Source organism: Arachis ipaensis, chromosome B4, assembly GCF_059453495.1.
Source record: "Arachis ipaensis isolate K30076 ecotype BB chromosome B4, ASM5945349v1, whole genome shotgun sequence".
NCBI lineage: Eukaryota > Viridiplantae > Streptophyta > Magnoliopsida > Fabales > Fabaceae > Arachis > Arachis ipaensis.
Window position 1 is genome coordinate 87,017,433 of NC_142439.1, and position 72,089 is coordinate 87,089,521.

Consider the following 72,089-nt stretch of genomic DNA (forward strand, 5'->3'; position numbering starts at 1 on the left):
ATCGCCCCCAGCATATTCTGGTACGTTCAGGTCGCGGCAAAGTGACGCGGAGGTGTCGTCCACGCGTTTGCGCAGATTGCACTTTTGCCAGGTCATGTGTCCGCGTGATCCACGCGTTTGCGTCATCTGGCTTCGGGGCAGCTATAATAAATTATATATAAAATTGAAGCCCTGGACGTTAGCTTTCTAATGCAACTGGAACCGCATCATTTGGACCTCTGTAGCTAAAGTTATAGCCATTTGAGTGCGAAGAGGTCAGGCTGGACAGCTTAACAATTTCTCCAACTTCTTGTATTCCTTCCACTTTTGCATGCTTCCTTTCCATCCTATGAGCCATTCCTGCCCTATAAACTCTGAAATCACTTAACACGTATATCAAGGCATCTAATGGTAATAAGAGAGGATTAAACATAGGGAACTTAAGGCCAAAGAAGCATGTTTTCAATCAAAGCACATAATTAGGAAGGCAAATGTAAAACCATGCAAATAGTATGAATAAGTGGGTAAAGAGTTGATAAAAATCACTCAATTGAGCACAAGATAAACCATAAAATAGTGGTTTATCAGTTACTCAGTTGATGGTGAATGCAATGCTAAGAAGATGGTTAAGGCTTGGAGATGCATTGTTCTTCTGGATTAATCTAGTCTTACTGTCTATTCCAACTGTGAATGATTTCTTCTATGGCAAGCTGTATGTGATTAACGCCTTTCTTACAAGATTGCCAATGCTCCTCTAGATCTGAACCCCAGGGTTAGTACGGATCCATTCTGATTGAGGGTGAAGCTCCTGCAGTTCATTCTCTTGTGTGATCCTACTCAAAACGCCACTGATGAGCGGATAATTTATACCCTTTTTGGCATTATTTTTACATAGTTTTTAGTATGTTTTAGTTACTTTTTATTATATTTTTATTAGTTTTTATGCAAAAGCACATTTCTGGACTTTATTATGAGTTTGTGTATTTTTCTATAATTTCAGGTACTTTCTGGCTGAAATTGAGGGACTTGAGCAAAAATTTGATTCAGAGGCTGAGAAAGGACTGCAGATACTGTTGGATTCTGACCCTCCTGCACTCGAGGTGGATTTTCTGGAGCTACAGAAGCCCAATTGGTGCACTCTTAATTTCTTTGGAATGTAGACATCTTGGGATTTCCAGTAATATATAATAGGTCATACTTTGCCCGAGATTTGATGGCCCAAACTGGCGTTAAAAGCCAGCCAAAAACTTTTTGGCGTAAAATGCCAGAACTGGCATAATTCTTGGCGTTAAACGCCCATTTTGGCACCCAGGGTGGCGTTTAACTCTAACTTGAGGCATATGCACGTGAAAGCTTGAAAGCTCAGCCCAAACACTCACCAAGTGGGTCCTGAAAGTGGATTTCTGCACTATCTGCACTTAGTTACTCATTTTCTGTAAACCTAAGTTACTAGTCTAGTATAAAAACTACTTTAGAGATTTATTTTGTACCTTATGACATTTTACACTTCATATTGTATCTTCTACGGCATGAGTCTCTAAACCCCATAGGTGGGGGTGAGGAGCTCTGCTGTGTTTCAATGGATTAATGCAATTACTACTGTTTTCTATTCAATCACGTTTGATTCTATTCTAAGATACTCACTCGTACTTCAATCTAGGAATGATATGATCCATGACACTCATCATCATTATCAATTCTATGAACGCGTACCTGACAACCACTTCCGTTCTATCTGAGCTCAACGTAGTCATTGGGCGATAGCTTGAGTGCGTATCTCTTGGGTTTCTGATCCACAGACCGAGTCCGTGAAATCAGAACCTTCGTGGTAGAGGCTAGAACCAATTGGCAGCATTCCTGGGATCCGGAAAGTCTAAACCTTGTCTGTGGTATTCTGAGTAGGATCTGGGAAGGGATGACTATGACGAGCTTCAAACTCATGAATGTTGGGCGCAGTGACAGTATGCAAAAGGATAAGGGTCCTATTCTGACGCTAGTGAGAACCGACAGATGATTAGCCGTGCGGTAGCTGTACATGGTATTTTTCATCCAAGACAAGAAATCTGACAGTTGATTAGCCGTGCAGAGATCGTACCTGGTAGTTTTCATCCGAGAGGATCATACAGCTTGCCATTGAAGGAAACCATGCGTGTTTGGAGAAGAAGACAGTAGGAAAGCAAATATTCAGATGACAGAGCATCTCCGGAACCTCAACATGTTCCTCATCATTGAATTACAAGTACCATTTATTTCATGTTATTTACTTTTCATAAACAAAATCATTCTTATCATTAATCTCCTGACTAAGATTTACAAAATAACCATAACTTGCTTCAAGCCGACAATCTCCGTGGGATCGACCCTTACTCGCGTAAGGTATTACTTGGACGACTCAGTGCACTTGCTGGTTAGTTATGCGGAGTTGTGAAAAGTGTGAATCACAATTTCGTTCACTAGCCATAGACAAGGTCAAATCTTCCAAATCAGAGGATGTTGTGCCTTTGGTTCTAGCCTCTACCATAAAGACTCTAATCTCCCCATACCTCGGCTGAACTGGTGACTCGAGAAGTCCCCAACTAAGTTGTGGATTAGCCGTCTAGAAGAAGTATAATCAAACTAGTGGTTCATCATTGTCCGATGAAAGACTCACTCTGAACCACTGTAGAATGAGATAACCTTGTGCCGGTTCAACGCATTCATAATGATGATGAACGGATATACATCTTAGAATAGAAAATCAAACACGTATTGAGATAGAACAGTAGTACTTTATTAATTCATAAAACTCAACAGAGCTCTTCCCCTCAACATAGGAGGTTTAGAAATTCATACTGATAAAAAATACAATGTGGAATTAAAAAATATGGCATAAAGTCATGAACAAGGGTGATCCTTGCCCTTTAAATACTAAACTAATGACTAAGGATTACATAAGAAGGATAAAACAGTTTTTTTTAGTGCTAAAATATACTTCTGGGGCCCACTTGGTGAGTGTTTGGGCTGAGCTTGATTGAGATCCACGTGCTAGGAGGCCTCTAGGGCATTGAACACTGGCTAGGGGGTCCTTTATGGGCGTTGGACATTGGTCTCTTCTCCTTTGGGCGTTGAACGCCAGAATAGGGCAGGAGGCTGGCGTTGAACGCCAATTTTGGGCCTTCAATTCTGAAGCAAAGTATAGACAATTATATATTGCTGGAAATCTCTGGATGTTATCTTTTCATAGCCGTTGAGAATGCTCCATCTGGACTTCTGTAGCTCTAGAAAATCTCTTTTGAATGCAAGGAGGTCAGATCCAGACAGCATCTGTAGTGCTTTCTCTGTCTCTGAATCAGACTTTTGCTCCAGCTCCTCAGTTTCAACCAGAAAATACCTGAAATTGCATAAAAACACACAAACTCAAAGTATAATCCCAAAATGTGAATTTTGCACTAAAACCTATCAAAACTCAATAAAACTTAAACAAAACATACTAAGAACTATATGAAAATGATGCCAAAAAGCGTATAAAATATCCGCTCATCAGAACACCAAACTTAAACTGTTGCTTGTCCCTAAGCAACCAAAAACAAAGTGGGATAAAAAGAAGAATAAAATACAATAAATATCAGAGTTTTTAATGAAGCTCAGTTTCAATTAGATGAGCAGGACTTAGTAGCTTTTTGCTTTTGAATAGTTTTGGCATCTCACTATCCATTGAAACTCAGAAGTGTTGGTCTCTTTAGGAACTTAGAATCTAGATGATATTATTGACTCTCTTAGTTCAATTCTTTTTTATTCTTGAAAACAGCTTTTTAGAGTCTTGGCCGTGGCCCTAAGCACTTTGTTTTCCAATATTACCACTGGATACATAAATGCCACAGACACTTAACCGGGTGAACCCTTTTGAATTGTGATTCAGCTTTGCTAGAATCCCCAGATAGAGGTGTCCAAAGTTCTTAAGCACACTCTTTTTTCTTTGGACCACGACTTTAACTGCTCAGTCTCAAGCTTTTTACTTGACACCTTCACACCACAAGCATATAGTTAGGGACACTTTTAATTTGAAGTGCTTAGGCCAATATTTTGTTTCTTTTAGGCCCTCCTAACCATTGATGCTCAAAGCCTTAGATCCTTTTACCCTTGCCTTTTGGTTCAATGGCTTGTTGGTTTTTTGCTCTTGCCTTTTGATTTTAAGAGCTATTAGCTTTTCTGCTCTTTTTTTTCTTTTTTTTCGCATGCAATATTTTTTTTATTGCATCTTGCTTTTTTGCTGCTTTTCTTGCTTCAAGAATTAATTTTTGGATTTTTCAGATTTTCAATAATACTTCTCCTTTTTCATCATTCTTTCAAGAGCCAAAATTCTTAATTCCAACTTCAATTATACATTGTTCATTCATACATTCAGAAAACAAAAGCAATGTCACCACATCAAAATAATAGGTAAACTCGAAATTCATGTATCTTTAATTTTTCTAAAAAAATTACTATTTTATTTATGTTTAATGATGATAAGAGGAATATTTTATAGCTAATTGAAAAATAAAGATTAATTACTACTAATGCTTTTGCAATTCTTAAATTAAAAGACAATAATAAAAATAAAGACTTAAATATTACTAGTGATCATGTAAATCTAAATATGGAAGACAGGAATTAGAATAATAGAAATATGAAAAATAGGAATTGGAATAGTCATAGGGCTTGAAACTCAACAACCTTAGGCTTGAGGGGCGCTGGGCTCTTCAGGGGAGAGCTTCTGGCACTTCAATCCTCTATCTCGCGCCCTTGCTTCTCTTACTCCTTAACCAGTTTGCAAATTATGCTAGTCTGATCTTTCTGCTCCTCTCTTAATTGATCCAAGGTGGTTTGAAGTTGCATCACAGATGCTTTCAAATGATCCCAATATTCAATTGGAGGGATCTCTTGGGGAGGCTCAGGTGCCTTCCTTTTGGGATGATCCTCTGGTACCTTGGAGCTTTCCATCACTTGCTTAGTGATTGGGATTTCCACAGGAATAAATGTATCCACGTGAAGCAGGACTTTAGCCTCTTAGCGTAGGCGAAAGATAAGGTTTGGATAGGCCAGCATGGCATGAGTACACATCCTGTTTGCCAATTTGTACATCTCACGAGGGATTATTTGGTGAACTTCTACCTCATTCCCCATCATGATGCAGTGAATCATCACAGCTCTCTAAATAGTGACTTCAAAGCAGTTACTAGTAGGGAGTATAGAATGCCCAATGAAGTCTAGCCATCCTCTAGTAATTGGCTTAGCTTGAGGTTCATTCTTTTCAACTAGTTTGGCTTGCCTTTTGCATCCTCAATCCATTAAGTTCTAGGAAGTCAAATATCCTCTAGGACTTGATCCAGCTTAGGGTTGGCTACCACCCTTCTATTGTAGGAATCAGGGTCATCCCTTTGTAAGGGTAATTTAAAGATCTCTCTCACCCTATCCGGATAAAAATAGATAATCTTCCCCCTGACCATAGTGTGAAAAGTATGAAATGTTGTTCCATCTTTCTTTTGCTTATTTGTCCTCCACAGATTTGCATAGAATTTATGGATGATGTTGAATCCAATAGTGATCTCAGAATTGGCTAGAATTTCCCAGCCTCTCTTTCGAATTTGCTCTTGAATCTCTGGGTATTCATCTTCTCCTAATTTGAATCTGACTTCAGGGATCACTGGCCTCTTACTCATTATTTTGTGATAATATTCTTCATGTTGCTTGGTGTAGAATCTAACATGTTTGAAAACAACTGTTGGGTCATCTTCCTTCTTATTTCTTGGAGCGGTCATGCTACTTCTTTGAGCCATAAGATTCGAATCTCAATGAGAGAAAAGGGCTCCTTCCACACCAAACTTAAAAGGTTTGCTCATCCTCGAGAAAAATATAAGAAAGGAAGAAGAAGAAAGTGAAAGAAGGGAGAATCGAATGGAGAGGTGGTGAATAAGTAAGAGGGGAGCACGGATATTTATAGGGAGAGGGGGAGGGATTTTCGAATTCAATCTTAAAAAGAAGATAAAGAAGTTTTGAAAAAGATAAGTTGTTAAACTTGAAAGATAAGAAAAAGATATGAAAAAGATAAAAAAAAAAAGATATAAAAGATAGTATAAGAAGTATGGAAAAGATTTTAAAGTTTAATAAAAGATATGAATAAGAATGACTAAAGATAAGAAAATATTTGAAAGAATTTGAAAACTAGTTGAAAAAGATATGAGGTTTGAAAAAGATTTGAAAAGATTTGAAAATGTTTTAAATTTGAAATCAATTTGAATTTGAAATATTTGAAAAAGATTTTATTTAAAAATCAAGGAATTTCAAAATTGAAATTTAAAATGATGGGTTGAATGAAGAAAAGATAAAGGTTTGGAAATTACCTCCCTTGCTTGTCTTGCTGGTGTTAAACGCCCAGAATAGTTGCATTATGGCATTTAACGCTACTGTCCCTACTTGCTGGGCGTTGAACGCCCAGAATGGCACCCATTCTGGCGTTCAACGCCAGGTTGCCTGCCCATATAGGGCGTTGAACGCCCAGCCAGGCTCCCCTGGCTGGCGTTTAGCACTTGCCCTATTTCCTCTCTTGGGCATTGAATGCCCAGACAGGCTCCCTGGCTGGCATTCAACGCTAGGCTGTCTGCCTTCTTGGGAGTTAAACACCCAATCCCCACCCTTTTCTGGCATTTAACGCCAGGGAAATGCTTCCTCTATGGTGCTCTGTTTTCTATCCTGCATCATTCTGTCTCTGTTTAAACACTGTCCATGATCACTATCGTTAAAAACAAGTTAATTAAGAACTAACTATAAAGAAAATTAATTAAAACAGAAATAATTAGAAAAATAGAGAATACTAGGCTATTAATCATTGGGTTGCCTCCCAACAAGCGCTTCTTTAATGTCTTTAGCTGGACTTCACTATACTTAACTTAGTAGCAGCGTTGAGCCTTTTGGCTCAATATTTCCTTCAAGGTAATGCTTGACCTTCTGTCCATTGACAGTGAACCTGTTGTCCGGATCTTTAGCTTGAAGTTCTATGTGCCCGTAAGGTGATACACTAGTAATCACATACAGTCCCTTCCAGTGGGAGTTGAGTTTCCCAGGGAATAATTTGAGTCTTAAGTTAAAGAGCAGGACCTTTTGTCCTGGTTCAAAGACTCTGGAAGATATCTTCCTGTCATGCCACTTTTTTTCTTTTTCTTTATAGATCTTTGCATTTTCAAATGCAGCTAGTCGGAATTCATCCAACACATTTAGTTGGATTAGCCATTTTTTTCCGGCTGCTTTAGCATCAAGGTTGAGGAATCTAGTTGTCACATAGGCCTTGTGTTCTAGTTCCACTGACAAATGACAGGATTTTCCATATACCAGCTGATATGGTGAGGTTCCAATGGGGGTTTTGAAAGCTGTTCTGTATGCCCACAGAGCATCATCAAACTTTCTAGTCCAATCCTTTCTAGAGACACTTACTGTCCTCTCTAGGATTCGCTTTAGTTCTCTATTTGAGACTTCAGCTTGCCCATATATTTGGGGATGATATGGAGTTGCCACTTTATGGCGAACTCCGTAATGGCTTAAGACAGAATTAAGCTGTCTGTTGCGGAAATGAGTACCTCCATCACTAATCAGTATCTGAGGGACACCAAATCTGCTGAAGATGTTCTTTTGGAGGAACTTAATCACTACTCTAGTATCATTAGTGGGTGATGCTATTGCTTTAACCCATTTAGACACGTAGTCTACTGCTGCAAGGATGTAGGTGTTTGAGTATGAAGGTGGGAAGGGTCCCATGAAATATATACCCGATACATCAAACAGCTCAATCTCTAGGATCCCTTGCTGAGGCATGTTGTGACCATGAGGGAGATTGCCAGCCCTTTGACAACTGTCACTATTACAAACAAACTCTCTAGAGTCCTTAAAGAGTGTGGGCCAGTAGAAGCCACTTTGGAGAACCTTGGTGGCTGTCCGCTCACTTCCAAAGTGTCCTCCATAGTCTTGAGCCATGGCAATGCCATAGGATTGTCTGTGTCTCTTCTTCAGACACATAATGTCAGATTATTCCATCCGAGCATCTTTTAAAGAGATATGGTTCATCTCACAAGTAGTACTTTGCATCATGTATGAGTTTTTGGTTTTACTGCCTGTTGTACTCTTTGGGAATGAATCTTATATAGCCTTGTAATTTGCAATGTCTACAAACCAGGGTGTTGTCCAGATGGCATAGAGTTTCTCATCTGGAAAAGTTTTGGATATATCAGTGGAGGGAGGAGAAGTCCCTGCCACTGGTTCAATTCGAGACAAGTGGTTAGCCACTTGATTTTCTGTACCCTTCCTGTCTCTAATTTCTATATCAAACTCTTGCAGGAGCAATACCCATCTTATGAGCCTGGGCTTAGAATTCTGCTTAGTGAGTAGATACCTCAGAACAGCATGGTCAGTGCAGATAATGACCTTAGATCCTGCTAAATAGGATCTAAACTTGTCAATGGCATAAAGCACTGCAAGTAGTTCCTTGTCTGTGGTGGTATAGTTCTTCTGTGCATCATTCAAAACACGATGGCATAATAAATGATGTGCAGAAGCTTGTCATGTCTCTGTCCCAGAACTGCGCTAATGGCATGGTCACTGGCATCACACATAAGTTCAAATGGTAAGTTCCAGTTGGGTGCAGAGATGACAGGTGCAGTGACAAGCTTGGCTTTCAGGGTCTTAAAGGCATGCAGACATTCTTAGTCAAAGACAAATGGAACGTCAGTGGCAAAGAGGTTACACAGGGGCTTTGCAATTTTCGAAAAATCCTTTATGAACCTCCTGTAAAATCCTGCATATCCTAGGAAACTTCTGATTACCTTGGTATTAGTAGGTGGTGGCAATCGTTCAATCACCTCCACCTTAGCATGATCCACTTCTATCCCCTTGTTTGAAATCCGATGCCCAAGAATAATGCCTTCAGTCACCATGAAGTGGCATTTTTCCCAGTTTAGAACCAGGTTTGTCTCTTGGCATCTTTTCAGAACTAGGGCCAAATGATCAAGGCAGGAGTCAAATGAGTCTCCAGAGACAGAGAAGTCATCCATGAACACTTCAAGAAACTTTTCTACCATATCAGAGAAGATGGATAGCATACATCTCTGAAAGGTAGCAGGTTCATTGCACAGGCCAAATGGCATTCGCCTATAGGCAAACATGCCATATGGGCAGGTGAATGCTGTCTTCTCTTGATCTTGTGGATCCACTGCTATTTGATTGTACCCGGAATATCCATCGAGGAAGCAATAAAAGGCATGCCATGCTAGTCTCTCTAGCATTTGATCAATAAATGGTAAAGGAAAATGATCCTTCTTGGTGGCGTTATTGAGCCTTCTATAGTCAATACACATACGCCACCCTGTAACTGTCCTTGTAGGGATCAATTCATTCTTTTCATTATGAACCACTTTCATGCCTCCCTTTTTGGGAACAACTTTGATAGGGTTCACCCAGGGACTATCAGAGATGGGATAAATAATCCCAGCCTCCCAGAGCTTAGTGACTTCCTTCTGCACCACTTCCTTCAAAGTTGGATTCATTCGCCTTTGTGGTTGCACCACTGGTGTGGCGTCATCCTCTAGCAGGATTTTGTGCATGCATCGGGTTGGGCTAATACCCTTAAGGTCACCTATAGTCCACCCAAGGGCGGTCTTGTGAGTTTTGAGCACTTTAATTAGTGCGTCTTCTTCCTGTGGCTCTAAGGCAGAGCTTATGATTACAGGATAAGTGTCTCCATCTCCCAGAAATGCATATTTCAGGGAGGATGGTAATGGCTTGAGCTCGAATTTTGGAGGTTTATCATCTTCTTTAGGAGTACTTAAAGTCTCCTTTATTTTATCTGCTTTCTCCAACTCGAGTTTGACAACCATGTTTACTTCTTCCACCAGGGAGTCGATGATGTCAATGCTCAAGCACTCCTCTGGAGTGTCTGGATGCTGCATAGCTTTGACAGCATTCAGTACATATTCATCCTGATTGACTCTTAGGGTTACTTCCCCTTTTTGCACATCAATGAGGGTTCTTCCTGTAGCTAGGAAAGGTCTTCCTAGGATAAGGGATGCACTTTTGTGCCCATCCATATCCACACCACAAAGTCAGTGGAAAAAGCAAATGGTCTAACCCTAACAATCATATCTTCAACCACTCCTGATGGTATCTTAATAGAATCATCAGCAAGTTGAAGGCATATGCGGGTTGGTTTGACTTATTTAGTCAGGCAAAGCTTCTTTAATAATGAAGCAGGTATTAGGTTAATGCTTGCTTCAAGATCACATAGAGCTGTCCTTGTGCAAGCATTCCCTAGAGCGCATGGTATCATAAAACTTCTAGGATCCTTAAGTTTCTCCAGTAAGCTGTTTTAAATGATTGCACTGCACTCTTCAATGAGGAGGACTGTTTTTGTCTCTCTCCAATCCTTCTTATGACTTAAGATTTCCTTCATGAACTTAGCATAAGAAGGTATCTGTTCAAGAGCCTTTGCAAAAGGGATCTTGATATCTAAGTTCTGAGATAATCCGCAAAGCGGGTATATTGTTTATCTTTTTCCGCTTGACGGAGTTTCTAAGGGAATGGCATCTTGGCCTTATACTCATCAATCTTGGTTGATGGAGGCTGAGTGTCTTGTGTATTGGAAGGGGGGTTACTAGCTTGCCTAGGGGGTTGTTATCAGTAGGTGACTGACCACCCTTGCTTGGGCGTTCAACACCCTTGTTGCTGTCCCCTTTCTGGCGTTCAACGCCAGTTGCCCCCTGTTGGGTGTTCAATGTCAAGGTTGTTGCCTCCATTTGGGCATTCAATGCCAGGGATGAATACCCCTTCTTGGTGTTGAGCGCCAATGACATTCCTCTTTGGGCGTTCAACACCCTCAGAGATGTCTTGGACCGCAGTCTGGTGTTCCTCTGTTAGCTTTTCTTCCTTTGATCTCATGTTGCACTAAGGTTGGGTGTTTAGGGATTTCCCACTCCTCAATTGCATAGCCTGGCATTCCTCTGTTATCAATTTGGATAACTGCTACCTTGTTTGATTCAGTTGGGCTTCTATATTCCTGTTAGAAGCCTGAGTTTCTCGCACAGCCTCTTGCAATTCCAGTTTTTGCTGGGCAAGGGCATGTAGTTGCTGAGTCAATGGGGCATCCTGTTCTGGAGGGTTAGGTTCAGTAGATATTGCCTTAACCTCTCCTTTCATAGGAGTCTTAGTACATGAGTACAGATGCTGATTAATGGCAACTGTCTCAATAAGCTCATGAGCCTCTTCAATGGTCTTTCTCATATGTATGGAACCACCAGCAGAGTGGTCTAGAGACATTTTAGCCATGTCTGAAAGTCCATAGTAAAAGATGCCTAGCTGTACCCATTCTAAAAATATTTCAATGGGACATTTTCTTAGCATCTTTCTATACCTCCCCCAAGCATCATGAAGAGATTCATTGTCTCCTTGTTTGAAACCTTGGATATCCAATCTTAGCTGGGTTAATTTTCTTGGAGGAAAGTATTGATTTAAAAACTTGTCCACTAGCTGTTTCCAAGTTTTCAAGCTAGATCTGGGCTGGTTATCTAACATCTCTTTGCTTGGTCTTTTAGAGCAAAAGGAAAGAGCAATAATCTATAGACATCTTAGTCTACTCTCTCATTGTGTACTGTGTCAGCAATCTTTAAGAAATCTGCCAGAAACTCAGTAGGTTCTTCCTGTAGAAGTCCAGAATACTGGCAGTTTTTCCGCACTAAAGTAATGAGTTGAGGGTTTAGTTCAAAGCTAACTGCTCTGATGGGAGGTATGCTAATACTTCTTCCATAGAAGTCAGTAGTGGGATTTGTATAAGACCCCAGAGTTCTTCTGAACTCTTCATTTCCATTTGGGTTCATGATGAAGAAAGGTAGAAGAAGAAGAAGAATGAAGGATAAAGATATAAATTGTAATTAAAATATTTTTATTTTTATTTTATTTATTGATTTAATTCGAAAATAAAGATTAATTAATTAAAAATAATTGAAAATTAATTAATAAATTTCAAAAAAGAGAAAAGAGAAATAGAAGAAGGATTTTGAAAATAGAAGAGAGAGAGGAATTAGTTAGAAAGTTTTAAGAAAGAAGAAAGAGAAAACAAGTAACTAATTAAGAAAGATTTGAATTTAAGATTTAAATTTGAAAAAGATTTAAATTTGAAATTTGAATTAGAATTAAGATAAGATAAGATTTTTGAAAAAGATTCGATTTTGAAATTTGAATTTTGGAATTTAAAATTTTAAATTTTGAAATTGAATTTTAAATTTTGAGTTTGAAATAAGATAAGATAACATTTTTGAATTTTAAAGAAAGATAAAAAGATAAGATAGTAATTTGAAAAAGATATGATTTTTGAAAAGATTTGAATTTGAAATTTAAAACTAAGATAAGATAAGATAATGATTTTGAAATTAAATTTTGAAAAATTGGTTGTAATTTTCGAAAATTGAGATAAAGATAAGAAAAGATATTTTAATTTTTTTATTTTTGAATTTAATGAAGAAAGAGAAAAACAACAAAAAGACACCAAACTTAAAATTTTTTTATCTAAGACACCTAGAATTCGAAAATTGCAAAGAAAAATACAAAGAGACACCAAACTTAAAAATTTTAAGATCAAAACAAGAAAAAAAACAAGAACACTTTGAAGATCAAGAAGAACACCAAAAACAAAACTCAGAATTCAAAGAAAACAAGAACATGCAAAAGACACCAAACTTAAAGATTGACACAAGACTCAAACAAAAGACACTATTTTCGAAAACTTTTAGAAAAAAGACTCAAGAAATTCAAAAAAGACTCAAACAAGAACAAGAACAAAGACTCAAATAAAAGATCAAAATTAATAAAGAAAAGAAAATATTTTTGAAAAATTTTTGAAAAGAAAATAAAAGACTCAGATAAAATAAAACTATATTGATAAACCCTATTTTAGGGTTTATTTTGTGCTTAATTGAGTGGATTTTATCCACTAAACTCACACTTATTCATATAATTCACATGTTTTACATTTTCCTTCTTAATTTTGTGCTATGATTGAAAACATGCTTCTTTGGCCTTAAATTTGATAATTTTAATTCCCTCTTATTACCATTCGATGTCGTGATATGTTTGTTAAGTGTTTTCAGGGTTTATAGGACAGGAATGGATTAGAGGATGGAAAGGAAGCATGCAAAAGTGGAAGGAATACAAGAAATTGAAGGAATTGCTAAGCTGTCAAGCCTGACCTCTTCGTACTAAATCGATCATAACTTGAGCTACAAAGATCCGAATGAGGTGGTTCCAGTTGCGTTGGAAAGCTAACATTCAGGGCTTCGAAATGATATGCAATTTACTATAGTTGCCATATATTTAGGTGACGCGCACGCATGGATCACGCGTACGCGTGACAAAGCCACGTGCTGCACGTATCAGAAAATGCTTGGGGCAATTTCTGGGCTCCTTTTGGCCCAGTTCCAAGCCCAAAAATACATATTAGTGGCTGAAGAGTGGGGGAATCATTGATACAACAATTCATTCACATAATTTTAGGTTTGAGATGTAGTTTTCCAGAGAGAGAGGCTCTCTCTTCTCTCTAGGTTTTAGGGTTCCTAGTTTTATTCCTTTTTAATTTCTGAATTCTATCTTATTTCAATTTAGTTTCTCTTCTACTTTTAATTGTTCTAGGATTCTAGTTTATTTATTTCCCTTATTGCTTACTTTATGTTGCCACTTTAGTTTATGAATTCTCATGTTAGATTTGATTTCCCTTTTAATGCAATTTGAGGTAATTCATGTTTATTGCTTCTTCCTTTATTTGTTATCATTGACGCTTGCAATTGTTAGTTTTAGATTTTACATTCTCTATTATTTTTCTATGCTTTTATTTTTGTGCCTTCCAAGTGTTTGATAAAATGCTTGGGAATATTTTGAATTAGCTTTTTATATTCTTAGCTTGGATTGAGTAATTAGAGACTCTTGAATTGCCAAAGTCTCTTGTGGGTTGGTGATTGAGACTTGCTAAAGTCTCTTGTGGGTTGGTGATTGAGACTTGCTAGCTGGCTTGAGTGATAAACCACTATTTTTTGGTTTATCTTGTGCTAATTTGAGTGATTTTTATCAAGTCTTTGCACACTTATTCATACAATTTGCATGATTTTACAATTCCTTCCCAATTTTGTTCTATGGTTGAAAACTTGCTTCCTCAGCCTTTAAATTGTGTATTTTAATTCCCCTTTATACCATTTGATGCAGTGATCTATGTGTTAAGTGTTTTCAGGCTTTATAGGACAAGAATGGCTTAGAGGATGGAGAGGAAGCTTGCAAAAATGGAAGAAACACAAGAAACTAAGGAGACAACCAGCGAGGAGCAATGCGCACGCATGGCTCACGCGTGCGCGTGATTTGGAGATTTTCATGGTGACGCGTGTGCGCACCTGACGCGTACACGTGAGAAGCGAGATTGCACGGTGACGCGTGTGCGTACCTGACGCGTATGCGTGACATGCGCCACGTGGAGAAAACGCAGAAGACGCTGGTGGCGATTTTGGGCTGAGTTTGGACTCAGTTTTTGGCCCAGAAAGACATACTAGAGCCAGGGGACAAGCAGAGACTCAACACAAATTCTCATTCGCATAGTTTTTAGTTTTAGATTAGAATCTTAGAGAGAAATCACTACTTCCTCTAGGTTTCTTCACATTCATAGTTTCAGAATTTATGCTTTTAATTTGGATATTGACAAGAGTTACTACCTCTATTGAAGTTTCTACTATTCTAGGTTGTTTTCTTATTCCTTTACTCTTTTAATTGCCCATTAACCTTGTTCAGATACGTATGTTTATGATTTTAGAATTTATTAATGCAAAGAACTATTTTTACCTTTAATTAATTTTCAGTTATTATTTTAATTAATTTATCATGTCTTCTTTTTATTCTCTTTCTATGCCTGTGAACGTTGTATTCATGTCAATGGAGTAGACTCCCAACTTGAGTTGGGAGTTGATTAAAAGGAGACCCTTGAGTTGGAATACTCAAGTGTCAATTGGGAATTAGAAGTTGTTGGCTGGCTTTCTAGTCTCTGACTCTAATCTTTCCTTAGGAGATGATTAGGACTTGGGATTCAGAGTTGGTTAGTTAGTTACTTGACTTTCCTTTATTCAGTAAAAGATAACTAAGTAGAACAATAACCTCTTACTATTGCACTTGGAAAAATCCAACAAGGATAGAAATTCCAATTAATATTCTCCCAGTCAAGGCCTTTAATTTTAATTACATAAATTCTCTCATTAATTTTCATTGCTTTAATTTATAATTATTTACTTTTCTGTTCTCCAACTCTTAAAATTTCTCAGAAAATTCCTGACTAATAAAATAGCACTCTTTTGTCAACTCGTTGGGAGATGACCTGGGAATTCTACTCCCAGTATTTTGTTCTTAAAATTGTGACACTCTTTCTAAATTGATAAGCAGGATTTTCGTCGGTTAAGAACTGTACTTGCAAAGCTGTTTACTCTATAAATTCTTAATCGGCAGTTTTCCGCCCGTTCATTGAGCTTCGCTAACTCTAGTCTTTGATTAGGACTTGTGAACTCAAGTTGATTATTGCTCACTTGACTTTCCTTCATTGTTAGAGGTTAACTAAGTGAGTGCAATTTACAACTACCATCACAATTGACATTGATAATGAGGATAGGAATTCCGATTATCAATCCTTGCTAGGACTTTTCTTAATTGTTAGTTTATTTTTGTGTCATTTAAATTCCTTGTTCAACATTTAAAAACCCAAAAATATACTATCTCATAACCAATAGTAACATACTTCCCTGCAATTTCTTGAGAGACGACCCGAGGTTTAATACTTCGGTTAATTTTATTGGGTTTGCTTAAGTGACAAACAAATTAAATTTGATTGAGGTTTAATTGTCGGTTTAGATCTATACTTGCAACGCGCTTATTTTTGTGAAATTATTTACCGACGATTTGTTCCCCCATCATATATCTATAAAGAAAAGGAAATTACCTAATCTAAGCAACAAGATAATCTATAAGTTTGTTCAAACTCGAACAATCTCCAGCAACAGCACCAAAAACTTGGTGCACAAATTCCCACACTTCGTACAACTGAACCAGCAAGTGCACTGGGTTGTCCAAGTAATACTTGAGTGAGTCAGGGTCGATCGCACGAGGATTGTGATTTGAAGCAAGCTATGGTTATCTTGTAGATCTTAGTTTGACAGATAGAAAAGTTGTTTGTTTGTTTGAACACATAAAAAGAAAATAAATAAAACGTTACTCAGTTGATGGTGAATGCAATGCTAAGAAGATGGTTAAGGCTTGGAGATGCTTTTTTCTTCTGGATTAATCTGGTCTTACTGTCTATTCCAACTGTGAATGATTTCTTCTATGGTAGGTTGTATGTGATCAATGCCTTTCTTACAAGATCGCCAATGCTCCTCCAGATCTGAACCCCAGGGTTAATGCGGATCCAGTCTGATTGAGGGTGAAGCTCCTGCAGTTCATTCTCTTGTATGATCCTACTCAAAATACCACAGACAAGGTCGAATCTTTTGGATAAGAGGATGCTGTACCTTTGGTTCTAGCCTCTACCACAAAGACTCTAATCTCCCCATACCTCGGCTGAACTGGTGTCTCAAGAAGTCCCCAACGAAGTTGAGGATTAGCCATTTAGGAGATGTATAATCAAACTAGTGGTTCATCATTGTCCGATGAAAGACTCACTCTGAACCACTATAGAATGAGATAACCTTGTGCCGGTTCAAAGCATTCATAATGATGAAGAACGGATATACATCTTAGAATAGAGAATCAAACATGTATTAAGATAGAACAGTAGTACTTTATTAATTTATAAAACTCAGCAGAGCTCCTCCCCTCAACCTAGGAGGTTTAGAAACTCATACTGATAGAAAATACAATGAGGAATTCAAAAATATGGCATAAAGTTCTGAACAAGGGTGATCCTTGTCCTTTAAATACTAAACTAATGACTAAGGATTACGTAAGACGAGTAAAACAGTCTTTTAATGCTAAAATCCACTACTGGGGCCCACTTGGTGAGTGTTAGGGCTGAGCTTGATTAAGATACACATGCTAGGAGGTCTCTAGGGCGTTGAACGCTGGCTAGGGGGTCCTTTATGGGCCTTGGACGCTGGTTTCTTCTCCTTTGGGTGTTGGACGCCAGAATAGGGCAGGAGGCTGGCATTGAATGCCAGTTTTGGGCTTTTAATTCTAAAGCAAAGTATAGACTATTATACTTTTCTGGAAAGCGCTGGATGTTAGGTTTTCGTAGCCATTAAGAACGCTCCATTTGGACTTCTGTAGCTCTAGAAAAGCTCTTTTGAATGCAAGGAGGTCAGATCCGGATAGCATCTGTAGTGCTTTCTCTGTCTCTGAATCAGACTTTCGCTCCAGCTCCTCAATTTTTGCCAAAAAATACTTGAAATTCCATAAAAACACACAAAATCAAAGTAGAATCCAAAAATGTGAATTTTGCACTAAAACCTATGAAAACTCAATAAAACCTAAACAAAACATACTAAAAACTATATGAAAATGATGCCAAAAAGCGTATAAAATATTCACTCATCGATATCCATAATGAGATTCAAGTTTAAAACATACATAAACTAAACCTTAACTTTAGAACCACAATGAAAAAAAGGGTAATCTAACTTAGTGGATTTCTAATCTAACAATTCTTCGCTGTCCTACAGCCTTCGCCAGCCTAACCGCCATGCGATCCCATCGGCACCGCCTTCCAAACCTCCTCAATCCCAGTAGAATACACAGATAAATAACAATGCAAGTAAGGCACAATTATAGCATGTATATATAGAAATTCAAGTAGCATTTAGTCATGTTATACAATTAGGCAAGCAATTTTAAGTCGGCAAAGAAAACAAACAGATAGAAGATGCACATGATGAATGCCTGTCCTATTGGCTGTAATATCACATTGTCGGTTCAACTTCCAACCCGACACATCTCCATGGAGATGTCGCCCTTCGGTATCATAATAGGAACCCCCGAGATATCGTGCCCGGAACACGGTCCAGGATATAGTGCCTGCACACTCTAGTGATCCAAAGCGGGATACTCTTGCCACGGACCTCACATCTCAACATAAGCGGGATAAACCTACCGTCCTTACGCCGCCCCCATGACCTCGACAGGCGAGATTAACATACCGTCCCTACCAGGCACATATCGTCTCAACAACCTCAATATAAATCAGTAATTCAGTGGTTTTCAGAAATCATTTTTCAGTATATCGGTGATCCATCATTCCATTCCGAGTCCCAGACTCGTCTCAACCACCATCAATTCATAATTTCCACAATTCATATTCAGTGATCATCAACACAATACTCTGCCTTCTCACACAACCAAATCCGTCCTCAGTACTCCAGAACCTAAGTCTCTATTTTCTAAACTTTGTACAAGAAAATATCTTACCTAAAGCATTCCCCATATTTTGACACCTAAAAACAAGCTAAAGGATCTTAGATAAGTGTTACAGAAGTTTACAAGCTTGGCGGGAAGGTAAAACAGACAAAAACAAGATTTTTATTAAAAAATAGGGCAGTGTGCGTACGCATAGGGTTGTGTGTACGCACGCACAGAAGAATTTTCAAGAAGTGTGCGTACGCATAGAAGTGTGCGTACACACAGAAGGCAAAAGTTTTCATTTTAAAGGTGCGCACAGATGCGTGTGATCACCCTGAACAGACTGTCATTCCCAGCGTGTGCGTGCGCATGAGGCTGTGTGTACGCATAGCTTGCAAATTTCGCAGGATGTGTGTGTGCACCAGAGTGTGCTAGCACTCCCAACAGTAAGCACCTCCCTGTGTGTGCGTGCGTACAAGTGTGTGCGTAAGCACGTTTTCAAAAATACACAAGGTGTGCGTGCGCACATGTCAAAATTTGCCACTGATGAGAGCACGCGCACAGCAGTGGGCGTGCGCACACAAACCAGAAATCATAAAATTCTGCAACATCACAGAATTCAGATTTTGACATCAAACTTTAAACGGTCATAACTTCCTCTACAAAAATCCATTTTCTACAAACTTTATATCAATTTAAAGCTCTCAAAGCCATCTTTAATTTAAAATAAGTTTCATTCAATTTTAAACTTTGAGACTCAAGTTATAATCTGTCAAAATTCATCAAAAATACATTTTTACCAAAGTTCACTAATTTCTCAAATCCTTAAAACTCATAACCAAAACTAAATCAAAACCACACCAAACTCCAATTTACCTCAGAATTTACCAAATCATCAATCACCATTATATCACTAACAATCATCATAATCAAAGTCATTCAACTTCAATCTCAAACTTCAAATATCATTTATCAACCTCAAAATCACAATTTATTAAAATATTCAAATTCATCAAAGCATCATACATCCTCATTCAACCATCTCAACAACCATTTCAATCCAACCTATCCTATGGGTCACACTAGCCTAAGTATCCAAAAATATTATATATTACATAGAGAAAACCGAAACCATACCTTAGCCGATTCCCAATATGCTCCAAACACCAAATTTTTACTTCAACCAAGCATCCGCAAGTTTCCAAGTTCAACAAGCCACCACACACAACCCAAAAGCTCCAATAATAATAAATTCCAAGATATATACAATTAATATACACAACATAAATTCTAGGGTTCCTCAATAATCATAATTTCATTAGGGTTTAAGACAATCTTACCTTACCGCAAATTTGGGTGAAACCCAATAATTCCTCACTATTGGTTGGCACTTAAATAACCAAATCACAAAAATCCACTCAAAACAAAGACCTAAATTTCGAAATTCTTAAGGACTGAGAACTGGGCAGAGATTTTCGAAAAGCTTACTTCAATACCTAATTAGAAACAACAGGCTCGGAAAGAACTTCGCATGGTCGCAAACGGCTCGTCAATCGGAGCACCGTAGCTCGAGTTATGATCAAATGAATGATGAGGTGAATAGTGCTTGTAAAACCCTATCCTCTCTTCCTCTAACTTATGCTGCAGTTGCTGTGTTGTATTGAAAGTTACTGAAATTGCCACTTAATGGACTTATATAATGTTGGGCTTGGGCCCAACTTGGGCCCGATCCAACCCGTTAGTATTTTTGACCTGTTTTGCCCAATTTCGAGCCAAACCTTTAAAATTAGTGTCCGATTTTTAATTTTAATTTATTTCCTAAATTTTTCTACTGTTTTTATCATTCTCACATAGTACCAGACAGAATGAAGCCGGTTAACTTACCAGTACACGTTTTTATGCAATTTTTCAAAAAAAAATTACATTTTCCAACTCAGAAAAATCTACTGAGTCCAAATATCATATCTATATTTTCTAATTAATATTCTAAAATTTTAGACCTATTTTGGGCAATTAAATTATTGTTATTTTACGTTAATTAATCGGTTAATTAATTCGCGGTTCTTACAGGCACCTCGCTAGGCGTCTGGACTTCTGCAGCAGAGTGGTTCCTGGGTTATATTTTGATGTGTAGTTTATGTATATATATGTACTTAACTCTGTCCAAGTAACTTGTTATTTTGTACCTCCTAGAGGTTTATGGAGAACTAGTGTTTTGTGTATATATTTTGGATTGGGTTATGCAGATATGTATGTAAATATTCTCCGGCCAGCGTTGGCTTCACAGGCTAAGTTTGGAGCTTGATATTTTGTACTATTGACCCTCTACTCTTGTCTTTTATATATTTATGCTAGTGAACCTTAGTTTCTTCATACGCAAGTTACGTTACTTTTGAGCGTTGCGCTTTTTAGTTTTGCGTTTTTGCTTTACCCGTTTTCAAGGCTCCTCGTATAATGTATCATTTCCAATACTATTTTATAATTATATATATTTTAGAGGTCACAATACCATACCACCTCTGTTTTACGACTTAAGTGTAACGCTCTGTGTGGTAGGGTGTTACACTCTTTGGTCCTTTTTTAAGGTGGTGTAAAGGTTGATATACCCTGGTGGCTGGATCGAGGTTTCAAGACTTAGCTTGTCAAAATTCGGATAGGCCTTTAAGTCCTTGGGCTCAAGACATAGCTTGTCAAAATTCAGCTTGAACAAGATGTCTGCCGAACTTCCTTGATTTATCAAGGTTTGGTGCAAGTTGGCATTCACCAAAACCATTATGTCCAAGTGTCTGACGTGTCAGAAGGTGAAGATAGAGCACCAGAGACTGTCGGAAATTTTACAGCCTCTTGAGATTCTTCAATGGAAGTGGGAAGGAGTGGCTATAAATTTTGTATCAGGTTTGCCAAGGACTAGGTCAGAATTTGATGCGGTTTGGGTGATCGTAGATCGATTGACCAAGTCCCCTCACTTTTTGCCTATCTGAGTGAACTATTCACTGGGAGAATTGGCGATACTATACATAAAATATATACTGAGGTTGCACGGTGTGCCAACGACGATAGTTTCAAATCGATATCCCTCTTTCATGTTAAGGTTTTGGGGAGCTTTTCAAAAAATTTTCGGTACGAGACTATGTCTCAGCACATCGTATCATCCACAAATTAACGAACAGTCAGAAAGGACTATTTAGATGTTAGAGGATATGCTAAGGACGTGTGTGCTGGATCAGTTAGGAAGTTGGGATCATTACATGCCGTTGATGGAGTTTGTGTACAACAACAACTTTCATGTGAGTATTGGAATGGCTCCATATGAGGCTTTGTATGGACAGAAGTGCCAATCTCCACTATGTTGATATGAAGCTGGTGAATCAAGTGTTTTGGGTCCGTATTTGGTAGTAGAGATCACTGAGAAGATCAAGCAAATTCGAGCTAGGATTCTGACTGCACAAAGCCAACAAAAGAGTTATGCTTATCAGAGGAGAAAGTCGTTATAATTTGAAGAGGGTAAACACGTATTCTTGAAAGTTACTCCGACAACTGGGATTGGAAGAGAAATTAAGACAAAGAAGTTGAATCCGAGGTACATTGGGCCTTTTGAAGTGTTGAGGTGAGTCGGGCTGGTGGCTTATCAGGTGGCCTTGCTGCCACATTTGTCTAATTTGCATGATGTATTCCATGTGTCACAACTTCGTAAGTACACACCGAATGCAACTCATGTGTTAGAGCCCAAATCGGTTGAGTTGAAGGAGAACTTAACGTTTCAAGTTACACCTATGAAGGTTGATGACACGAGTGTGAAAAAGTTGCACAGAAAAGAAGTTCTGTTGGTGAAGGTAGCTTGGAGGAGAGCTGGAATGGAAGAACATACTTGGGAATTGGATTCAGAAATGCGAAAGGATTATCCCGGGTTATTCTCAGGTAAATTCTAAATTTTGGGAGCAAAATTTCTAATTAGGAGGGGAGGATGTAAGAACCGGAATTTAATTAACTGCTTAATTAAAATAAAATAATAATTCAATTGCTCGAAATAAGTTTAAAATTTTAGAAATATTAATTAGAAAATTCAAAGGTGAAATTTGGATTTAACAAATTTTTCCGAGTGGAAAAATATATTGTTCTACGAAAAAATACATAAAAATGCATACCGGCAATTTAACCGGCAGTACCGGCTTAAGTCTATCCGGTACTACGAGTGAGAAAATAAAACTGCAGAAAAACTTAGAAAAATATTTAGAATTAAAAACCGGATACTAATTCTAAAGGTTATGGTCCAAAGTTGGGCCAAATGAACCTAATACACTAAACGGTTGGACCGGGCCCAAGTTGGGCCCAAGCCCAACATATAAAAGCTCCAACTCATAAGCATTCAACTTATTTTACCACAAAGAGAGGGTTAGGGCAGTTGAAGAGAGGAAGAATACTATTCACTCTCCTCTTCAATCGCTCATATCTTGAGCTACGGAGCTCCAATTTGCATGCTGCTTATAGCCACGTGAAGCTCTCGCTAAGCTCTTCGATTTCATCTAAACAAAGTGGTAAGAAAATTTTAATTTCTTACCTAGTTCTCTCATCTACATAATTTCAAGTTTTGGCTATGGTGATTGAGTGAGTTTTATGATTTTGGTTGTCTAGGTGTGATCTAACATTGGAAAATTGTTGGGTTTTGTCCCAATCATAGTAAATAAGGTAAGAATACTCTATACCCTTATGGTTTGTCATATTTGTGAACCCTATGATTGATTTTGGTAATTTATATGGATATAGCCTAAATTCTTATTGATTGGAGTTGAGTTGGTGATTTGGATTTGCTTTGAATTGAGCTTTGGTGGCTGAGCTTGAAGGCTTGTGAGAAGGAGATTATTTTGGTGATTTTGTACTTGTGCGGGAATCAACCAAGGTATGGTTTCGGTTTTCTTTAAATAATATGTAATGTTGTGGGTAACTTAAGCTAGTGGACCTTAAGATAGGATTGAATTGAATGAATTGGTTATTGTTGAACTTGTTGTGGTGATATGAAGTTGATGATAATTATTGATGTTGATAATGATTAATGATAATTTTGATGTTGATAATGATTGATGATGATGTTGATGTTGATGATCAATGATGAGGATTATGAGTTTTGATAATGATATATTGATGAATAGCAAATGTTATGGATTGGAATGGTGTAAATGTGATATAATTGATGCTTGGATTGATAATTGTTGAGAACGATAATTTATGAGTGAAAATTATGGAAAGAGTTGATGATTTGGAACTAAATGGTTAGGTGTTGTATGGTTCAACAATGATGGAAGTGTAATTGGTAATGTGTATGAATGTGTAGGATTGGAATTGGGTATGGTTGGTTTGGTTTGGTTTTGAGTTTTGGAAAACTAGAGGACTTTGCAAATTTTGGTAAAACCTTGCTTTTGAACCAATTTTGATGGGCCATAACTTGGCCTCAAGACCCTCAATTTTGATGAAACTTGTTTAATGAAAATTTGGTCCATGAGGTTTATGCCATTTGAAAATTGTATGAAAAATAATTTTTTTAACGAAAAAGTTATACGCGTTTGAAGTTTGGTGTGAAAAATTGAATTCTGTAGCAAAACAGCTTTTTCTAAAAATTAAGAGGCATGCGTATGCGGAACAGGCATGCGTACCCGAGGATGGGCCTCTGTCCTAACACTCATGCATACACGACCCTGGCATGCGTACATGAAAATGCTAATTTTACACCCATGCGTACGTGACCAATGGCTTGCATACGCGGGAACCCTTTTCTATTTTGAAGGTTCGCATATGCGAATGATGCTCGCGCACGCGACAATCCAATTTTTACACTCATGCGTATGCCGGAACGGGAATGCATACACATCACCCCTGTTTTGCTGAAAATGTGATTTTTGTGTTTTTGATAACTCCTCTAGCTTTCAAACCTTTGTAACTACTGTTTAGGATCCCCTAGCTAGTATTTAGGCTTTTGGGACAACGTAGACACAATGAGTGGTCTTAGTTAAATATATTTCTATTATAAGATTAGAGACAGTGACTTAGGCTTGGAAAGTTCTGTAGATGGAATAAGTTGAGTGGATTGGCGGGGTGTTGGGTTGATGATGAATTGAGAAAAATGAATGATTGAGGCTATTGAACATGATGTGAATGGATGTGATCACTGAGACTGAATAATCTATTACTGATGTGCTATGATTGCTAAGTCGCTATGTGCCTGGCAAGGATGGTGGTTAATCCCGCTTGTCGAGGTCGCAACGCTGGCGTAAGGACGGTGGTTAATCTCGCTTACGTTGAGATGTGAGGTCTAAGACAGAGTATCCCATTCGCATCCTTCTGAGTCACAAGAATGTGCTGGACACTATATCTCTGAATAGTGTGTCGGGCACTATATCCTTGGGGCGCCAACTATATTCTGACCGATAGGTGATATCCCAAGGGTATGTGTCAGGTTGGCAGTTGAATCGACAAGTGATATCACGGCCAATAGGATAGGCAATCATCATATGTATTCTTATGTGTTTGTTTCCTTTGTTTACTTGCATTGTGCCAACTTGTATAACATGTTTAATTGCTAATTGAATTACCTGTTATATATGTATATTACTTATGTATTACTTGATTGCATTACTTGTGTTTTCTGCTGGGATTGAGGAGGATCGGTAGGCGATGGCGATGGGATCACATGGAGGATAGGTTGGCGAAGGCTGTGAGACAGCAGTGATCTGTTAGTTAGAAAATCCTTAAGATTAGATAACCCTTTATGGAATTTTTATAAAAATGTTTCTAAGTTTGAATCTTATGCATGTTGGAAGTTCTAGGATTACCTTCGGCTTTCCAGAACCTTATATCTTATCTATTGGGCATTGTTATCATATGTTGTTGTTGTAACGACCCGATTTTCAGTACGTCATGATTATTCTGATAACCGAGTGTTACCAACTTTCTTATCTAAAACTTTAACTATTTATTACTAAGCCTGTAATCATATTAGTGTACTATCGAATTTCGGAAAAACTTTTTTTTTATAAAAAAGATTTGCGAGGGTAACTAACTAAACATATCCGAGCCATATAAAGGATTAAGTAAAACATACACAAGGTCAACAATGTATATATAAACATAACATATATCATAGATCATAAGTTAGAGTACAACCCTTCACATCTTGCTACTATACATATAATTAACACTCTGGGCCCTGGTCCATATAGGAAGTCCTAAGCTGGCACCCAAAACTAGCCTAATCAACTACATACATCCTATCCTCTCAGTGAGTCTAATAAAAAGTGAGAGACTAAAACACAAAAGCTAGGCTAACACAAAAAAACTCCCATAAGCCACATCATCAGCTCCCAAGCATCAACTGTCCTCGTCAGAAGAAATCACAATCACATCTGAACACTCCTCAGGATCCTCGTCCTCATCATCAGAAATCTCAACAATCTCAGGAGGGGCCCTAGCACTCATACTACTGGTCTTGCCAACGCTCGTCGATCCACTAATGGAGGTGGTGTGTGGCTCCACAGATGATGGCTCAGGCGAAGATACTGAGATCTGCTCTACAATAATATCCTCCTCAGGTATAGGCTCTGGTATATGCTCTTCCATAGGCTCAAGCTCAGGGTCCACCTGATCCTCAGGCTAATCGAGGTGCTGATGAGGTATAGGTCCGTCAGGGAATGGATAAAATGGAGCATCCAGGTGGAGCCAATGCAACGGGAACTCATAAGGCATATCAGGGTTAAAGTGCGGAGTGTTAATTGGATGACGGAAAGGGTGGTCGGGTAGAACGTACATACGGATCCTAATTTCTGCAGCTACTACGTAAAACCTATGCTGTACAGGATCCTCATATATGTAGGGAGGGTCCATCTCATAAAACAGGACTCCGGTCTCCATCTGAAGGGGAGGAAGGAAAGGTGTAAGAACTGGGAGTTCTTAGTAGGGTTGGGGGTACATTACAAGAAAATGGAACATTTGTAACAAAAACTTTGTAACAAATTTAAAATTGTTACAAAAAAAAATTTTTTGTATCAAAAATTAGTGATTGTTACATAATAATAATGTTTTGTAACAATAATATAATTTGTTACAAAACGTTTTGTTATTTTGTAACGATTTGATTTTTTTGTTACAAATTATATTGCCTTTTGTAACAAACCGGTGTTTTGTAACAAAATTTTATAATATTTTGTAACAAAAGATGAAGTTGTTGTAAAAGTTTAAAATATTTTGTAACAAAATATCCATTTGTTTCAAAAACTCTAATTATTTTGTAACAAAAAATTAATTTGTCACAAAATTCAATATTGTTTGTAACAAGTTATTTGTTTGTCACAAAATGCAAGAATTTTTGTACCTAAAAAAATTATTTTAAAATATTAAAATCTTTAAGATAATTTTATTTTGAATTAAAAATTAATTTTTTAAAATATTATTTGTATTAATTAATTATTTTATAAAAAAATTAAAGATTAAATGATTAATTTTTAAAAAATGGTATATGTTATTTAATATTTTTTTATAAAACTAATATATAATTTTTACTAATAATCAACTCTTAAATATTGACTAAAAATTAATTTTTTTAAATTAAAAAAATTAATTGTTAAACATAAATAAAAATAGTTAAAATTGAAAATAAAAACAAATGTAAAAAGTAAAAACCTTAATTGTAACCCTCACTTTCACTCTTCATTCTACTATTCGCTATTCTCGTCCACTTTTACTATCTCCACGGCTCTACTTCTCCCACTCAAGGTAAGGCAAAACTGCTCGCTGGGTCACCCTCCTTCTCTTACTTAAAATAAATTTATAACAAATATTATTTTTTGTTTTATTACTACTCTAAAATTTAATGTATTTTACATTTAAATAAATTTTTGAAAAACTTCTTTAAAAACAAAATATAGAATTCTAGTTTTATCCTTCTTTTTACGAAAATCTTAAATCCACCATAACCCAACACTCATTATTAAGCCTTTAAAATTTTTGGTTGTTAAAAAATAAATAATAAATTATTTATGATTTATTATAGTTATTCATGATTTTATTTTCAAAAAATTATTTATCAAAATAATGAGATTTTGAGTTTAAAATTAATTAAAATTTATATAATTTTCATAAATATTTAATACTGTATAGTCTAATTTAATTAAAATTACTAAATCTCAATTTATCTAAAAATATCTAATTTTACATTTTTCCAAAAACAAACCCTAATTCTCAAATTAAAAATTCTAATCCTAATTTTACCCGAACTCTACCCACACTCACTCACTCACCTTCAATTACCCTAGCCCTAAACCCTCCCAGCTGCCACACCACCAAGTCCCCAAATGCACACTAACAACACAAAAATACACACACAGCAAGAGAAAGGGAAGAACGGAGAGGGAAAGAAAGGAAAAGAAAGGGAAAGGCTGGAATCAGATAGCAAGAGAAGGAGAGGGGGAAGAGGAAGGACGGCTGATGAACGGATTTTTGTGTGTTTAGAATTCTTCAATGAATTCTCGTTGCAAGTATAGTTTCTAAACCATCAAATAATCCTTTCATGCAAAAAATTATTTGTCACAAGTAACAAACTCCAATAAAAATAATAACCGAAGTATTCAAATCAAGGGTCATCTCTCAAGGAATTTTAGGAAAGTGTACTTATAATAGGTTATGGAATTTTATCTTTTTGGATTTTGAAATAAGGAACAAGTAATATAAATAACAAGGAAATAAAATAATAATTAAGAAAAGTCTTAGCAAGGATTGATAATTGGAATTTCTATCCCCATTATCATAGTCACTTGTGATGGTAATTGCCTTTTGCTATCACTTAGTTAACCTCTAACAATTGAAGGTAAGTCAAGTGAGAAAATCAACATGAACCCTCAAGTCCTAGTCAACTCCTAAGGAAAGACTAGAGTTAGTAGAATTCAAGTCAACTAGCAACTTTTAATTGTCAATCAACAAGAGACTTTGACAATTCAAGAGTCTCTAATTACTCAATCTTAACTAAGAACATAAAAAGCTAGTTTAAAATCCAACCAAGCATTTTATCAAACACTTGGAAGGCACAACATAGAAGCATAGAAAAATAATAAGAGATAATAAAATCTAAACAACCAATTGAAAGCATCAATAACATAAATTGAAGAAAGCAATCATAAATATGAAATACCTCAAATTGCATTAAGTAGAAAATCAAATCTAACATGAGAATTCATAAACTAAAGTGGATAAATAAATAAATCACCAAGAGAAAAGAAACTAAAGTGCTAGAATAAATAAGAGTAGAAGGGAAACTAAATTAAAATCGAGTAGAAATCTGAAATTGAAAATAGCAAAACCTAAGAACCCTAAAACCTAGAGAGAGGAGAGAGCCTCTCTCTCTAGAAAAATACATCTAAAACCTAAAAATTATGTGAATGAAAGTTCTATCAATCAATGAATGATTCTCTCACTCTGCAGCCCCTAATCTGTGTTTTTTGGGCCGAAAATTGGGTCCAAAACAGCCCAAAATTGCCCACAGCATCTTCTGCAATTTCTGCACGTGGCGCAAGTCACGCGTACGCGTCAGTCACGCATACGCGTCGCTCGTCTTCTGCGCCAGTCACGCGTACACGTCGCCCACGTGTACGCATCGCTGCCAGCTTCTCAAAACACCACTTTCTTTCGTTCCTTCCACTTTTGCATGCTTCCTTTCCGTCCTCTAAGCCATTCCTGTCCTATAAAGCCTGAAAATACTTAACACATAGATCACGGCATCGGATGTTAATAAAAGGTAATTAAAATTGATTATTTAAAGGCCTAGGAAACATGTTTTCAACTATATCATAGAATTAGGAAGGAAATGTAAAACACACAATTTTTATGCATAAGTGTGAGAATAGTGGATAAAATCCACTCAATTTAGCATAAAATGTACCACGAAATAGTGGTGCATCAAATCTCCCCACACTTAAACATTAGCATGTCCTCATGCTAAGCTCAAGAGAACCAAAAGAGTGAAGGTAGAATGGTAGAACTTATGCAATGCAACCTATCTATATGAATGCAACTAAATGCAAAAAATGCTCTTTCCTACTTGGTTTAAAAGTAAGCAAATCTTTCAAGAAGAAATTTGAACTGGATCTCACTAATTCAAATCATAAAATAAAGTACAAGTAAACTTACAAAAGAAGATAGCTCATGAAAGCCAGGAACACAGAATCAAGCATTGAACCCTCACTGGAAGTGTATATGCACTCTAATCGCTCAAGTGTCTAGGGTTAATTCACTCTAATCTCCTCTAGTCATGCTTTCTAAAACATTGTTCTTCATCTAACCAATCAACAAATATTTAATGTACAAATGCAAACATCATGAGGTCTTTTCAAGGTTGTAATGGGCACTACAAGAAACGTCGTTAAAATCGACGGCCAAATCAACGGCTAAGCCATCGATAATATTGAAATTCGACGGCAAAATAGACGACGTAGTTGGTCACTATAAAGCTTGTCGATTTTTTAAAATGCTAATAAAATCGACGGCTTTCATGGCCGTCGATAATAATTTAATAAAATCAACGTTTATTCCGTCTGTAATATGGGTGTGAGAATTTTACATTCTTAATAAAATCGACAACATTGCCGTCGATATTATAATTTAAAATCAACGTCTTCTCTGTCGATAATTGATTCAATAAAATCGACAGCCTTTGTGTCGATATTTAACTCAATAAAATCAACAACACTTTTGTCAATAATATGTTTAATAAAATCGACGACAACGCCGTCGATATGTGATTGAATAAAATCGACACATTTGCCGTCGATTTAATTATTTAGATAATTTATAAAAGCGACAACTTTGTCGTCGATTTTAATAGTTATATGTTTTCATTATTTTTTATTTGAAAAATAGTAAACCGTTAATATAAATAAACTTTTAAATATAAAAATAAAATTTATACAGAATATTAGATAACAAGACAAATAAATTTTTAAATATAAAAAAAATTTATACTAAATATTAAATAATGAGTCTACAAACTAATCAAAATAATAAATAACCCTCTAACATAAAGATTTAAGACACAATAAATAACTAAACTTAGACTTATATTCATTTAAATTGCAATCCACTAATAATATATTGTGATGAACTCTTGAAAGCAACTCAATTTCAGTCTTGAATTCTAGGCCTCCTTGCATTGATCTTTGCTGAGCTTGCTTGATCACGACGATTTTTCCATCAGGAAGCACCCCTTTATACACCTGAATCCATCCAAACTGAATTAACATACATTTCCTATAACCAAAATGAAAAGAAAAAAATGTTAACAATTAACATAGAAGCATTAAAACTGAAAATTTTTAGTGATTTCATTTTCAGGTCAATGATTCTTCAACTAAATATCCTTATTGATATAAATACTAATATCAACAAGCTAAAGATTTGTTAACTGTGGAAGTTCTTATCTTCAATAACGGCATGCAAATGAAGAAATTACATATAATTGACTCACCAAAACCGGCAATGATTGCCCTGCCCAATGCAGTTACCAAGCCAAACACAATGATGATCAAACTGAAGAACACACTTGTCACAATCATGACAGTGCTTTGATCATGGAGGCATAATAAGCATATTAAAAAGTTCAAGTAACAAAACCATGTAAATCCTTGCTATAACTTTAGGAGAAATCCATCTCCCCGTTTAATAATATTCAAATATTAGGTCTTAAAATAAATAAGGATAAACAGATAATGACCTCAAAACTTCTATCTCTCTGCTCTAATGTTTGATTTCCAGTGAACAAATTAAATCTCACAAGAGAAAAGGTGGATCCTTAATTGGAACTGCAATTCACTTACCTTTAGAACTCCCATTTTCTTGTTCCTTGTACCAAAGCAGCAAGTATATCAAAAATTCAAAATCGCTTCAGAAAATCACTTCAAAAATAAAAATCATAAGTTAGGGATGGTTAGTATAAATTAGACAATTATAGAAGAGATGAGAGTAATAATTTAGAAATATTTTAGGGAAGTGAATATAATTTATCCAAAATATTATTAATTAGGTGATTCAAATTAATGTGTTCAAATTAATGTGTAAGAGGGGGAAAAGAAAGTACTACCTGTGTCGATGACACCTATTATGGTTCCTTCACCTAAGTTGATTTCATTGGAAACAGTGTTTGAAGATGAATGATGGATACCAAGGAAGTCCCAACTTCTTGTTGTGTGAAGTTTGTGTATCTGATTCGGAATGACAGAAACTACCCCGGGAAATTCTGTAACACATAGTATGAATGTAGCTTTTAAAATGTGCTTAAACGATTAAAAAACAATAAGATTAATTGGTTCAAAGATCATACTTGCTGCTTCTTCTGCTTGAGATTTTGTTAACCTTGCAGCAAACCCTGAAAATCCATACTTATAGCTGTAAAGAATTGAATTCTTTGTAGCTTCTTTGTTTCAGAACAGAAAGTGGACACTTGATATATTATTTTCTTGAATCTCAATGCATTATTACAATATCAGCTCCATTTGAAACTAACGGATATATGAAGAGTACTACAAAGCCATACCTTCCTAGAAGTGAAGATAATATTTTGTGGTGAACCTTTTTAGTAGTGTCTGGATTATCATATATCTTATCCCCCCATGTATACAATATGCACCTGAAATCATTCATTTAATAATTAATGATGCTTAAGTGTCTCATAATAATACTACTAAATATAATCATAGAAAGTTGAGTTACACTCATAGAGATTGTGGTCTGAGCAAGTATCTGAGAGAGGAATAGAAAATCTTGCAGTAAAAGAATAGCTCAAATTACAAGCCATTGGTCCATTCTATTCCATCTCATGTTCCTTGCATTAGTAGTACTCATTATCCTAGTAGAGAGAGCTTCAAAGGCTTTTCAAATTCTTGTAACATACTATATCTTTTAAAGGAAATTCTCTTATAAGGCTGCCTTATCAGTTATCAGCACCTATGATGTGTATGATTACTTTTTTGAAAACAAGAAAAAGTGGGGAATCATTTTCCTTTTGTCCATTGCACTTTTGAGTTTTATGCTCAGTCAAAGAAAAAAAGTATACATAAATACCTTTATGACCAGAATGTATTTGAGGGGAATACATTTTTGTTGCAAATATCCTTCACTGCTTCTGTGATAGCAAGGGAAACCACATACTGCACCAACGGAACTATTCACCCATCCTCCATTTGCAGAGTAAAGGAAAACAGGAGACAACCTAACGGAGACTCCCAGACATTCTTTGAGCGACCTGAAAGTAAGCGCTCAGATCAATCTTGGCGCAACATATAACATTTATGATCAAATAGAACAAAGAATCACAAAAACTCAAACGTTGTATCAAACCTCTCCCCTTGGTCTGAACATCAGCCAGACAAACTGAACCAATAGGAAGCTCACAAAAGTTGCTACACAAAAATTGTACAATATTTAGGATGATACAATGATATTGTACAACAATGAGAATGGAAATCAGCAAGTAGAAAACAAGATAGAAATTTGATAAAAGTAAGGTTAAGAGTTTAGACACAAACAAAGTATAGAAATTCAGATATATCACAATTTTTCAGCTGATCCTTCAAAGTCTAACCAAAGCATAGTCTATGAAACACACAGTACAAAAAATGCAACCGAAGTGATTGCTCAGTAGATACGTACTGCAAAACTACATCATGTGTAGAAGCTAACTGTGGCGACCAAACAAGAAGCCTGCCAAATGTATCAGTGCAAAGAGATTCCACATTAATAAAAGACAAGCTAGATTCCACATTAATGAAAGCAAAATAAACAAATGCAATTAGGTTTAACAAACTAGTTGAGCTGAAGTAATGTGATCAATTGATTATGCTAATTAGGTTTAACAAAAGCAAATTCAGAATTTCATGATGAAAATAGTTGATACAAAAATTGCAAAAATGAATATAATAATCAGAGAGAGACAGAGAGGAACTTACAAGAAGCTGCGATAGCAACATGCTCTGGCTCCGGGCTCACAGCGACAGTGATCGGCAAAGACGTTACAACGAAGAATCTGTGGAAGAAGAAGAACTTACATGCATATTCACAAATAACAATGTGATAAAGTGATAGAGAGAGAGAGAGAGAGAGAGAATAACTTACACGAAGAGGATGGCGCGGCGGCGGGTTCGGCAGAAGAAGAAGAAGAAGCTCTGCTCTCTGCCTCTCTCCGTGACCGTGACTCCGTCTCTGGTCTTTATTCTCAGGCGTTGGAGGAGAAGAAGCCTCACCTGAACCCTGATTGTCTGAAGGATTGGGGTTAAATTTTGGGAAGATGAGTGAAACAACGGACGCGGGAAGCAAACGCGGGAGAGGTGTTCTTTTGGATAAAAATCGACGGCTATTTCGTCGAGTTTAGTTAAAATAAAAATCAACACTTTAGTTGTCTATTTTATTTAATAAATCTACACCGTCCATTTAATCTATAGAAGAAATCTCTATCGTTTAAATTTATCGACGCCAAAAGTCGTCGATATTTTAATTATTAAAATCGACAACCAGTCTGTCGATTTTAAAAGAAAAAAAATTTCAACTACTGTTTCGTCGGTAATGTGATGATAGTAGTAAGGGGTTTAAAAGGTTGTTAAAATAATCGACGACATCGTCGTCAATTTTAATATTTTATTTCAAATCATCTCTTTTCTATTTTATCGACGGCAAGCCGTCGAAAAATATCGACAAAAAACTTGACCGTCGATTTTTGGCGTCGATAATTACACTATTTCTTGTAGTGGGGGCTAAGGTAAGGGTGGGGATATATGTATGGCCAAGTGACCTATAATATGAATCTTTGACTAACCTAAGTTCTCACTTAACACACACACATACTCTATATAATTCTCAAATCATGCCTAGCTATCCAAAATTCCCGCTTTTGCATCACATACTCATGTATAAATTTTTAATTCCACCACATATGCATTGATCTTTTTATTAGACTTAACCTTGGGGTGATTTTTTCCCTTTTTTATTTCTTTTCTTTTTCTTTTTCTCTTCTTTTTTTTCCTTTTTCTTTTTTTTTATAAATGAAAAACATAATATATCAATGCATATGGTTTTCATAATTTCACATAAGTAGCACCCAAATTCTCAATTTTTGTCAATAAAAAAATTACATCCTCATCAACCCAAGTTCCCACAATTCGCTACACTTAGTTGACACACAATCTCTATCTTAAGCTAACCAAAGATTCAAATGGGATAATTAATTATTTTTCTGCTTAAGGCTAGTGATGTAGTAATATATAGAACAAATGGGGATTAAAAGGCTCAAAGTGACAAACAAGGGTAATTGAAGTGGTAGGCTATTTGGGACAAGTGAGCTAATAACAAATGATGGCCTCAATCATATGTATGCATGCAAATACACTAAACAATGGACATATAGAATGGAACAAACTATAGATTTCAATCATAGAGAAGAAAACACACAAGAATAAAAGTCATGGTTAAATAATGTAACCATATAATTAAGCTCAAAATCTCACAGGTTGTGTGTTCTTAGCTATAAACCATGTTCCAAATTAAAATCTTCAAACAAATTTAACAAAAAAGTTTTAATTTAAATTAATGAAATACTATAAAAAGGGTATTGAAAAAGTACTTATCACTCCAACCAAGTAGTGGTAAAAGAACATTGATGAGCGGATAATTTATACGCTTTTTGGCATTGTTTTTAGTATGTTTTTAGTATATTTTAGTTAGTTTTTATTATGTTTTTATTAGTTTTTAAATAAAAATCACATTTCTTGACTTTACTATGAGTTTGTGTGTTTTTCTGTGATTTCAGATATTTTTTGGCTGAAATTGAGGGACCTGAGCAAAAATCTGATTCAGAGGCTGAAAAAGGACTGCAGATGCTGTTGGATTCTGACCTCCCTGCACTCGAAGTGGATTTTCTGGAGCTACAGAAGCTCAATTGGCGCACTCTTAGTTGCGTTGGAAAGTAGACATCCTGGGCTTTCCAGCAATATATAATAGTCTATACTTTGCCCGAGATTTGATGGCCCAAATAGGCATTCCAAGTCAGCTTAAGAATTCTGGCGTCAAAACGCCAGAACTGGCACAAAAGCTGGAGTTAAACGCCCAAACTAGCACAAAATCTGGCGTTTAACTCCAAGAAAAGTCTCTACACATGGAAGCTTCAATGCTCAGCCCTAGCACACACTAAGTGGGCCCGGAAGAAGATTTCTGCATTAATTACTTATTTCTGTAACCCTAGGCTACTAGTTCTCTATAAATAGGACCTTTTGCTATTGTATTTTCATCTTTGAATCATGTTTTGATGATTGAACCCTCTTTGGGAGGCTGGCCATTCGGCCATGCCTGGACCTTTTGTTCTTATGTATTTTCAATGGTGGAGTTTCTACACACCATAGATTAAGGTGTGGAGCTCTGCTGTTCTTCATGAATTAATACAATTACTATTGTTCTTCTATTCAATTCACGCCTACTTCTTCTCTAAGATATTCATTCGTTCTTCAACTTGATGAATGTGATGATCCGTGACACTCATCATCATTCTCACCTATGAACACGTGCCTGACAACCACCTCTGTTCTACTAGCACTGGCTTGAATGCGTATCTCTTGGGTTTCTAATCTAAGATTGGAACCTTCGTGGTATAGGCTAGAATTATTGGCGGTCATTATTGAGATCCGGAAAGTCTAAACCTTGTCTGTGGTATTCCGAGTAAGATATGGGAAGGGATGACTGTGACGAGCTTCAAACTCGCGATTGTTGGGCGTGTGACAGACGCAAAAGGATCAATAGATCCTATTCCAACATGATCGGGAACCGACAGATGATTAGCCGTGCGGTGACAGCGCATTTGGAACATTTTCACTGAGAGGACGGGAAGTAGCCATTGACAACGGTGATGCCCAACATAAAGCTTGCCATGGAAGGGAGTATGAATGATTGGATGAAGGCAATAGGAAAGCTGAGGTTCAAGAGGAACAAAGTATCTTCATACGCTTATCTGAAATTCCTACCAATGAATTACATAAGTATCTCTATCTTATTTTATGTTTTATTCATCTTTTAATTATCAATTCTCCATAACCATTTGAATCTGCCTGACTGAGATTTACAAGATGACCATAGCTTGCTTCAAGCCGACAATCTCCGTGGGATCGACCCTTACTCGCGTAAGGTTTATTACTTGGACGACCCAGTGCACTTGCTGGTTAGTTGTGCGGAATTGTGACAAACTGTGATTCACGTTTGAGAGCTCCAAGTCTTTGGCGCCATTGTTAATGATCACAATTTCGTGCACCAAGTTTTTGGCGCCGTTGCCAGGGATTGTTCGAGTTTGGACAACTGACGGTTCATCTTGTTGCTTAGATTAGGTACTTTTCTTTTTATTTTTCAGAATTTTTAAGAATGAATTCTAGAGTTTCAAGGTGATGTTCTTATCATCACAAAAGCTGATTGATTCTTATCAATTTAGCTGCTGAATGTAATGTCCTGCTGAAGCTTGGCTAACCATGTCTAATCTTTTTAGACTGAAGCTTTAGACTAACATTGCATGATTCCTGGAATTCTTATTAAAAGTTTTGAATCTCTTTATTCTCTTTTCCATATGATTTTCGAAAAATCACAAAAAAATTTATAAAACCATAAAAATCAAAAATATTTTATGTTTCTTGTTTGAGTCTAGTATCAATTTTTAAGTTTGGTGTCAATTGTATGTTTCTATTCTTCTTACATTTTTCAAATATATGCATTATGTTCTTCATTGATCTTCAAGTTGTTCTTGATGATTTCCTAGCTCTGATCTTTAAATTCTCTTGTTTTGTGTGTTTTGTTATTTCTTACATGCATTTTCAAATTGTTATAGTTCTTAGTATACAAACTTCTAAGTTTGGTGTCTTGCATGCATTGTTTATTTGATCTTAGTTGCATTCTTTATTGTTTCTCATCATTAAAAATTCAAAAATATTTTCAAAATTGTGTCTTTTCAAGTCAATCATACAGAGAATTGAAGATTCAGAACATTCAGCAGAGGAATTAAACAGAAAAAGCTGGGCATTCAAAACGCCCAGTGAAGAAGGAAAACTGGCGTTTAAACGCCAGCCAGGGTACCTGGCTGGGCGTTTAACGCCCAAAAAGGTAGCATTTTGGGTGTTAAACGCCAGAATGGATACCATTCTGAGCGTTTAACGCCAGGATGACACTAGAGGGAAGATTTTGTTTTTAATCCAAATTTTTTTTCAAATCTTCATAATTTTTCAAAATCAAATCTTTTTCAAATCATATCTTTTCAATCATATCTCTTCAAAATCAATTTCTTTCCATTTTTTTTATTTTTTTTTCTATTTTCGAAAATCCTTGCTACAATTAGTAATTTAATTCAAAATTTTCAAGTTGTTACTTGCCTATTAAGGAAGGATCAAATTTTAAATTCTAGAATCATATCTTCTAATTTCTTGTTAGACAAGTAATCAACTTTAATTTTAAAACCTTCTTTTTAAAAATTGATTTTCAATCATATCTTCTCAATCATATCTTTTCAATCACATCTTTTTTAAAATTAATTTTCAATCATATCTTTTTAATTTCTAATTTCAAAATCTTTTCAAAAATCACTTAATTTCTTTCCCAATTTTAATTTTCGAAAATCATCAATCAAATTTTCAAAATTTCTTTTAATTATTTCAAAATCTTTTACTTTAATTTCAAAAATTCTTCCCCTCTTCTCACATCCTTCTATTTAAAGGACTAACACTCCTCCACTATTAACAATTCGAACTCTATCCCTCTTGATAAGTTTGAATTCTTCTCTTTCTACCTTCTCCTTCTATTCTTCTTTTCCTCTGACACTTCAAGGAATCTCTACATTATGACATAGAGGATCCAATGCTTTTTTGTTCTCTTCTCTTTCATATGAGCAGGAGCAAGGACAAAAGCATTCTTGTTGAGGCTGATCCTGAACCTGAAAGGACCTTGAAGAGAAAGCTAAGAGAAGCTAAAGTACAACTCTCTATAGAGGACCTAACAGAACTTTTCAAACAAGAAAAAGACATGGCAGCCGAAAACAACAACAATGTCAACAATGCAAGAAAGGTGCTTGGTGACTTTACTGCACCTACTCCCGACTTCTATGGGAGAAGCATCTCAATCCCTGCCATTGGAGCAAACAACTTTGAGCTTAAGCCTCAATTAGTTTCTCTAATGCAACAGAATTGCAAGTTTCATGGACTTCCATTGGAAGATCCTCATCAGTTTTTAGCTGAATTCTTGCAAATTTGTGACACTGTCAAGACCAATGGGGTTGATCCTGAGGTCTACAGACTTATGCTCTTCCCTTTTGCTGTAAGAGACAGAGCTAGGACATGGTTGGATTCAGAACCCAAAGAAAGCCTGAACTCTTGGGAAAAGCTAGTCAATGCCTTCTTGGTAAAGTTCTTTTCACCTCAAAAATTGAGCAAGCTTAGAGTGGAAGTCCAAACCTTCAGACAAAAGGAAGGAGAATCCCTCTATGAAGCTTGGAAAAGATACAAGCAATTGATCAGAAGGTGTTCTTCTGACATGCTTTCTAAATGGAGCATCATAGGTATCTTCTATGATGGTCTATCTGAACTGTCTAAGATGTCATTGGACAGCTCTGCTGGAGGATCTCTTCATCTGAAGAAGACGCCTGCAGAAGCTCAGGAACTCATTGAGATGGTTGCAAATAACCAATTCATGTACACTTCTGAAAGAAACCCTGTGAATAATGGGATAAATCAGAAGAAAGGAGTTCTTGAGATTGATACTCTGAATGCCATACTGGCTCAGAATAAAATATTGACTCAACAAGTTAATATGATTTCTCAGAGTCTGTCTGGAATGCAAACAGCAATAGGCAGTACCAAAGAAGCTTCATCTGAAGAAGAAGCTTATGATCCTGAGAACCCAGCAATGGAAGAGATGAATTACATGGGAGATTCCTATGGAAACACCTATAATCCTTCATGGAGAAATCATCCAAATCTCTCATAGAAGGACTAACAGAGGCCTCAACAAGGCTTCAATAACAATAATGGTGGAAGAAATAGGTTTAGCAATAGCAAGCCTTTTCCATCATCTTCTCAGCAACAGACAGAGGATTCTAAGCAGAGCCACTCTGACTTAGCAACTATAGTCTCTGATCTAATTAAAACCACTCAAAGTTTCATGACTGAAACAAGGTCCTCCATTAGAAATTTGGAGGCACAAGTGGGTCAACTGAGTAAGAAAGTTACTGAACTCCCTCCTAGTACTCTCCCAAGCAATACAGAAGAGAATCCAAAGAGAGAGTGCAAGGCCATAAACACGTCTCACATGGCCGAACCTAGAGAGGAGGAAGAGGCAGTGATCTCCACTAAGGAAGACCTCAATGGACGTCCACTGGCCTCCATGGAATTCCCTGATGAGAAACCATGGGAATCTGAGGCTCACACAGAGACCATAGAGATTCCATTGAATTTACCCCTGCCATTCATGAGCTCTGATGAGTATCCTTCCTCTGAAGAGGATGAAGATGTTACTAAAGAGCAAGTTGCTAAGTACCTTGGAGCAATCATGAAGCTAAACGCCAAGTTATTTGGTAATGAGACTTGGGAGAATGAACCTCCATTGCTCACTAAAGAACTGGATGACTTGACTAGGCAGAAATTACCTCTGAAGAGACAAGATCCTGGAAAGTTCTCAAATACCTTGTACCATAGGCACCATGACCTTTGAGAAAGTTCTGTGTGACCTAGGGTCAAGCATAAACCTCATGCCTCTCTCTGTAATGGAGAAGCTAGGGATCACTGAGGTACAAGCTGCAAGAATCTCACTAGAGATGGCAGACAATTCAAAGAAACAGGCTTATGGACTTGTAGAGGATGTCTTGGTAAAGGTTGAAGACCACTACATCCCTGCTGATTTCATAATCCTAGAGACTAAGAAGTGTGTGGATGAATCCATCATCCTTGGCAGACCCTTCCTAGCCACAGCAAAAGCTGTAATTGATGTTGATAGAGGAGAATTGATCATTCAAGTGAATGAAGACTCCCTTGTGTTTAAAGCTCAAGGATATCCCTCTGTAACCATGGAGAGGAAGCATGAAGAGCTTCTCTCAATACAGAGTCAAACAAAGCCCCCACAGTCAAACTCTAAGTTTGGTGTTGGGAGGCCACAACCAAACTTTAAGTTTGGTGTTGAACCCCCACATTCAAACTCTAAGTTTGGTGTTGGAAGGTTCCAACATTGCTCTAAATATCTGTGAGGCTCCATGAGAGCCCACTGTCAAGCTATTGACATTAAAGAAGTGCTTGTTGGGAGGCAATCCAATCTTTAATTATCTATGTTAAATTTCTATTTTCTTTTGTTATTTTATGTTTTCTGTAGGTTGATGATCATGTGAAGTCACAAAAACAATTGAAAAAGCAAAAACAGACTAAAAAATAGAATGAAAAATAGAACACCCTGGAGGAGAAGCTTACTGGCATTTAAACGCCAGTAAGGGTAGTAGAATGGGCGTTAAACGCCCAGCCTGGCACCATTCTGGGCGTTTAACGCCAGAAATGGGCACAGAGCTGGCGTTTAACGCCAGAAAAGGGCAAGAAGCTGGCGTTAAATGCTAGAAATGGGCAGCAACCTTGCGTTTAACGCCAGGATTGGCAGAAAGGGGCGTTTTGCACGCCACTTGGTGCAGGGATGAGATATCCTTGACACCTCAGGATCTGTGGACCCCATAGAATCCCCACCTACCCCACCTCTCTCTCTCTTCTTCACCCATTCACCAATCACCTCAATACCTCTTCCCCAAAAACCCCTCACCTATCAAATCCTACCATTCTCTTCACCACTCACATCCATCCTTCATAAAACCCCACCTACCTCACCATTCAAATTCAAACCACTTTCCCACCCAAACCCACCCATAATGGCCGAACCATACCCCCTCTCCACTCCTATATAAACCCATCTTCACTCCTTCATTTTTACACAACATACACACTACTTCTCCCCCTTGGCCGAAACACTAAGCCTCTTCTATCTCCTCTATTTCTTCTTCTTCTACTCTCTTCTTTCTTCTTTTGCTCGAGGACGAGCAAACCTTCTAAGTTTGGTGTGGTAAAAGCGTTGCTTTTTGTTTTTCCATAACCATTTATGGCACCTAAGGCCGGAGAAACCTCTAGAAAGAGGAAAGGGAAGGCAAAAGCTTCCACTTCCGAGTCATGAGAGATGGAGAGGTTCATTTCAAGGGTGCATCAAGATCACTTCTATAAAGTTGTGGTCAAGAAGAAGGTGATCCCCGAGGTCCCTTTTAAGCTCAAAAAGGGTGAATATCTGGAGATCCGACATGAGATCCGAAGAAGAGGTTGGGAAGTTCTCACCAATCCCATTCAACAAGTCGGAATCTTAATGGTTCAAGAGTTCTATGCCAATGCATGGATCACCAAGAACCATGATCAAAGTGTGAACCCGGACCCAAAGAATTGGCTTACAATCGTTTGGGGAAAATGCTTAGATTTTAGTCCGGAGAATGTAAGGTTGGCATTCAACTTGCCAATGATGCAAGGAGATGCACACCCCTACACTAGAAGGGTCAACTTTGATCAAAGGTTGGACCAAATCCTCATAGACATTTGTGAAGAGGGCGCTCAATGGAAGAGAGATTCAAGAGGAAAGCCAATTCAACTAAGAAGGCATGACCTCAAGCCCGTGGCTAGGGGATGGTTGGAGTTCATCCAACGCTCAATCATTCCCACTAGCAACCGGTCTGAAGTTACTATAGACTGGGCGATCATGATCCATAGCATCATGATTGGAGAGGAAGTAGAAGTTCATGAGGTTATCTCCCAAGAACTCTACAAGGTGGCGGACAAGCCCTCTACCTTAGCAAGGTTAGCCTTCCCTCATCTCATTTGTCACCTCTGTAATTCAGCTGGAATTGACATAGAGGAAGACATTCTCATTGATGAGGACAAGCCCATCACTAAGAAAAGGATGGAGCGAATAAGAGAACCTCACCAAGAGCATGAGGAAATTCCTCATCATGAAATTCCTGAGATACCTCAAGGGATGTATTTTCCTCCACAAAACTATTGTGAGCAAATTAACACCTCCCTAGGAGAATTGAGTTCCAATATGGGACAACTAAGGGTGGAGCACTGATGAGCGGATAATTTATACGCTTTTTGGCATTGTTTTTAGTATGTTTTCAGTGTAATTTAGTTAGTTTTTATTATATTTCTATTAGTTTTTAAATAAAAAATCACAATTCTGGACTTTACTATGAGTTTGTGTATTTTTCTGTAATTTCAGGTATTTTCTAGCTGAAATTGAGGGAGCTGAGCAAAAATCTGATTCAGGCTGAAAAAGGACTGCTGATGCTGTTGGATTCTGACCTCTTTGTACTCGGAATGGATTTTCTGGAGCTACAGAACTCCAATTGGTGCGCTCTCAATTGCGTTGGAAAGTAGACATCCAGGGCTTTCCAGCAATATATAATAGACCATACTTTGCTCAAGGATAGACGACGTAAACTGGCATTCAACGCCAGTTCCATGTTGCAGTCTGGCGTCAAACGCCAGAAACAGGTTACAAATGGGAGTTGAACGCCAGAAACAGGTTACAACCTGGCATTTAACTCCAGAAACAGCCTAGGCACATGAGAAGCTTAAGTCTCAGCCCCAGCACACACCAAGTGGGCCCCAGAAGTGGATTTCTGCACCATCTATCATAGTTTATTCATTTTCTGTAAACCTAGGTTACTAGTTTAGTATTTAAACAACTTTTAGAGGTCTATTTCGCACCTCATAACATTTTTAGATCTGAACTTTGTACTCTTTGATGGCATGAGTCTCTAAACTCCATTGTTGGGGGTGAGGAGCTCTACTGTGTTTCAATGAATTAATGCAAGTATTTCTATTTTCCATTCAAACACGCTTGTTTCTATCTAAGATGTTCATTCGCACTTCAATATGATGAATGTGATGATCCATGACACTCATCACCATTCTCAATCTATGAACGCGTGCCTGACAACCACTCCCGTTCTACCTTCGATTGAATGAATATCTCTTGGATTCCTTAATCAGAATCTTCGTGGTATAAGCTAGAATCCATTGGCAGCATTCTTGAGAATCCGGAAAGTCAAAACCTTGTCTGTGGTATTCCGAGTAGGATTCAGGGATTGAATGACTGTGACGAGCTTCAAACTCACAAAGGTTGGGCGTAGTGACAGACACAAAAGGACCAACGGTTCCTATTCCAGCATGAGTGAGAACCGACAGATGATTAGCCGGGCGGTGACAGCGCACTTGGACCATTTTCACTGAGAGGACGGATGGTAGCCATTGACAACGGTGATCCACCAACATACAGCTTGCCATAGGAGGACCTTGCGTGCGTGAAGAAGAAGACAGGAGAAAGCAGAGATTCAGAAGACAAAGCATCTCCAAAACTCCAACATATTCTCCATTACTGTAGAACAAGTATTTATTTCATGCTCTTTTATTTTTCGCAATTCAACTTGATAAATATAATTGATATCCTGACTAAGAGTTACAAGATAACCATAGATTGCTTCAAGCCAACAATCTCCGTGGGATTCGACCCTTACTCACGTAAGGTATTACTTTGACGACCCAGTGCACTTGCTGGTTAGTTGTGCGAATTTGTGAGAAATAGTAATATTGACATTGACATACACAATTTCGTGCACCAAGTTTTTGGCGCCGTTGCCAGGGATTGTTCGAGTTTGGACAACTAACGGTTTATTTTGTTGCTTATATTAGGAAAATTTTTTCTTTTTGATTTAGAGTCTTATATTATTGTTTTTGGTTGAAATTTTCTTTTTAATCCTTATTTTCTCTTTTTAAATTTTTCAAAAAAATTTTATAAACTAATAATTGAGTTTTTCTGTTTGAGTTTAGTTTCATATTTTAAGTTTGGTGTCAATTGCATGTTTTTATTTTCTTTTAAATTTTTGAATTTGTGTTCATTGTTCTTTCTTAATCTTCAAGTTGTTCTTGTCTATTTTCCTTGTTTGATCTTTAGTTTTTCTTGTTCTGTGTCTTTTCTTGTTTTTCTTGAGCTTTTTCAAAATATCAGTTTTCAAAAAAAAAAATTTAAATAACTTGTTAAAACACTTTAAATTTATAGCTCAATTGGCTAGAGCGTTGTGCTTATGTTCTTGGTAATTGGCTATATCCTTTTTAAAACTTTTTTTTTCAAAAATAATTTTTCTTTGATTAAATCTTGTGTCAAGTTTTAAGTTTGGTGCTTTCTTGTTAGTTCTTATTTAATTTTCGAAAATTAGTTTTTGGTTTTCTAAAAATTTTAAGTTTGGTGTTCTTTTTTTTTTTTATGTTCTTGAGTCCTTTGAGTCTTTGACTTTTTGTTCTTCGTGTTCTTGTGAATCTTCAAGGTGTTCTTGAGTCTTTCTTGTGTTTTGATTTTAAAATTTTTAAATTTAGTGTTCCTTGGTGTTTTTCCTCCAAATTTTCGAAAATAATAAGCATTAGATCTAAAAATTTTAAGTTTTGTGTCTTTTTATTGTTTTTCTCTTTCCTCATTGAATTCAAAAATATCTTTTTCCTTTATTTTAATTAATTTTTCGAATTTTCCTTTTAAAAATTCAGATTTTATTTTAAAATTTTTTATTTTATCTTATCTTAGTTTTAAAATTTCAAAATTCAAATCTTTTTCAAAAAAAAAACATATCTTTTTCAAAATCTTATCTTATCTTATTTCAAATTTCAAATTTCAACTTTCAAAATTTAAATTTCAAAACTTTTTAATTTAAATTCCTTATCTTCTCTTACCTAGCTTATCTTATCTTTTCTAATCTCAAATCTTAAAATCAAATCTTTTTCATATCTTTTCTTTTTTTATTTATTTTATTTTATTTTCTTACAAGTATCTTTAATTTTAAAACATATCTTTTTCAAAACTTCCTAACCAATTTCTCTCTCTTAATTTTTTCGAAAATCCTCACCCACATTTTTTCAAATCTTTTTAATTAATTGATTTAGTTTTCAATTTTCTTTTATTTATTTTTCTTTAAATTTCGAAATTATAGTCAATTTTTCATTTATTTTTTTTATTTTATTTTATTTTAATTTCAGTTTTCAAAAAAAATAAAATAAAATAAAATAAAAATATATTCTATTTGCTATTCATATCAATTTCCTTTTTCTCCATCATGGATCTAAGTGAAAATGAACAGTCCAGAAAGACTCTGGGGTCATATGCCAACCCCACTACTGCTTCATATGGGAGTAGTATCTGTATACCCTCCATTGGAGTCAGTAGCTTTGAGTTGAATCCTCAGCTCATTATCATGGTGCAGCAAAGTTGCCAGTATTCTGGTCTTCCACAAGAAGAACCTACAGAGTTTCTGGCACAGTTTTTACAGATTGCTGACACAGTATATGATAAGAAAGTAGATCAGGATGTCTACAGATTATTACTGTTTCCATTTGCTGTAAAAGACCAAGCTAAGAGGTGGTTAAATAACCAACCTAAGGCCAGCATAAGGACATGGAAACAGCTGTCAGAAAAATTCCTGAATCAATACTTCCCTCCAAAACGGATGACACAGCTAAGGCTGGACATTCAAGGCTTTAAACAAGGAGATAATGAATCTATTTATGATGCCTGGGAGAGATATAGAGAGATGCTAAGAAAATGCCCCTCTAAAATATTTTCAGAGTGGGTGCAATTAGACATCTTCTATTATGGGCTTACAGAGAAAGCTCAAATTTCTCTAGATCACTCAGCTGGTGGATCTATACACATAAGAAAGACAATTGAAGAGACTCAAGAGCTTATTGATACAGTTGCCAGAAATCAGCATCTGTACCTAAATAATGAATCTTCCATGAAAGAAGAGGCTAAAACAGTAACTGCTGAACTCAGTCCTGCAGAACAATTTACTGAATTCAATCAGCAATTAGACTTTCTAACAAAACAGCTGGCCGAATTCAAGGAGATACTACAAGACACAAGAATGGCTAATATAAATATGGGGGTACAGTTGAAGCAAACAGAACAACAGTTATCAAAACAAATAACAGAAGAGTGCCAAGCAGTTCAATTAAGAAGTGGGAAAACATTAAATACCTCACTTCAAGGCAGCAGGAAGCCAAGAAATGAACAAACTGCTATCCAAAATCCCTCTGAGAACAGTAAGAGCCCAGAGAGGAATAACTCTGGCATTCAAACGCTAGAAACAAGCAAGAAGTTGGCGTCAAACGCCCAATGAAAGCTCAATTCTGGCATTCAAACGCCAGGAACAAGTAAGGAGTTGGCATCCAACGCCACTCCAGCTTCTAACCCTGGCATTCAAATGCCAGTGAGGGATCAGACACACACAAGTGCTGATAACAACCCCTCTAAAAAGGCTTCTCCAACCACCTCTGTAGGAAATAAACCTGCAGGAACTAAGGTTGAGGAATATAAAGCCAAGATGCCTTATCCTCAAAAACTCCGCCAAGAGGAGCAGGATAAGCAATTTGCTCGCTTTGTAGACTATCTCAGGACTCTTGAAATAAAGATTCTGTTTGCAGAGGCACTTGAGCAAATACCCTCTTATGCCAAGTTCATGAAAGAGATCTTGAGTCATAAGAAGGATTGGAGAGAAACTAAAAGAGTTCTCCTCACTGAAGAATGTAGTGCAGTCATTCTGAAAAGCTTCCCAGAAAAGCTTAAGGATCCCGGGAGCTTTCTGATACCGTGCACATTAGAGGGTAATTGCACCAAGACAACTTTATGTGATCTTGGGGCAAGCATCAATCTAATACCTGCATCCACTATCAGAAAGCTTGGTTTAACTGAAGAAGTCAAACCAACCCGAATTTGTCTCCAACTTGCTTATGGCTCCATTAAATACCCATCAGGCGTGATTGAAGACATGATCGTCAGGGTTGGACCCTTCGCCTTTCCCACTGACTTTATGGTGCTGGAAATGGAAGAGCACAAGAGTGCTACTCTCATTCTAGGAAGACCTTTCCTAGCAACTGGAAGAACTCTCATTGATGTCCAAAAGGGGGAAGTAACCCTGAGAGTCAATGAGGATGAGTTTAAGTTAAATGCTGTCAAGGCTATGCAGCATCCAGACACACCAAAAGACTGCATGAAAGTTGATCTCATTGACTCTTTAGTAGAGGAGATCAACATGGCTGCGAGTCTCGAATCAGAGCTGGAAGACATCTTTAAAGATGTTCAGCTTGATTTGGAGGATTCAGAGGAATCGAATGAACCTCTGAAACTTCCTCAAGAAGAGGAGAAACCTCCTAAATCCGAGCTCAAGCCATTACCACCATGCCTGAAATATGTCTTTCTGGGAGAAGGTGACACTTTTCCTGTAATCATAAGCTCTGCTTTAAATCCACTGGAAGAGGAAGCACTACTTCAAGTGCTAAGGACACACAAGACAGCTCTTGGGTGGTCCATAAGTGACCTTAAAAGCATAAGCCCAGCTAGATGTATGCACAAGATCCTATTGGAGGATGATGCTAAGCCAGTGGTTCAACCACAGAGGCGGTTAAATCCAGCCATGAAGGAAGTGGTGCAGAAAGAGGTCACCAAGTTACTGGAGGTTGGGATTATTTATCCTATTTCTGATAGCCCCTGGGTGAGCCCTGTCCAAGTTGTCCCCAAAAAGGGAGGCATGACAGTGGTTCATAATGAAAAAAATGAACTAGTTTCTACAAGAACAGTTACAGGGTGGCGCATGTGTATTGACTACAGAAGGCTCAATACAACCACCAGAAAGGATCATTTTCCTTTACCATTCATAGACCAGATGCTAGAAAGACTAGCAGGTCATGATTATTACTGCTTTTTGGATGGCTATTCAGGCTACAACTAAATTGCAGTAGATCCCCAAGATCAAGAGAAAACAGCATTCACATGTCCATCTGGAGTGTTTGCTTACAGAAGGATTCCATTTGGGCTGTGTAATGCGCCTGCAACCTTTCAGAGATGCATGCTCTCTATTTTCTCTGATATGGTGGAAAAATTTTTGGAAGTCTTCATGGATGACTTCTCAATATATGGAGACTCATTCAGCTCCTGTCTTGATCACCTAACACTAGTTCTGAAAAGATGCCAAGAGACTAACCTGGTTTTAAACTGGAAAAATGTCACTTTATGGTGACTGAAGGGATTGTCCTTGGGCACAAAATTTTGAACAAGGGGATAGAGGTGGATCAAGCTAAGGTGGAAGTAATTGAAAAATTACCACCACCTGCCAATGTTAAGGCAATCAGAAGCTTTCTGGGGCATGCAGGATTCTATAGGAGGTTTATAAAGGATTTTTCAAAAATTGCAAAACCTCTGAGCAATCTGCTAGCTGCTGACACGCCATTTGTGTTTGACATAGAGTGTCTACAGGCGTTTGAAACTCTGAAAGCTAAGCTGGTCACAGCACCAGTTATTTCTGCACCAGACTGGACATTACCATTTGAACTAATGTGTGATGCCAGTGACCATGCCATTGGTGCAGTACTGGGATAGAGGCATAACAAGCTTCTGCATGTCATTTATTATGCTAGCTGCATTTTAAATGATGCCCAAAAAAATTACACAACCACAGAAAAAGAATTGCTTGCAGTGGTTTATGCCATTGACAAGTTTAGATCATACTTAGTAGGATCAAAAGTGATTGTGTATACTGACCATGCTGCTCTTAAATATCTACTCACAAAGCAGGATTCAAAACCCAGGCTCATAAGATGGGTGTTGCTTCTGCAAGAGTTTGATATAGAAATAAGAGACAGAAAAGGGACAGAGAACCAAGTGGCTGATCATCTGTCCCAGATAGAGCCAGTAGAAGGGACATCCTTTCCCTCTATTGAGATCTCTGAAACCTTTCTGGATGAGCATTTGTTTGCCATTCAGGAAACACCATGGTTTGCAGACATTGCAAACTATAAAGCTGCAAGGTTCATACCCAAAGAGTACAGCAGGCAACAAAAGAAAAAATTAATCACTGATGCAAAGTACTACTTGTGGGATGAACCATATCTCTTTAAGAGATATGCAGACAGAATAATCTGTAGGTGTGTGCCTAGAGAAGAAGCACGGAAGATCCTATTGCAATGTCATGGATCACAATATGGAGGACATTTCGGAGGTGAGCGAACAGCTACAAAAGTCCTCCAATGTGGCTTTTACTGGCCCACTCTCTATAAAGACTCCCGAGAGTTTGTGCGTAACTGTGACAGCTGCCAGAGAGCTGGTAATCTGCCTCATAGTTACGCCATGCCTCAGCAAGGGATCTTGGAGATTGAGTTGTTTGATGTATGGGGTATTGACTTCATGGGGCCTTTCCCACCATCATACTCAAACACTTATATTCTGGTGGCAGTCAACTATGTATCCAAATGGGTAGAGGCCATTGTCACACCCACTAATGATACTAAGACAGTGCTGAAGTTCCTCCAGAAATATATCTTCAGCAGGTTTGGTGTCCCTAGAGCACTAATTAGTGATGGGGCACTCACTTCTGCAACAAACAGCTTTACTCTGCTATGGTCCGGTATGGAATTAGCCACAAGGTGGCAATTCTATATCATCCACAGACAAATGGGCAAGCTGAAGTCTCTAATAGAGAACTAAAAAGAATCCTGGAACGGACTGTAAGTACCCATAGAAAGGATTGGGCAAGAAGCTTGGATGATGCCCTGTGGGCTTACAGAATAGTATTCAAGACTCCTATAGGGACCTCTCCATACCAGCTTGTGTATGGTAAGGCCTGTCATCTGCCCGTAGAACTGGAGCATAAGGCCTACTGGGCAACCAGATTCCTAAACTTTGATGCCAAATTAGCTGGAGAAAAAAGATTTCTCCAGGTGAATGAGCTAGAGGAATTCAGACTCACTGCTTTCAAAAATGCCAAGCTTTACAAAGAGAAAGTAAAAAGGTGGCATGACAGAAAGTTGTCATCTAGAGTCTTTGTACAAGGACAGAAGGTTCTGCTGTTTAACTCTAGGCTCAGGCTATTCCCCGGGAAACTGAAATCCTGGTGGAGGGGACCATATGTGATTACAAGTGTGTCACCATATGGCTATGTGGAGCTTCAAGACATTGATTCTAATAAGAAGTTCATTGTTAATGGACAGAGAATCAAGCACTATCTTGAAGGTAATGTTGAGCAAGAGTGCTCAAGGCTGAGGCTAGATTAAAAGCTCAGCAAGAAGATAATAAAGAAGCGCTTGTTGGGAGGCAACCGAATGTTATTTAATTATATCTATTTATTTTCTATTGCTATTTTATGTCTTCTTAAGGTTGATGATCATGTGAAGTCACAAAAACTACTGAAAAATCAAAAACAGAATGAAAAACAGCAACAAAAACAGCACACCCGGAGTATTCTGGCGTTTAAACGCTAGAAACAAGCATCTATCTGGCGTTTAACGCCAGAAACAAGCATCTACCTGGCGTTAAACGCCAGAAACAAGCTACATTTGGGCGTTTAACGCCAGAAACAGGCAGCAGTCTGGCGTTAAACGCCAGGATTGCACAGCAAGGGCGTTTTACATGCCTAATTGGAGCAGGGATGTTAAGTCCTTGACCCCACAGGATCCCTACCTTTCCTTCTTCATTTTCACACAACACAACCCTCCCTTCTTCCACTTGGCCGAATACATCTTCTTCCCCCATCTCCTCCATTTTCTTCTTCTTCTACTACTTTTTCTCGTCTTTTGCTCGGGGACGAGCAAACCTTCTAAGTTTAGTGTGGAAAAAGCATTGCTTTTTTGTTTTTCCATAACCACTAATACCTCAAGGGATGCACTTCCCTCCATAAAACTATTAGGAGCAACAAAGACAAGGAAGAGACATAGAGGAGCTCAAGAGCACCATTGGTTCTTCAAGAAGAGGAAGACGCCACCCTCACTAAGGTGGACCCGTTCCTTAATCTCCTTGTTCTTATTTTCCTATTTTTCGTTTATTATGCTTCATGTTTTATTTATATTTATGTCTTTACTATATGATCACTAGTATCTAAGTGTCTATGTCTTAAAGATATAAATGTCCTATGAATCCATCACCTTTCTTAAAAGAAAAATATTTTTTGAAAAAAGAAAAAGTACATGAATTTTCGAATTTTAAAATAGTTTAATTATTTTGATGTGGTGGCAATACTTTTTGTTTTCTGAATGAATGCTTGAACAGTGCATATGTCTTTTGAATTTGTTGTTTATGATTGTTAAAATTGTTGGCTCTTGAAAGAATGATGAAAAAGGAGAAATGTTATTTGATAATCTGAAAAATCATAAAAATAATTCTTGAAGCAAGAAAAAGCAGTGAAGAACAAAGCTTGCAGAAAAAAAAATGCGAAAAAAAAAAAGAAGAAAGCAAGAAAAAGAAAAAGCAAGCAGAAAAAGCCAATAGCCCTTAAAACCAAAAGGCAAGGGTAATAAAAAGGATCCAAGGCTTTGAGCATCAGCGGATAGGAGGGCCTAAAGGAATAAAATCCTGGCCTAAGCAGCTAAACCAAGCTGTCCCTAACCATGTGCTTGTGGCGTGAAGGTGTCAAGTGAAAACTTGAGACTGAGCGGTTAAAGTCGAGGTCCAAAGCAAAAACAGAGTGTGCTTAAGAACCCTGGACACCTCTAATTGGGGACTTTAGCAAAGCTAAGTCACAATCTGAAAAGGTTCACCCAGTTATGTGTCTGTGGCATGTATGTATCCGGTGGTAATACTGGAAAACAGAGTGCTTAGGGCCACGGCCAAGACTCATAAAGTAGTTGTGTTCAAGAATCAACATACTAAACTAGGAGAATCAATAACACTATCTGAATTCTGAGTTCCTATAGATGCCAATCATTCTGAACCTCAATGGATAAAGTGAGATGCCAAAACTATTCAAGAGGCAAAAAGCTAATAGCCCCGCTCATCTAATTAAGACTAATTGATGAGCGGATATTTTATACGCTTTTTGGGGTTAATTTCATGTAGTTTTTAGGATGTTTTAGTTAAGTTTTTAGTATATTTTCATTAGTTTCTAGGAAAAATTTATATTTCTGGACTTTACTATGAGTTTGTGTGCTTTTCTGTAATTTCAGGTATTTTCTGGCTGAAATTAAGGGAGCTGAGCAAAAATCTGATTCGGGCTGAAAAAGGACTGCTAATGCTGTTGGATTCTGACATCTCTGTACTCGGAATGGATTTTCTGGAGCTACAGGAGTCTAATCGGCGCGCTTCCAATTGCGTTGGAAAGTAGACATTCAGGGCTTTCCAGCAATATATAATAGTCCATACTTTGCTCAAGGATAGACGACGTAAACTAGAGTTTAACGCCAGTTCCATGTTGCAGTCTGGCGTTCAGCGCCAGAAACAGGCTACAAGTTGGAGTTCAACGCCAGAAACAGGTTACAACCTGGCGTTGAACGCCCAAAACAGCCCAGGCACGTGAGAAGCTTAAGTCTCAGCCCCAGCACACACCAAGTGGTCCCCAGAAGTGGATTTCTGCACTATCTATCATAGTTTACTCATTTTCTGTAAACCTAGGTTACTAGTTTAGTATTTAAACAACTTTTAGAGATTTATTTTGTATCTTATGACATTTTAGATCTGAAATTTGTACCTTTTGGCAGCATGAGTCTCTAAACCCCATTGTTGGGGGTGAGGAGCTCTGTAGCGTCTCGATGAATTAATGCAAGTACTTCTATTTTCCATTCAAACGTGCGTGTTTCTATCTAAGATATTCATTCGCGCTTAATTATGGAGAAGGTGATGATCCGTGACACTCATCACCTTCCTCAACCCATGAACGTGTGCATGACAACCACCTCCGCTCTATATTAGATTGAATGAGTATCTCTTAGATTCCATAATCAGAATCTTCGTGGTATAAGCTAGAAATGGCATCATTTAGGAGAATCCGGAAAGTCTAAACCTTGTATGTGGTATTCCGAGTAGGATTCTGGGATTGGATGACTGTGATGGGCTTCAAACTCGCGAGTGCTGGGCGTAGTGACAGATGCAAAAGGATAGCAAATCCTATTCCAGTATGATCGAGAACCTCTAGATGATTAGTCGTGCTGTGACAGAGCATTTGGACCATTTTCACTGAGGAGATGGGAAGTAGCCATTGACAACGGTGACACCTTACATAGAGCTTACCATGGAAGGAACTTTGCACTTTTGCATGCATGAGGGAAGAGGAATACAAGAGAAAAGCTGAAATTCAGAAGACAAAGCATCTCCAAAATCCCAACATATTCTCCATTACTGCATAATAAGTATTTATTTCATACTCTCTTATTTTTCGTAATTCAATTTGATAAGTGAATTGTTTTCCTAACTAAGAGTTACAAGATAACCATAGATTGCTTCAAGCCAACAATCTTCGTGGGATTCGACCCTTACTCACGTAAGGTATTACTTGGACGACCCAGTGCACTTGCTGGTTAGTTGTGCGGAATTACATAGTGTGAAGTAATTTTTGTGCACCAAGTTTTTGGCGCCGTTGCCGGGGATTGTTTGAGTTTGAACAACTGACGGTGAATCTTGTTGCTTAGATTAGGAAAATTTTGTCTTTTGGATCAGAGTCTTTTATATTCTTTTCAAAAAAAAATTTTAAAAATATTATTTTTCTTTAATAATTTATTTCGTGAGTTTAGTGTCATGTTCTAAGTTTGGTGTCAATTGCATGCTTGTCCTTGTCTTTTAATTTTTGAAATTTGTGTTCTTTATTCTTTCTTCATCTACAAGTTGTTCCTTGTTTATTTTTCTTGTTTGATCTTTAGTTTTTCTTGTTCTGTTTTTTTCTTATTTTTCTTGTGCCTTTTCAAAACATTAGTTTTCAAAAAAAAATATTTCATTCTTAGTTATTTAAAAATACTTCTTCAAAACAAGTGTTACATTCATAACTCAGTTGGCTAGAGCGTTAGTCTGTGTTCTTGGTAATTGGGTATATTCTTTTCAAAATCTTCTTTTTCAAAAATAATTTTTCTATTAAATCTTGTGCCAAACTTTAAGTTTGGTGTTTTCTTGTTGATTTTTCTTTGGTTTTCGAAAATTTTATTTTGGTTTTCTAAAAATTTTAAGTTTGATGTTCTACCTTCATGTTCCTATTGTTCTTATGATTCTTCAAAGTGTTATTGAGTCTTCCTTGTGTTTTGATGTTAAAATTTTTAAGTTTGATGTTCCTTGGTGTTTTCCCAACAAAATTTTCGAAAACAAGGAGCATCAGATCTAAAAATTTTAAGTTGTGTGTCTTTTGTGTGTTTTTCTCTTTCATCATAAAATTCAAAAATAAAAAAAATATCTTTTCTTTATTCTACTCATAATTTTCGAAAAATTAGCATTAAATAAGTCATCAAATTTAAAAATCATATCTTTTTCAAATCATATCTTTTCCAATCAAATCCTTTCAATCATATCTTTTTCAAAACTTCCTAACCATTTTTTTCTCTCTCTCCATTTTTCGAAAATCTTCACCCATTTTTTATTTATTTTATTTTATTTCATTTTATTTTCAAAATAAATAAATAAATAAAAATATTTTTTCTTTATTTTACATTATCTCCCTTTCTCCATCATGGATCTAAGCAGAAATGAACAGTCCAGAAGGACTCTGGGGTCATATGCTAGCCCCACTACTGCTTCATATGGGAGTAGTATCAGTATACCCTCCATTGGAGTCAGTAGCTTTGAGCTGAATCCTCAGCTCATTATCATGGTGCAGCAAAGTTGCCAGTATTCCGGTCTTCCACAGGAAGAACCTACAGAGTTTCTGGCACAGTTTTTACAAATTGCTGACACAGTCCATGATAAGAAAGTAGATCAGGATGTCTACAGACTATTACTATTTCCATTTGCTGTAAAAGACCAAGCTAAGAGGTGGTTAAATAACCAACCTAAGGCTAGCATAAAGACATGGAAACAGCTGACAGAAAAATTCCTGAATCAGTACTTTCCTCCAAAACGGATGACACAGCTAAGGCTGGACATCCAAGGCTTTAAACAAGGGGATAATGAATCTCTTTATGATGCATGGGAGAGATACAGAGAGATGCTAAGAAAGTACCCCTCTGAAATGTTTTCAGAGTGGGTTCAGTTAGACATCTTCTATTATGGGCTTACAGAAAGGGCTCAGATTTCTCTAGATTACTCAGCTGGTGGATCTATCCACATGAGAAAGACAATTGAAGAAGCTCAAGAGCTCATTGATACAGTTGCCAGAAATCAGCATCTGTACTTAAGCAGCGAACCTTCCATGAAAGAAGAGGCTAAAACAGTGACTACTGAATTCAGTCCTGCTGAACAAGCTACTGAATTCAATCAGCAATTGGATTTTCTAACAAAATAGTTAGCCGAATTCAAGGAGAGACTACAAGAGACAAGGATGGCTAATATAAATATGGAAGAACAATTAAAGCAAACAAAGCAGCAGCTGTCAAAACAAATAACAGAAGAATTCCAAGCAGTTCAATTAATAAGTGGGAAAAGATTAAATACCCCACCTCAAGGCAGCAGGAAGCCATGAAATGAGCAAACTACCCAAATTCCATCTGAGGACAGTAAGAGCCCGGGAAAAAATAATTCTGGCGCTAAAACGCCAGAAATTAGGTGGAAGGCTGGCGCTAAACGCCAAACCATGCTCAGGACTGGCGTTCAACGCCAGAAACAAGCAAGGAACTGGCGTTGAACGCCCAAAGAAAGCACAGTTCTGGAGTTCAAACGCCAGGAACAGATGAGGAGTTGGCGTCTAACGTCACTCCAACTTCCAACCCTGGCACTCAATTGCCAGTGAGGGATCAGACACACACAAGTGCTGATGACAACCCCTCTAAAACGGCTTCTTCAACCACTTCTGTAGGAAATAAACCTGCAGCAACCAAAGTTGAGGAATATAAAGCCAAGATACCTTATCCTCAAAAACTCTGCCAAGAGGAGCAGGATAAGCAATTTGCTCGCTTTGCAGATTATCTCAGGACTCTCGAAATAAAGATTCCGTTTGCAGAAGCACTTGAGCAAATACCTTCTTATGCCAAGTTCATGAAAGAGATCTTAAGTCATAAGAAGGATTGGAGAGAAACTGAAAAAGTTCTCCTCACTGAAGAATGCAGTGCAGTCATTCTGAAAAGCTTCCCTGAAAAGCTTAAAGATCCCGGAAGCTTTCTGATACCATGAATATTAGAGGGTAATTGCACCAAGACAGCTTTATGTGATCTTGGAGCAAGCATCAATCTAATACCTGCATCCACTATCAGAAAGCTTGGTTTAACTGAAGAAATCAAACCAACCCGGATATGTCTCCAACTTGCTGATGGCTCTATTAAATACCCATCAGGCGTGATTGAGGACATGATTATCAGGGTTGGGCCATTCGCCTTTCCCACTGACTTTGTAGTGCTGGAAATGGAGGAGCACAAGAGTGCTACTCTCATCCTAGGAAGACCTTTCCTAGCAACTGGATGAACTCTCATTGATGTCCAAAAGGGGAAAGTCACCCTGAGAGTCAATGAGGATGAGTTTAAGTTGAATGCTGTCAATGCCATGCAGTATCCAGACATACCAAAAGACTGCATGAAAGTTGATCTTATTGACTCTTTGGTAGAGGAGATCAACATGGCTGAGAGTCTCGAATCAGTGCTGGAAAACATCTTTAAAGATGTTTCGCCTGATCTAGAGGATTCAGAGGAATTGAAAGAGTCTCTGAAATTTCCTCAGGAAGAGGAAAAACCTCCTAAACCCGAGCCCAAACCATTACCACCATCCCTGAAATATGCATTTCTGGGAGAAGGTGATACTTTTCCAGTGATCATAAGCTCTGCTTTAAATCCACAGGAAGAGGAAGCACTAATTCAAGTGCTAAGGACACACAAGACAGCTCTTGGGTGGTCCGTAAGTGACCTTAAGGGCATAAGCCCAGCTAGATGCATGCACAAGATCTTATTGGAGGACAATGTTAAGCCAGTGGTTCAACCACAGAGGCAGCTAAATCCTGCAATGAAGGAAGTGGTGCAGAAAGAGGCTGGGATTATTTATCCTATTTCTGATAGCCCCTGGGTGAGCCCTGTTCAAGTTGTCCCCAAAAAGGGAGGCATGACAGTGGTTCATGATGAAAAAAATGAACTGGTTCCTACAAGAACAGTTACAGGGTGGCGCATGTGTATTGACTACAGAAGGCTCAATACAGCCACCAGGAAGGATCATTTTCTTTTACCATTCATAGACCAGATGCTAGAGAGACTAGCAGGTCATGATTATTACTGCTTTTTGGACGGCTATTCAGGCTACAACCAAATTGCAGTAGATCCCCAGGATCAACAGAAAACAGCATTCACATGTCCATCTGGAGTATTTGCTTACAGAAGGATACCATTTGGGCTGTGTAATGCACCTGCAACCTTTCAAAGATGCATGCTCTCTATTTTCTCTGATATGGTGGAGAAATTTCTGGAAGTCTTCATGGATGACTTCTCAGTATATGGAGACTCATTCAGCTCCTGTCTTGATCACCTGACACTGGTTTTGAAAAGATGCCAAGAGACCAACCTGGTTTTAAACTGGGAAAATGTCACTTTATGGTGACTGAAGGGATTGTCCTTGGGCATAAAATTTCAAACAAGGGAATAGAGGTGGATCAAGCTAAAATAGAGGTAATTGAAAAATTACCACCACCTGCCAATGTTAAGGCAATCAGAAGCTTTCTGGGGCATGCAGGATTCTATAGGAGGTTTATAAAGGATTTTTCAAAAATTGCAAAACCTCTAAGCAACCTGCTAGCTGTTGACACGCCATTTTTGTTTGACACAGAGTGCCTGCAGGCGTTTGAAACTCTGAAAGCTAAGCCGGTCACAGCCCCAGTTATCTCTGCACCAGACTGGACATTACCATTCGAATTAATGTGTGATGCCAGTGATCATGCCATTGGTGCAGTACTGGGGCAGAGGCATGACAAACTTCTGCATGTCATTTATTATGCTAGCCGTGTTTTAAATGATGCCCAGAAAAATTACACAACCACAGAAAAGGAATTGCTTGCAGTGGTCTATGCCATTGACAAGTTTAGATCATACTTAGTAGGATCAAAAGTGATTGTGTACACTGACCATGCTGCTCTTAAATATCTACTTACAAAGCAGGATTCAAAACCCAGGCTTATAAGATGGGTATTGCTTCTGCAAGAGTTTGATATAGAAATAAGAGACAGAAAAGGGACAGAAAACCAAGTGGCTGATCATCTGTCCCGAATAGAGCCAGTAGAAGGGGCGCCCTCTCCCTCTATTGAGATCTCTGAAACCTTTCCGGATGAGCATTTGTTTGCCATTCAGGAAACACCATGGTTTGCAGACATTGCAAACTATAAAGCTGCAAGGTTCATACCCAAGGCGTACAGCAGGCAACAAAAGAAAAAATTAATTTCTGATGCAAAGTACTACTTGTGGAATGAACCCTATCTCTTTAAGAGATGTGCAGACGGAATAATCCGTAGGTGTGTGCCTAGAGAAGAAGCACAGAGTATCTTATGGCATTGCCATGGGTCACAATATGGAGGTCATTTCAGAGGTGAGCGAACAGCCACTAAGGTCCTCCAATGTGGTTTCTACTGGCCTACACTCTACAGAGATTCCCGAGAGTTTGTACGTAACTGTGACAGTTGCCAGAGAGCTGGTAATTTGCCTCATAGTTACGCCATGCCTCAACAAGGAATCTTAGAGATTCAGTTGTTTGATGTATGGGGAATTGATTTCATGGGGCCTTTCCCACCATCATACTCAAATACTTATATTCTGGTGGCAGTTGACTATGTATCAAAATGGGTAGAGGCCATTGCCACACCCACCAATGATACTAAAACAGTGCTGAAGTTCCTCCAGAAATATATATTCAGCAGGTTTGGTGTCCCTAGGGTACTAATTAGTGATGGGGGCACTCACTTCTGCAACAAACAGCTTTACTCTGCCATGGTCCGGTATGGGATTCGCCACAAGGTGGCGAATCCATATCATCCACAGACAAGTGGGCAAGCTGAAGTTTCTAACAGAGAACTAAAAAGAATCCTGGAACGGACTGTAAGTACCCGTAGAAAGGATTGGGCACGAAGCTTGGATGATGCTCTGTGGGCTTACAGAACAGCATTCAAGACTCCTATTGGGACCTCTCCATACCAACTTGTGTATGGTAAGGCATGTCATCTGCCCGTGGAACTGGAACATAAGGCCTACTGGGCAACCAGATTCCTAAACTTTGATGCCAAATTAGCTGGAGAAAAAAGATTGCTCCAGCTGAATGAGCTAGAGGAATTCAGATTCACTACTTTCGAAAATGCCAAGCTTTATAAAGAGAAATCTAAAAGGTGGCATGATAGAAAGCTGTCATCTAGAATCTTTGAACTAGGACAAAAGGTTATGTTGTTTAACTCTAGGCTCAGGCTATTCCCAGGGAAACTGAAATCCCGGTGGAGGGGACCATATATGATTACAAGTGTATCACCATATGGTTATGTGGAGCTTCAAGACATTGATTCTGATAAGAAGTTCATTCTTAATGGACAGAGAATCAAGCACTATCTTGAAGGCAATGTTGAGCAAGAGTGCTCAAGGCTGAAGCTAGATTAAAAGCTCAGCAAGGTCCAGCTAAAGACAATAAAGAAGCGCTTGTTGGGAGGCACCCCAGCCATTGGGAAGACTTTTTCTGTTATTTTGCCCTATTCTTAATTTTATTTGTTTATATAAAGTTCATTGCTACTAAGGTAAAGAATCAATTGTATAGGTTCACAGGGTTACAGAAGGATTCAGCACACAAAACAGAGAAAGAGAGCTCACTGGCAAGAAAACGCCAGTAAAATTCTGTTTTGGGTGTTCAACGCCCAAAAGAAGCATCCACTGGGCGTTGAACGCTAGTAAGGATAGCTATCTTGGCATTAACCCCAGAAAGAAGCATCTTCTGGGCGTTTAACGCTAGATTTACAGCGTCCTGGGCGTTTAGAAAAATGCCCAGTGACAAAGGAGTTCTTGGCGTTCAACGCCAGAAAGAAGCAACAGCTGGGCGTTGAACGCCCAGGAGAACAGCAATTGGGCGTTAAACGCCCAAAACATGCAGCGTTTGGGCGTTTAACGCCAGGATGGTGGAGAGGAGGTAAATTCGTTTTTACTTCATATTTTTCATTTTAATTTTAATTTTCATGTTTCAATTCATGATTTCTTGCATAAACATGTTACAAACCCTGATTTCTAAAATCCCTAATTTCTAAAAACCCTACTTTAAAAATATCAAATGTATCTTAATCCATAAACACAAATTCTTTTTCAATCCAATCCAACTCTTTTTCAAATTTTCCAAAACAAATCTATCTCTTTTCCTTCTAAAATCTTTTCAACTCATCAATATCTTTTTCAAATCTCCACATTATCTTTTTCAAAATCCAAATTTATCTTTTTCAAATATCTTTCATATCTTTTAAATTTTAAATCACATCTTCTCATATCATACTTATTTTTTTATAGATCATATCTTCTATCTTATCTTTTTTTTTTAAATTTTCGAAAATCCACCCCCCCTCTCTTTTAAATCCACTTTCGGCCTCCCTCCTCTCATCCACCATTCGACACTAGCTCTCCTTCTATCCCTCTCCTTTCTTTTCTTTTGCTTGAGGACAAGCAAACCTCTAAGTTTGGTGTGTTTATCCGTGATCACTGAACTATACCCACTAAGATCATGGCTCCTAAAGGAAAATAACCCACTCCAAGAGGCAAGAAAGAGAGTATTCCAAAACCACTTTGGAATCAAGGGAAGTTCTTAACCAAAGAACATTCAGACCATTACTACAAAATAATGGGTCTAAGATCAGTGATCCCGGAAGTCAAGTTCGATCTGAAAGAAGATGAATATCCGGAGATCCAAGAGCAGATTCGAAGCAGGAACTGGGAAGTCCTAGCTAATCCTGAAACAAAAGTGGGAAGGAATATGGTTCAGGAGTTCTACGCTAATCTGTGGCAAACAGACAGGCAGAAAATATCTGGAATTGCCCTCTATGACTATTGGACTATAGTTAGAGGAAAGATTGTTCACATCTACCCTGACAAAATCAGGGAGATCTTTAAGCTACCTCAGCTGAAAGATGACCCAGACTCCTTCAATAGGAGAATGATGAGAACAAATAAGGGCCTGGATAAGATTCTAGAGGATATATGCATCCCTGGAGCCAGGTGGACCACCAGCAGCAAGGGTGTCCCAAATCAACTCAAGAGAGAAGATCTCAAACCAGTCGCCAGAGGATGGCTGGACTTCATTGGGCATTCTATATTGCCCACTAGCAACCGTTCTGAAGTCACCATTAAAAGAGCAGTGATGATCCATTGCATTATGTTGGGAAAAGAAGTGGAAGTTCATCAAATGATTCCATCTGAGTTTCAAATACTTGCAAACAAGAACTCCAAAGATACCAGGTTGGCTTATTCAAGCCTAATCTCTATACTCTGCAAAGATGCTGGAGTGAGGATGGGAATAACGGAGTACATCTCAGTGGAGCAACCAATCACTAAAACCACAATGGAAAAACAACAAATGCAGGATGACCCCATCAAGAGGAGGGCGCAAGAATTCCTCCCGGAAGTCCTTCAATTTGAATATTGGGAACAGCTTGAAGCATCTGTCACCAAGTTGCAAGAATCTATGGACCAAATAAAGGAAGAACGGCAAAATCAAAACAGTATGCTCTGAAAACTGCTCAGGGAACAAGAAGAGCAAGGGCGTGACTTAAAGGAACTGAAGCGTTAGAAGTTATCTCTTGAAGGACCAAGCACTCCACAGACTAGAGGAACATCCACATCCCAAACTCAAGGTTGTTGAGCTCTAATCTTAACCTTAACTCTGTGATGATTGTTCTTATTTGAGTTTTACCTTAGTAGTTATAGTAGTTATAGTAGTAATTAGTAGTTATTTTATCTCCAATCAAGCTATAATTTATTTTTCTCATCATCATTAAACATAAATAAAATAGAAGATTTTCTTTAGGATAAGGAGGCAATATTTTTCGAGTTTTTAATACAAGAAATTCTAATTAATTACATGTGGTGGCAATGCTTTCTGCCTTCTGAATGAATGCCTGAACAGAGCATATGTCTTTGGAATTTGATATTCTTGAATGTTAAATATGTTGACTCTTGAAAGAATAATGAACATGAGACATGTTATTGATAATCTGAAAAATCATAAAAATGATTCTTGAAGCAAGAAAAAGCAGTGAATACAAAGCTTGCAAAAAAAAAAGCAAGCAGAAAAAGCCAATAGCCCTTAAAACCAAAAGGCAAGGGTAATAAAAAGGATCCAAGGCTTTGAGTATCAGTGGATAGGAGGGCCTAAAGGAATCAAATCTTGGCCTAAGCGGCTAAACCAAGCTGTCCCTAACCATGTGCTTGTGGCGTGAAGGTGTCAAGTGAAAACTTGAGACTGAGCGGTTAAAGTCAAGGTCCAAAGCAAAAAGAAGAGTGTGCTTAAGAACCCTGGACACCTCTAATTGGGGACTTTAGCAAAGCTGAGTCACAATCTGAAAAGGTTCACCCAATTATGTGTCTGTGGCATTTATGTATCCGGTGGTAATACTGGAAAATAAAGTGCTTAGGGCCACGGCCAAGACTCATAAAAGTAGCTGTGTTCAAGAATCAACATACTGAACTAGGAGAATCAATAACACTATCTGAATTCTAAGTTCCTATAGATGCCAATCATTCTGAGCTTCAATGGATAAAGTGAGATGCCAAAACTGTTCGGAAGCAAAAAGCTACTAGTCCCGCTCATTTAATTAGAATCTGAGCTTCCCTCAAAAACTCTGAGATATTATTGCTTCGTGACTTATTTGTATTCTATTTTATTTGTCTAGTTGCTTGGGGACAAGCAACAGTTTAAGTTTGGTGTTGTGATGAGCGGATATTTTATACGCTTTTTGGGGTTAATTTCATGTAGTTTTTAGGATGTTTTAGTTAAGTTTTTAGTATATTTTCATTAGTTTCTAGGAAAAATTCATATTTCTGGACTTTACTATGAGCTTGTGTGCTTTTCTGTAATTTCAGGTATTTTCTGGCTGAAATTGAGGGAGCTGAGCAAAAATCTGATTCGGGCTGAAAAAGGACTACCAATGCTGTTGGATTCTGACCTCTCTGCACTCGGAATGGATTTTCTGGAGCTACAAGAGTCCAATTGGTGCGCTTTTAATTGCGTTGGAAAGTAGACATTCAAGGCTTTCCAGCAATATATAATTGTTCATACTTTGCTCAAGGATAGATGATGTAAACTGGCATTCAACGCCAGTTCCATGTTGTAGTCTGGCGTCCAGCGCCAGAAACAGGCTACAAGTTGGAGTTCAACGCCAGAAACAGGTTACAACCTGGCGTTGAACGCCCAAAACAGCCCAGGCACGTGAGAAGCTTAAGTCTCAGCCCCAGCACACACCAAGTGGACCCCAGAAGTGGATTTCTACACTATCTATCATAGTTTACTCATTTTCTGTAAACCTAGGTTACTAATTTAGTATTTAAACAAATTTTAGAGATTTATTTTGTATCTCATGACATTTTAGATCTGAAATTTGTACCTTTTGGCAGCATGAGTCTCTAAACCCCATTGTTGGGGGTGAGGAGCTCTGCAGCGTCTCGATGAATTAATGCAAGTACTTCTATTTTCCATTCAAACATGTGTGTTTCTATCTAAGATATTCATTCGCGCTTAATTATGGAGAAGGTGATGATCCGTGACACTCATCACCTTCCTCAACCCATGAACGTGTGCATGACAACCACCTCCGTTCTATATTAGATTGAATGAGTATCTCTTAGATTCCATAATCAGAATCTTCGTGGTATAAGCTAGAATTGATGGCGTCATTTAGGAGAATCCGGAAAGTCTAAACCTTGTCTGTGGTATTCCGAGTAGGATTCTAGGATTGGATGACTGTGACGGGCTTCAAACTCGCGAGTGCTGGGCGTAGTGACAGATGCAAAAGGATAGTAAATCCTATTCCAGTATGATCGAGAACCTCTAGATGATTAGCCGTGCTGTGACAGAGCATTTGGACCATTTTCACTGAGGAGATGGGAAGTAGCCATTGACAATGGTGACACCTTACATAGAGCTTGCCATGGAAGGAACTTTGCACTTTTGCATGCATGAGGGAAGAGAAATACAAGAGAAAAGCTGAAATTCAGAAGACAAAGCATCTCCAAAACCCCAACATATTTTCCATTACTGCATAATAAGTATTTATTTCATACTCTCTTATTTTTCGTAATTCAATTTGATAAGTGAATTGTTTTCCTGACTAAGAGTTACAAGATAACCATAGATTGCTTCAAGCCAACAATCTCCGTGGGATTCGACCCTTACTCACGTAAGGTATTACTTGGACGACCCAGTGCACTTGCTGGTTAGTTGTGCGGAATTACATAGTGTGAAGTAATTTTCGTGCACCACTAATCGTCATAGATGTTTTTGGAATTCATTGTATATTCTTTTCTTTTTATCCTACTTTGTTTTTAGTTGCTTGGGGACAAGCAACAATTTAAGTTTGGTGTTGTGATGAGTGGATAATTTATACGCTTTTTGGCATTGTTTTTAGTATGTTTTCAGTGTAATTTAGTTAGTTTTTATTATATTTCTATTATTTTTTAAATAAAAAATCACAATTCTGGACTTTACTATGAGTTTGTGTGTTTTTCTGTAATTTCAGGTATTTTTCTGGCCGAAATTGAGGGAGCTGAGCAAAAATCTGATTCAGGTTGAAAAAGGACTGCTGATGCTGTTGGATTCTGACCTCCTTGCACTCGGAATGGATTTTCTGGAGCTACAAAAGTCTAATTGGCGCGCTCTCAATTGCGTTGGAAAGTAGACATCCAGGGCTTTCCAGAAATATATAATAAACCATACTTTGCCCAAGGATAGACGACGTAAACTGGCGTTCAACACCAGTTCCATGTTGCAGTCTGGCGTCAAACGCCAGAAACAGGTTACAAATGGGAGTTGAACGCCAGAAACAGGTTACAACCTGGCGTTTAACTCCAGAAACAGCCTAGGCACGTGAGAAGCTTAAGTCTCAGCCCCAGCACACACCAAGTGGGCCCCAGAAGTGGATTTCTGCACCATCTATCATAGTTTATTCATTTTCTGTAAACCTGGGTTACTAGTTTAGTATTTAAACAACTTTTAGAGGTCTATTTCGCACCTCATGACATTTTTAGATCTGAACTTTGTACTCTTTGACGGCATGAGTCTCTAAACTCCATTGTTGGGGGTGAGGAGCTCTGCTGTGTTTCAATGAATTAATGCAAGTATTTCTGTTTTCCATTCAAACACGCTTGTTTCTATCTAAGATGTTCATTCGCACTTCAATATGATGGATGTGATGATCCGTGACACTCATCACCATTTTCAATCTATGAACGTGTGCCTGACAACCACTCCCGTTCTACCTTCGATTGAATGAATATCTCTTGGATTCCTTAATCATAATCTTCGTGGTATAAGCTAGAATCCATCAGCAGCATTCTTGAGAATCCGAAAAGTCTAAACCTTGTCTGTGGTATTCCGAGTAGGATTCAGGGATTGAATGACTGTGACGAGCTTCAAACTCACAAAGATTGGGCGTAGTGACAGACGCAAAAGGACCAACGGATCCTATTCCAGCATGAGTGAGAATCGACAGATGATTAGCCGGGCGGTGACAGCGCACATGGACCATTTTCACTGAGAGGACGGATGGTAGCCATTGACAACGGTGATCCACCAACATACAGCTTGCCATAGGAGGACCTTGCGTGCGTGAAGAAGAAGACAGGAGAAAGCAGATATTCAGAAGACAAAGCATCTCCAAAACTCTAACATATTCTCCATTACTGCAGAACAAGTATTTATTTCATGCTCTTTTATTTTTTGCAATTCAACTTGATAAATATAATTGATATCCTGACTAAGAGTTACAAGATAACCATAGATTGCTTCAAGCCAACAATCTCCGTGGGATTCGACCCTTACTCACGTAAGGTATTACTTGGACGACCCAGTGCACTTGCTGGTTAGTTGTGCGAATTTGTGAGAAATAGTAATATTGACATAGACATACACAATTTCGTGCACCAAGCACCAAGAGCATTCTATCCTCCTCCATGAAATTAGAGAAGACCAAAGAGTTATGAGAGAGGAGCAACAAAGGCAAGGAAGAGACATTGATGAGCTCAAGCACTCCATAAGATCTTCAAGAGGAAGAACAAGCCGCCATCACTAAGGTGGACCCGTTCTTTAATTTCCTTGTTCTTTATTTTCTGTTTTTTTCGAAAATTATGCCTTATATCTATTTATGTTTGTGTCTTTATTACATGATCACTAGTGTCTAAGTGTCTATGCCTTAAAGCTATGAAAATAAATCCATCACCTTTCTTAAATAAAGAGTGTTTTAATTGAAAAGGAAAAGAAGTGCATGAATTTCAAATTTTAAAACAGTTTAATTATTCTGATGTGGTGGCAATACTTTTGTCTTTCTGAATGAATGCTTAAACAGGGCATATTTTTGATATTGTTGATTCATGAATGTTAAAATTGTTGGCTCTTGAAAGAATGATGGAAAAGGAGAAATGTTATTTGATAATCTGAAAATTCATAAAAATGATTCTTGAAGCAAGAAAAAGCAGTGAATAAAAAAGCTTGCAGAAAAAATATAAGCGAAAAAAAAAGAGAGAGAAAGAAAAAGCAAGCATAAAAAGCCAATAGCCCTTTAAACCAAAAGGCAAAGGTATAAAAAGGATCCAAGGCTTTGAGCATCAGTGGATAGGAGGGCCCACAGGAATAAAATCCTGGCCTAAGCGGCTAAACCAAGCTGTCCCTAACCATGTGCTTGTGGCGTGAAGGTGTCAAGTGAAAACTTGAGACTGAGCGGTTAAAGTCGTGGTCCAAAAGCAAAAAGAGTGTGCTTAAGAGCTCTGGACACCTCTAATTGGGGACTCTAGCAAATCTGAGTCACAATCTGAAAAGGTTCACCCAGTTATGTGTCTGTGGCATTTATGTATCCGGTGGTAATATTGGAAAACAAAATGCTTTGGGTCACGGCCAAGACTCATAAAGTAGCTGTGTTCAAGAATCAACATACTTAACTAGGAGAATCAATAACACTATCTGAATTCTGAGTTCCTATAGATGCCAATCATTCTGAACTTCAAGGGATAAAGTGAAATGCCAAAACTGTTCAGAAGCAAAAAGCTAAAAGCCCCGCTCATCTAATTAATACTGATCTTCATAGATGTTTTTGGAATTCATTGTACATTCTATTCTTTTTATCCTATTTGATTTTTAGTTGCTTGGGGACAAGCAACAATTTAAGTTTGGTGTTGTGATGAGCGGATAATTTATACACTTTTTGGCATTGTTTTTAGTATGTTTTTAGTATATTTTAGTTAGATTTTATTATGTTTTTATTAGTTTTTAAATAAAAATCATATTTCTAGACTTTACTATGAGTTTGTGTGTTTTTCTGTGATTTCAGGTATTTTCTGGCTGAAATTAAGGGACCTGAGCAAAAATCTTATTCAGAGGCTGAAAAAGAACTGCAGATGTTGTTGGATTCTGACCTCCTTGCACTCGAAGTCAATTTTCTGGAGCTACAAAAGCCCAATTGGCGCACTCTCAGTTGCGTTGGAAAGTAGACATCCTGATCTTTCTAGCAATATATAATAGTCCATACTTTACCCGAGATTTGATGGCCCAAACAGGCGTTCCAAATCAGCTTAAGAATTCTGGCGTCAAAACGCCAGAACTGGCACAAAAGATGGAGTTAAATGTCCAAACTGGCACAAAAGCTGGCGTTTAACTCCAAGAAAAGTCTCTACACATGAAAGCTTCAATGCTCAGCCCAAGCACACACCAAGTTGGCCCGGAAGAAGATTTCTGCATTAATTACTTATTTCTATAATCCTAGGCTACTAGTTCTCTATAAATAGGACATTTTGCTATTGTATTTTCATCTTTGAATCATGTTTTGATGATTAAACCCTCTTTGGGAGGCTGGCCATTCGGCCATGCCTGGACCTTTTGTTCTTATGTATTTTCAACGGTGGAGTTTCTACACACCATAGATTAAGGTGTGGAGCTCTGCTGTTCTTCATGAATTAATACAATTACTATTGTTCTTCTATTCAATTCATGCCTACTTCTTCTCTAAGATATTCATTCGTTCTTCAACTTGATGAATGTGATGATCTGTGACACTCATCATCATTCTCACCTATGAACATGTGCCTGACAACCACCTCTGTTCTACTAGCACTGGCTTGAATGCGTATCTCTTGGGTTTCTAATCTAAGATTGGAACCTTCGTGGTATAGGCTAGAATTATTGGCGGTAATTTTTGAGATCCGGAAAGTCTAAACCTTGTCTATGGTATTTCGAGTAGGATATGGGAAGGGATGACTGTGACGAGCTTCAAACTCGCGATTGTTGGGCGTGTGATAGACGCAAAAGGATCAATGGATCCTATTCCAACATGATCGAGAACCGACAGATGATTAGTCGTGCGGTGACAGCGCATTTGGAACATTTTCACTGAGAGAACGGGAAGTAGCCATTGACAACGGTGATGCCCAACATAAAGCTTACCATGGAAGGGAGTATGAATGATTGAATGAAGGCAATAGGAAAGCAGAGGTTCAAGAGGAACAAAGCATCTTCATACGCTTATCTGAAATTCCTACCAATGAATTACATAAGTATCTCTATCTTATTTTATGTTTTATTCAACTTTTAATTATCAATTCTCCATAACCATTTGAATCCGCCTGACTGAGATTTACAAGATGACCATAGCTTGCTTCAAGCCGACAATCTCCGTGGGATCGACCCTTACTCGCGTAAGGTTTATTACTTGGACGACCCAGTGCACTTGCTGGTTAGTTGTGCGGAATTGGGACAAAGTGTGATTCACGTTTGAGAGCTCCAAGTCTTTGGTGCCATTGTTAATGATCACAATTTCGTGCACCAAACATGCACAAAATCAAACAAACATGCAATCAAACATGCAAATGTAACAACTAATTTAACAAGGAAAATTAAACATTGGTATTGAAATAGGAAATAACTAACCCACAGAAGTCGGTATCGACCTCCCCACGCTTAAAGATTGCACCATCCTCGGTGCATGCTAAGATGTGCAAGTGGACGGGCTGCTACACTGATGCTTTTCTCCAAAGATTGTGCAGATGGACTTGTCTGTCGTCCCATTGAGAAGCTTTTCCTTTCCCCTCTCGGTGGCCATCCTGAAAGAGGAGGAAAAAGAAGAAAAGTAACCCAGAAATAAAGATAAGAAAACAAATAAAGTATGGGTGGGTTAATGCCAAATAACGAGGATTTCAATTACATGGTAGCTACAACATGCAAGTGAGAAAACAGTAGAAGCACATGGCATATCAATAGTACAAAAATTACAATAATGAGGAAGAGATAGTGGGTCATGAAAGACAATATAAATTCATGTCAATGCAAAAGGAACATAGGTATCATAAAAGATTGGCATTGACAGATAAATAATATCATCTAACAGTGTAAAATAAGTCACTAAGCACCAAAATAATACCAGAAAAGATATAACAGTTGAATAAGAACATTTAACACCAACGGAGAAAATAATAAACGTAGAAAAGAAAATAAAAACATGAACAAAATTAAAATGCAAGGAAGAAAAGTATGCAAATGCAGTAAGTAAAAGGATTGGAAAGAGAATATGGATGAGAATGTAAAGAAATGAAGAAGAAGAAAGTAAGAAGGGAGGAAGAAAGTGGGAGAAAAGATAAGAGAACAAGAAACGGACGCGACGCGCCATTTTGATGAACGGATTTTTGTGTGTTTAGAATTCCTCAATGAATTCTCGTTGCAAGTATAGTTTCTAAACTAACAAATAATCCTTTCATGCAAAAAATTGTTTGTCACAAGTAACAAACCCAAATAAAAATAATAACCGAAGTATTCAAACCTCGGATCGTCTCTCAAGGAATTACAGGGAAGTGTACTTATAATTGGTTATGGGATTTTATCTTTTTGGGTTTTGAAATAAGGAACAAGTAATGTAAATAACAAGGAAATAAAATTATAATTAAGAAAAGTCTTAGCAAGGATTGATAATTGGAATTCCTATCCCTATTATCATAGTCACTTGTGATGGTAATTGCCTTTTGCTATCACTTAGTTAACCTCTAACAATTGAAGGTAAGTCAAGTGAGAAAATCAACATGAACCCTTAAGTCCTAGTCAACTCCTAAGGAAAGACTAGAGTTAGTGGAATTCAAGTCAACTAGCAACTTTCAATTGTCAATCAACAAGAGACTTTGACAATTCAAGAGTCTCTAATTACTCAATCTTAGCTAAGAACATAAAAAGCTAGTTTAAAATCCAACCAAACATTTTATCAAACACTTGGAAGGCACAACATAGAAGCATAGAAAAACAATAAGAGATAATAAAATCCAAACAACCAATTGAAAGTATCAATAACATAAATTGAAGAAAGCAATCATAAATATGAAATACCTCAAATTGCATTAAATAGAAAATCAAATCTAACATGAGAATTCATAAAGTAAAGTGGATAAATAAATAAATCACCAAGAGAAAAGAAACTAAAGTGCTAGAATAAATAAGAGTAGAAGTGAAACTAAATTAAAATCGAGTAGAAATCTGAAATTGAAAATAGCTAAACCTAAGAACCCTAAAACCTAGAGAGAAGAGAGAGTCTTTCTCTCTAGAAAACTACATCTAAAATTTAAAAATTATGTGAATGAAAGTTCTATCAATCAATGAATGATTCCCCCACTCTACAGTCTCTAATCTATGTTTTCTGGGCCGAAAATTGGATCCAAAACCAGCACAAAATTACCTCCAGCATCTTCTGCAATTTCTGCACGTGGCGCACGTCACGCGTACGCGTGATTTGACGCGTACGCATCGATGGTTAGATTTTTTACTAAAATTACAGATTACAACAAATCGAAGCCGAAATTTTGGTGGGAGTTACGATTTTCTCCATGCAAGTTTGGTCTCTCTCTCGCTTATCATATGAAAGAAAACGAAATGAAGCCAATTGAAGATGATTATATGATTATATGACACTTAGTGAGTGAAACTAATGAGGTGTCATGGTTTTAGTTTGATCCACGTTTCCTTTCTTTTCTTTTCTTTAATGGTTCGCGGGCTCAATGAAATAAAATGAAGAATGATAAGATTAACTAAGGAAGTGGTTGATTTGTTAGGAAAGGGGTTATGTGTCAAGGTTTCGGTGTAATCGAGTTGGCGGTTCAAGTTATAAATTTTTTAAATAAATATTTATGAAAATTGAATATATTTAACCACAAGTATATATATATATATATATATATATATATATATATATATATATATATATATATATATATATGAGTTATTAATATAAATGACATTAGTAATTTGAAGATGAAAGATATTTAATAAAGTATTAGCAACTCTATATATATGAGTTATTAATATAAATGACATTAGTAATTTGAAGATGAAAGATATTTAATAAAGTATTAGCAACTCTAAACTCATCAAGAAATACCGATAGTTACTTATATCGTCGAATATCAAGCTTGATAATAATAATAATAATAATAATAATAATAATAATAATAATAATAATACCGATAGTTACTTATATCGTCGAATATCAAGCTTGATAATAATAATAATAATAATAATAA

General features: G+C 37.5%; 1 protein-coding gene and 1 pseudogene across 2 annotated transcripts; one reads left to right on the top strand and one right to left on the bottom strand.

Moving 5' to 3' along the window:
- The first annotated feature begins 21,566 nt into the window (after window positions 1-21,566).
- On the top strand, window positions 21,567-22,307 carry LOC148568252 (uncharacterized). Its single transcript, XM_088484666.1, has 2 exons — window positions 21,567-21,665; window positions 22,011-22,307. The coding sequence occupies exons 1-2, from the start codon at window positions 21,567-21,569 to the stop codon at window positions 22,305-22,307; spliced, it is 396 nt and encodes a 131-aa protein (XP_088340792.1).
- A 9,198-nt stretch (window positions 22,308-31,505) lies between these two features.
- Window positions 31,506-34,019, bottom strand: LOC107636675 (uncharacterized; annotated as a pseudogene). Its single transcript, XR_015880998.1, has 9 exons — window positions 34,015-34,019; window positions 33,520-33,757; window positions 33,354-33,430; window positions 33,058-33,108; window positions 32,746-32,807; window positions 32,470-32,650; window positions 31,943-32,035; window positions 31,730-31,774; window positions 31,506-31,645 (listed from the first exon to the last, which is right to left on the bottom strand). The product of XR_015880998.1 is annotated as an uncharacterized LOC107636675 (transcript).
- Between the last annotated feature and the right edge of the window lie 38,070 nt (window positions 34,020-72,089).

What these genes read in the sequence shown, in the direction of transcription:
- LOC148568252 (XM_088484666.1), top strand. Translation starts at nt 21,567, where the DNA reads ATGTTAGAGGATATGCTAAGGACGTGTGTGCTGGATCAGTTAGGAAGT. An exon ending in TGTACAACAACAACTTTCAT is followed by an intron (nt 21,666 to 22,010) that starts GTGAGTATTGGA and finishes GTGGCTTATCAG; the next exon opens with GTGGCCTTGCTGCCACATTT.